Source organism: Schistosoma mansoni, chromosome 5 (genome assembly GCF_000237925.1).
Source record: "Schistosoma mansoni strain Puerto Rico chromosome 5, complete genome".
In the NCBI taxonomy this organism is placed as follows: Eukaryota; Metazoa; Platyhelminthes; class Trematoda; order Strigeidida; family Schistosomatidae; genus Schistosoma; species Schistosoma mansoni.
The window spans coordinates 4419238-4481400 of record NC_031499.1 but is presented as its reverse complement, the minus strand read 5'-3'; the positions used below and the strand labels follow the sequence as shown (position 1 = coordinate 4481400).

At 36.5% G+C, this 62163-nt stretch overlaps 1 protein-coding gene across 1 annotated transcript; it reads right to left on the bottom strand.

Annotated features, from left to right (window-relative positions):
• Positions 1-16006: 16006 nt before the first annotated feature.
• Positions 16007-51314, bottom strand: Smp_145670 (DNAj-related; the record flags this gene model as incomplete). Its single annotated transcript, XM_018797691.1, has 19 exons — positions 16007-16551; positions 20782-20886; positions 22330-22428; positions 25614-25825; positions 28377-28605; positions 29602-29783; positions 29871-29976; positions 31603-31749; positions 33193-33350; positions 35864-35953; positions 38286-38418; positions 40138-40341; positions 43666-43716; positions 45842-45900; positions 47615-47676; positions 50752-50864; positions 50899-51013; positions 51051-51156; positions 51191-51314. 19 exons carry the CDS (start codon positions 51312-51314, stop codon positions 16150-16152), a joined length of 2697 nt encoding a protein of 898 aa, XP_018652708.1. The 3' UTR covers positions 16007-16149.
• Positions 51315-62163: the final 10849 nt, after the last annotated feature.

Below are 62163 nucleotides of genomic sequence, written 5' to 3'. Positions count from 1 at the left end.
AAGTTGAAAAGAAAACAGAAACGGAAATAGACAGGAATTATGGCTTGGAAGGATCATACAGAATGTGAAGGTGTGATAATTAGGAGTATTTGAATTATGACACAAACGAGAAATCCCAGAATCTAACCAACAAGAACTATATGAGCATGGACGAACGTATTGTATTTGGAATTCGAAACCAGGAAGTCGTCAAGTACAAAGGAATCATTAGTCCATACAAAGGCCAGAGAAGGACAAATAATAGAATCTCGCAAATGAAGTATTCAATGTATGGTCCCCATATTTTGCCAAGAGGCTCCGTAATTTTGTACCTAAATATATTGTTTGTCCTTACCTGTATTCTCGTTCATTACACTGCCACTGATCGTTTTAAGAATCCCGAAGATACTTATTACTGAATATGCCATAAATATTGTTTATTTTTCTTCACTCTGTTTTGATGTACCACATACAAATAAAACTCTCTAATCAATACTTTTGATGTCAAAGATACTATTTTGTATCTCCTTTTTCAGTGTTACGGCGTTTCACCAATGTGAAAGCTAAGAGATGGCAACGTTCGTTCGAAAGCATACATCGCTCACGTAAAATCTTTCTAACTTCTAATGTTCCTTTAGAGTACTGAATAACTACGTTAACCTGTTGGTTGGGTTGCTGTCTCCGCTGCACTCAATTTTAGTGATAAATGGTTCTCAAAATTCTTTAGAGTAATTATTCACCCCGACGATTATTATGGTCAAACTGAATTCAAACAATTTGTCTTGTACCAAGGTGGTCAACTTGATCTACCAAATATTTAACGGCTGTCGCTTTTATTAATAAAGTATACTGTGACTTGTAATTTAAATATATGTAGTCTTTTTGAAACCTCACCCTACCTGATATTTTTGATTGTCAGACCCTCATGCATGTTATTAATAATCGATACAGTGGGCCAATCAGAAGTCATCGAACGAGAATGCTACATCGTGATAATCGAAAATCTACTCCACAAGTGTGTGTTATTGACCGAGAAATGATTTAATTTGCTGACTAGACAAATAAAATTTCCTATTCACTTCTAGTAACTCCACCTATAGCTCTTCTACACTTGCTGCCGGTCCCAAGCCCGAGTAAAGGGAGAGGGTTGGGCATGGAGTTAGTGACCCCACCCCGTAGAAAAACTAACTTGCTAAAAAAACGCTAACCAGAAAAAATAATTCAAACCATTTAAACTCTGCCCTGGGAGTTGAAGGAATAATTATGACGTCTCATGATGAAAGCCGAAATTTTTCGGAAGTCACGAGGCCGATGCTCCTTCTAACAACCAGAGCAACACTCTTTATAGGTACATGGAACGCTCGAGCAATGTGCGAGACCGGGAAGACCAGCCAAATAGCAATGGAAATGAGGAGATACAAATTGGCAGTACTCGAAATCAGCGAAGCCCATTGGACACAAGCTGGATAACAAAGGATAGGTACAGAAAAGATGCTGCTGTACTAAGGTCACGAAGGGGAAAATGCTCCACACACTCAGGAAGTTGCTCTAATGCTGTCCAGAGAAGCACGAAATGCATTTGTAGGATGGGAATCTCATGAATCCGGGATAATCAAAGCATCATTCAAAACAAAGAAGGAGGGGATCACAATGAAATTTTCCAATGTTATGCACCCACCAATGATAGCAACGACGACGATAAAGATCAGTTCTACTCAAGGCTACAATCAATCATAGTTAAGTGCTCAAGAAAGGACCTCATCATCCTGATGAGAGATCTAAATGCTAAAGTCGGAGTGGAAAACACAGGATATGGAGATATAATGGGACGACATGGACTAGGAGAGAGAAATGAAAATGGGGAGAGATTTGCAAGTCTATGTGCATTCGACAAATTGGTTATAGGCGGCACAATATTTCCACACACATGCATACACAAAGCTACACGGGCCTCGCCGGACCACACCACAGAGAACCAGATAGATCACATTTGTATCAACAAAAAATTCCGAAGGTCAATGGAAGATGTGAGAAAGAGGAGAGGAGCTGACATAGCGAACGTCAAGACAGTCCTACTGTACGAGGCTGAAACGTGGAGAGCTACTACAACCATCATCTAAAAGGTACAAGTATTCTTCCAAACTAACACTAGTTAGTCGGATATACTCGTAACACAGTGTTGGTGTTCATATTGAAACCACAATCTGGTACCTTTAGCTTCAAACACCAATTCGTTATCCCAGTCCAGACAACCACTAGCTTGTTCAACGGGTATAATGTTTAAAAAGACATTGTGAAAAAATTGTTACGTAAACGCCATACGTACAGGATGCACACATACGAAAACAGGACGACCAAATTACAATCCCAAGTATCAACAAATGAGCAGTACACATGCCTTACCAATAGTCATAAAATCAAATGTTATCGGGTCCGCAGATTTGTGATAGTGATGAACGGATCTTCAGATTTTTTTAGTGCAATACAGACCGACTAATGTAGCGTAATAATACTGCATGGTCGAGTGATAATTATTTACAGGACCGAATTATTTACGTAAGTTTCCAAAGGAACTAACATTAAAAGACAACTTGGTAAAATAGCTTTCGTTCTCTAGCCGAATAATAAACCTACATACAAAACGTAAGACATAAGAATAAACATGATTGCCTATCATTTAACAAATAAGTTGAGTTGTGTACGTCAACCACAGGCAAATGAAGTCAAGACTTCACTCATTATCGTCATGTCATTAAATCACAAGTTCATATATAAATCAGTCGGTGAAATAAATCTACCATGTCACACTCGACTTCCTTTCCAAGTCTAGATAGACGAAGAGGCTTTGAGCTTATAATGGGGTGATTAAAATAAATGTATATTACTCACGTTAAAATATGTAAATGATATGTTCAGTGGAAGCAAGCTCAGATTTCACATTACACGTTGATTCTTTACGATCTCTAATTCTATATTCATGGTTATGTACGTTTTCATTGATATTTACTTATCGATTAGACAGAATTTGAGTATCTGTGTTCGTTTTTACATAGTTCACTCCAGTCCATAACACAATAAGCTACTACCACCACATCACAAGGAATGAACTTCTTGGTCTGTCCTTTCTCCGCACAGTAAACCAAAAACGATAGACAGAACAAAAGTGAAATAGTACTGACATAATTATATGATAAATGAGCATCATTATTAAAAAATTTAAATTTTGCACGAACATATATAACAAACTATTTCTTAAAATAAAGGATAAATAGGGTCAACATATTTCAATGGACTAAGGGAATATTAAAAATTAGTTTTGAATAACAATGTGGATTAATACCACATTTCCATCAAAATGAAAGGAAAAAGCGACGATTAGAAAATACACCGACGACATAATTTACAAAAAAAGAAGAGAGGAAGGACGATGACGACGACGATACAGAATAGCGCTGTGGAGAGCAAAAAGCTCATTTCTCCCTGAGAATTTTAATTGTAGTGGTAGTTTCAGTTACGATGATGAGGAGAGAAAGTAGGAGACACTCAAAAAGCCGGAATATTGTTTCGCCATTTGGCATTTCAATCCGTCTTCTTAGATTTCTTGTGTTTACCTGTGAAACCAATAATGAAGCAATACAAATACATACACAGATATACATATAACTCAGATAGGTAAAAATAAACCATAGGGAGGGAGACAAGTAGACAGTATATGTAGTACACGATTGAGACAGATAGCCAGGATACTATATTAGGTGGGTTCACAAGTTTAGGAAGAAAACAATGTATAACATGACGAATAAGTGTAAATTGGTTTAGGATATGTACAGTGATGCGAAATCAACGAGAGGCTACTTAAAAAATCGCATCAATATTGACGGATAGAGATTATAAGACAAACAGGGAGAGAGACATAGAGGAAAACAAGATGATGTATGAATGGACAAATTATAATATCATGTAATGCTGATCTGACAAGACCATTTCAATCGATATTGAGGTAGGCCTATTTCTATGATCAGTTCTCATTGTCATGTGCATCACAAATAATAAATTGATCGTGTTCATTTTGTTTGCTTAATACAAATATAAGTTAACACAACTGTTATAATTGTGGTTTTTTTTATATAAACGACCCAGCTATTCCTATTGCTTAGTATTCTTATACGATGACACTCGACAAGACCCCAAAATCAGAACACGTTGAACAGGAATGAAATTGTATTCAAAATAACAATGGTATGTGAACAGCAATCCGCAATCCGCAATCAATAGTTTAAATATCGTTCATATATTTATAGTATATGCATAACAAGCTTATAGATTTTTCTGCAATAATATGCCCGGGCTGATCGGTTTAAAATTAATCAATCAGCGCGCAGAAACATCATCATGCATAAAACATGCTTAATCCAATATATATCCCACTAACTCCTCCCCCTTGAGCAGATTCGTAGGATCTGGTGTTAGGGTCCAACTGCAACCGCTTTACTGGTTTGCGCTTCCGGTTAGTCCATCTTCTAGGTAATAAGGACGTTGTATCATCCTTCGTTTGCACCTTGACTGTCCTGTCTGTTTCAGGTGTTTTGATCTCAAAGGTGTCTAGCAGAACATCAAGAGGTAATCTATGCTGCGTTTCGTTGTTGGAGATCGAGGTTGATTTCAGTTGGTTAGCATGACGCACCCAGATTTCTGAACCAACGGACACCTCGTAAACCACATTTCCTTTCTTTTGCACGATCCGACCAGCTATCCATGTAGGATGTTTTCCTCGATAGTCCATAGCAAGTACCTTTTGACCCACACTGAACAATCGTTTTTGTGCCCCATGATGACTATTGTACTGTTTCTCCATCATCACGTTTCGTTGCGGCTTAAGAGCTGGAGTCGGACGAATGCTCTCAAAATGTGTACGTATTTTTCTGCCAAGTAACGCTTCCGCTGGGGAGACTCCATTTGTTGTCTGAGGGCTCGGTGTCGAACGGTAGATAAACAAGAACCTCTCTAAGATCTCTTCGGTGTCCCCCTCCCCTCTTGATTTTTTTAGAGCATTTTTGAACGTACCAACAAAACGTTCTACCTGACCATTCGATTGCGGATGGAATGGAGGTGTTCGGATGTGCCTGATTCCGTTCTGCTGACAAAATTCTGAAGTCTTTTCTGACTTCACCTGACGACACTGGAGTGTTTCGAATTGTCGCTGCTGCTACACTCCGTATTTCTGGAACCTTTTCACCTGTCTTTTTTGCATATGAGGTGGTGTCTAATGATGGACACGACACGCTGTTGATGGGTATATCCATTAATCCAAGCTTTTCTAACATATCTAGACCAAGTAGATCAAGGTTTGGTCGTTCTGTTAGATAGCATACTCCTTTACAGCTATTTCCATTGAAGGAAAATTCACATTGTAATTCACCAACTAGCTTCAGTACACCTCCAGATACGTTTTTAGCCGTTTTCTTGGATGGCTTCATTGGCGGTTTTCCCAGCAAGTTATAAGTCTCTCTAGACACTAGAGTAATATCGGATGCTGTGTCAATTTGAAGACGAACCGCTATACCATTAATCTGGATCGTAACATACTTTCTCCGAATGTCATAGTCTGTTTGAAAGGCTGCTACCAGAGAAAATGATTTAGATTCGGCTGACTTTATGTGTCGAGGACGTTTGTGCTTCTGCTTAGGCTGGGACGTACGATTTGGAGGACAATGACCTTCTTTATGCCCACGTTTGTTACACATCTGACATTTATGTTTCTTGAATGGGCAGAATCGTACATAATGCCAATCACCACATAACCAACATGCAGTCGTTGGTTTGCTACTACTTGTTTTCGGTTTCTGAACTTTTAACCTCGTAATAGCATTGACACTACTGCAGGTTAAATTAGGATTTACCTGTTCAATCAACTGATTGTCGTGTCTGATGTTCTGTAGCCGCTTACACTCATCTGTTAACGTTCTGAGTGTGATGTTAGGATCTTGATCCAAACGAGTTAGAAGTCTGGTTCTAATTTCAGCATCTTGTGGTGACTGCAGAGCTTTGATGAATATAAGGCATTTAAATTGATCTTCTGTCAACGAGCGTAACTTGAACTTTTCACATTCTCTGTTGACGATGTCTGCTAGAACACCATATTCATCGGCTTCTCGTTTCACCAAATTAAGACACTGGAAGCGAATACTAAACAATGAGGAAGATTCACCGAATATTTCTGACAGCTGAGATACTGTCTCCTCGAAACTGAGCTCTCGAGGTAACTTTGGCAATATATGATCAGCATAGCGTGCATGTTCATGACTTCCCAACTTACGCATCAACAGTCGAGTCTTCCACGCGTCGTCTTGATTACAGAACTCTATTCTAAATGTGTCTTCCCAACGCTTGAACCACGTGAGAAATGTATTGCCACATTCGGGGTCATAATAGAATTCTGGGATGCTGCTGGCAACTGCATCACAAGAAGAAGTACTTGTAGTAGCATGTGAACTCGAGTAGTGTATGCTAAGCTGTTGCGTCAAAGTTTCTAACAGGCGCATTTGTGCGTCAAGTTGTGCTTGCTGTTGCTGTAGTATTTGGCTGAGCTGGTCATCTGATATAGGCATTTTGAATGAATTTTCCTTTTTCCCCGTCGCCACTATTTTATTTGTAATTTTTGGTATATAAACGACCCAGTTATTCCTATTGCTTAGTATTCTTATACGATGACACTCGACAAGACTCCAAAATCAGAACACGTTGAACAGGAATCAAATTGTATTCAAAATAACAATGGTATGTGAACAGCAATCCGCAATCAGCAATCAATAGTTTAAATATCGTTCATATATTTATAGTATATGCATAACAAGCTTATAGATTTTTCTGCAATAATATGCCCAGGCTGATCGGTTTAAAATTAATCAATCAGCGCGCAGCAACATCATCATGCATAAAACATGCTTAATCCAATCTATATCCCACTAACAACAACTGAGCACAAAAAAATAGAATGAGCCACGAAAATGATAACACTGAGCCTCTTAAATACCGTGGTACGGCTGTTGGTGTGAAGAGTTGACACGTTCCATAGAAATAGTCAAATACTGCCACAACATTTTAGTCCATGCAAGAGAAACCCTACTCACTTGCTTTCACACGGTACTACCGTTGTTTACAAAATTGAGTGGAAGAGAAACAAACATTAGGAGTTCTAACAAGGTCTGTGGACACGGAGGGTTCACTTACGTAAGCTAGAAAACCTTAACACCAGACCAACGGCATACATTGACCTGCATGATATTGAACGGACGAACGGCATATAATCCTATTTGGTTACCAGATAGTATGACACTGCTCCATTACCTTGTGGATTAGACCTCCAAGTCAATGGCTCGGGGACCAGCCCCCTAAAACTGCCTGCTTCGAATTAGCACCCGGATGCAGTGTTCTAGCCCATTCACACATATGACAATTGATAATCACGCAAATACGCTAATTTACAGTAACAGAAGTTTACCCTTTTTAACCAGGATAATGAGCTGAATCATAAGGATTCATAAATCACTGCAGGTTTGTAATTATGAGGTGCTTTTTTCTATCTGCAATTAGCTTTTATTTTAAGGAACACTGTAAGAAAACTAAAGTAACCTTAGCAAGATGATACTAGGATCCGATTTTTTATTTTACTACGTACTTATCACCCTCGAAATGATCTCATATGGCCACGCGAATATATAGCCTCTGTCAGGGAAGTCCTACTCACTGCCTTCTCGTGGTGGGGGTGTTGTTCACAAAAGTGAGAGGACGAAAAGCGAATGTCCGGTGCTTTAAACGGGTTGGTGGACATGGATGGTCCACCTAGGGGAGTTGGAAAACCCTGATTCCAAACCAATGGTGCACATGGGCTCCAGGATCCTGAGGGAACGAATGGCGTATGAACCTATTGTTGGTCACCGGCTACCATGGGACTGCATCTCCTCACGATGCTCCACTGCCTTGTGGATCAGACCTTTAGGTCAAAGGCTCTGGGTGTGGCCCCCTAAGAAAACCACCTGCTTCAGTCTGGGCACCTGGGCAGTATCACAGCCCTCACACAAATCGGATGAGATTTATGAGGCGCATATTTATCTGGTGCTTTTTTGTACCAATATTTATGTGTTTAAATAAAATAAATAATAAAATAACTTATCACCAGATAACCAAAAAGCAGGAAGTAGACAAATTACTTTACGATAAAACAATCGTTGTATTGAAACATTTGTCAAAGATATCGATTGAAAAACTCATATTCCAATGGTTGACCAATAAGGTGACGTCAACCAACAAGTTCCTACAACAGGAATTGATCATTTAGCCGGTAACATTAAAAAAGGACAGAATCATATAGATAAATTAGATCAATTATAAGTAAATAAGCAGGAATCAAGGTACATTAACACTTACTCTGAACAGGAACAGACTCTTTTCGCTCTGTCCGTTGTTGTGTTTTTGAACTCAACCTTTTATACTGAGTCTTATTCAAAGAGCGAACCATCAGTACACTGACTCCGAAGCAAAGAACAGTAGCCATGATTGTTACTGAATAAAATCCAAATCGTCCAACATCCGAGAAAACCGCAAGTACGGGATAAGGGTAGAAACTATGGATGCGTATAAGGTATTCCACGCTGGAAGCGAAACCGATAGTTAACACAAACTTAAGTTTCTGTAAGTGATTTTAAGAGTTCTTTTAAAGATAGCAACATACTTCAAAGGAGAAATGTATGGGTAGTAAATAATCCCTCTTCGACGTGACAAATACGATTTAGTATTTAGCATATATATTGGAAAACTAGTCGCAGATTCAAATATCACTAGTTAGGACCAAAGTACGCTAGATTTCTGTTTGTAGTTTTGTGGCTTAAATTTCTAAATACTCAAATTCTCACCACCTTTTTGAGATACTGTTTTGTCAATACGGTAAGAGTAGGTGAGTATACAGTGAAGCTCACTAAGAGAACTTCAAGTTGATTAAACGCGGTAAACACGTCGATATATGTATATTACATTATGGACTACATATGGTTGTGAAGATTAACAAAACTGTGGTCGCTTATATCTGCCTACATTCAGTAGGGCATGATTTAAGATATTAGTATAAGTCCTGAGTTTTAATTCTATTCGAACACTTCTATTCTCGATGACACTTTGGACCGATGCATATGTACCAGGTTCTACGTTGCATATGACCGACTGACTTTCTGAATTCCACCTCATATCTAGTTCTTTTACGACCAGTTTTAGTTCTCATTTTCGCCTCTCATATTTCTGATTATCTCGGTGTTGATCTACGGTATGAAAACTTGTACCGACCAACACTTGTCGCAGATCTTGCGTTGCTTACGCATGAATAACACTCACTAGGATGTTCCTGTGATCCATAAGTCAAATAAAAGATCAGACATTTAGTTAAATGACAAAGTGGTACACACATATATCTTGAATAAAGCTCCGTAGAAATACTGACTACTCTGTATAGCCTTTATTTGTGAAGAGAATAAAACTGATGGATAAAAAGTGTGTATGTTAGTTTCGCATTGTAGAAGTCAGTACATAATTCCGGGTCATTATTTGGTGATTTGCATGAAAGCTTTAAAGAAAACCCGTTTACTTCTGTAATTAGGCACTTTAGTTGTCGCTTAATGAGATCATGTATTGCTAACGCTAACGTACAATCTGCATTTAAACTATAAACGGAGCAGTTGGAGAACATAAAGCTACTTGCGATGTCACCAAAAGACCACCTCAGACACTAAAATATCTACCACAGGACACAATGGACTACTAACCACCGACGTTTTCCCGAGTGAGTCCGAATTCTATACCCGTCAAGTGTCGCTTTTCCCTCTAATGGCCTAGTACGGGCGAGGGCGGGAAGAGTTCGCTCTCCCTCTCCAAATGCTCTCACATGGTCATATGCATACAGCCACTGACAGGGAAGTCCTAATCACTGCCTTCTCGTGGCATTACTGCTGTTTACGAAATTGAGAGGACGAAAAGCGAATATCCGGCGCTTTAACCGGGTTGGTGGACACGGAAAGCTCACCTAGAGGAGTTGGGAAAGCCTGGTTCCAAATCAATGGTGCATACGGGCTCCAGTATCTTGAAGGAACAAGTGGTGTATGAAACAATCGTTGGTCACTGGTTACCATGGGACTACATCTCCTAACGGTGCTTCACTGCCTTGTGGATAAGACCTTTAGGTCGAAGGCTCTGGGTGTGGTCCTCTAAGAAAACCACCTGCTTCAGTTTGATCATCCGGACAGTATCATAGCCCACACACAAATCATGACTTAGGTGGCGTATATGTATTCGGTGCCCCTTTGTACCAATAATTAATTGGCCAAATAAATAAATAAATAATGTATACAGACCTTGAACACGCCTGGTAAATGCCAACAAACTGAGCCACAATTAGAACTTACTAGATTAAATATCCACCGAAGTATGCTAGAAGAAACAGGATTGAGTTCGATATAGGAACGATTGTTGGTCTCCATAGTAGAGCGTCAATTATGATGGCAGGAGTTCCAATAGTGTGCTAAAATAAAATTTATGGATGGACTTACACAAGCATGATTGTACCACCATGGGACGGATTTCATTTCTGATTCATTCGCCAATAAGGTCTTATCTGAGATGAAAATGCCCCAGAACATGATACACACAATCTACATATTAGAATTGAAATCCGCTTACTAAATTGGCTGTAAATGCGAGAGAGTATAGTGAGCTGTGCATTTTAAAGATTTTAAAATACTGCAAAGGAGTCGCCAAAGCATAGTAAACAATCTGCAGTGACTGAAACAATAAGCTTCTGTATCAAAATATCTTACTATTGTCAGGATTGTAAGAAAACGCAATAAAAATGCCAGGTCCTTGAAATGAAACGGATCATTACCATGAAACAGTTGATAAGTATAAAAAACGATATAAATAAAAAAACACAGTGCAACTGAGCGATGTAATACGCTAAGCACGATAGCCATAGAGATTCGCAATTTAACTGCGGGACAAAATATGTTTCCGTGAGATAATTTATAAAAACAAATTTTGTTCCAATATGTGATATCGTTGTTGTGAATTAGTATAAATCAGTTGATTTCATCATGATCGTCTATGTTGTTTCGGTACGTTTCAATCATCAGAGGGTACGGAAATACAGATAGGTCAAATGATCTCGATCATCACAAAGGATCTCTTTCAATATGAAAACCCAGTATCGCTTAAAATTTTTCTGCAGAAGATAATGATACTTTGTTCTCTGGTAGAGGATTCCACTGATTCGCGATTTTATACTAGCGAAAAACCCCAGTGGGTGTAAATTTGACCCAGGTTTATTGAAGCTGTTTGAGAATACCCTCTCATAAATGCAGTTTTCAGTGAGACGAAAAAAATTGCAACAATAATTCGAACATCGAAAATAAAAACAGGGCGAAGCGCATGCGAAAATTTATTCCCCTGGTAATGCTGATAAAATGCTGAGCAGATTATTTGACTTACATTTACATCTGAAATAAAATATTGGTTGCATTTCAAACGAAGACCGAATTTCGTTTTCGAAAGGTTTTCGCTGATGGTAATGGATTTGGCAAAAAAACTTCACTACTACTTCACAAAAAAAGGAAGCATAGAGGTATCAGTTCCGAGTCAAATGATCCTTGAAGCAGATTACACGAACATTTACACCCAATATTTTTACACTTGAGGGTCGGAAATGGTGAATTGGATACACCGGATCCAGAAGGCATGACTCGACAATGCAGGCGTGGTCACTCTGTGTGACAACGAGCCTTTCAAATCAAATGTATTATTCTGTATCTACCTCAAATGTGTTCTTTGTAGGTTGTCAGGAAGCATACTGCTGTTTTTATCGATGTGTTACTGTAGAGAGTGGTGCATATTCTACATAATATCTTATAGATTAAGTAGTCACATCATAACAATTCCACAATCTTAGATTAGGTACATAATTGCACTAGCGGAAATAAGTGCACCTAAAACTGAACTGGACATCAATCTTGCAAAACTTAATATTGCCTAAATTCGTACTAATTTTTCCGACTGAGTGCTATCTATATTTCAAGCATGTATGCCTTAGATGCCTCATTAGTTTTTTCTTGTGTATTTGTTGGCTAATTAATTTTTCTGGTTTATCAGTTAACAATACAACTGTGGAGGCTTTCAAATCAGTCTCAAATAGCCAACAATACATAAACCAATGACTGGCTGTTAAATGTGCTGTATCTGTATGAGACTAAATCCTTTAGAAATGTAATTAATATTTTAAAGAGTTATTAACTACACCCTTTCCATTGTAACGTTCAAGGTATCTGTAGAGTGCGTCAGTGGCGTACTGTAGTTTATTCGAACCACTACTGCACGCCTGTCCAGCGGATTATCATTAATTTGGAATATTTGGATAATTACTAGTGAAGCGCGAAATGTGGGTGGGTGACTTTATAAAGAGTCATCTAATAGGTGAAGAATAGCATCAGAGTCAGAAAAAGAATTCAGTAGAAGTAAGCTATTTTGACTGTGCGGTTGCGTTTTTGCACTGGATTATTGTGAACGGCAAGACTAGGATGATTCGTACAAAATCAATTGTGGGGATGTAGCCTTTGCTTTCCAAATCCGAGTCATAATACCCGCATTAGATCCCCCTTTTTTATCGATGATCGTGTCGAGGTACGTAGAACTTTCCACCTCTTCCGTCAAATGTGCTTGGGTTTGTTCTCCCTGCGTTGTATTTCAAGAGCTATGTATGCTGATACAAACTGCTGTAAAGGTCGCCACAAAACTGGCTGTCTTCTCATTCATTTGTCCTTGTGTATGGGATATAGGAACTAGGTCATATGTGAAGTTCACATCGTCTAGTTGCATGTAAGCTGTCCATTGTATTCCGTGCTCCCAATGAAATGTAGAGGTCTTCGAAATTCAATCGGCCGCAAGAAGAGGGAGCAAATGCGAAAGTAAGCAGCTTTGTACGACACCGATCTTTACTTGGAACTAATCTTTCAGCTAGCCTTCGCGCATGACTTGAAGTGCAGTCCATCATGTGGATCCCGTGTGACTTCAACGATCTCAGGTTCACCACTGTGTCAAAAAATGTTCCATAAAGTTTTCCTATCCACACTGTCAAACGCCTTTTCATGGTCAAGAAAGTTTATGTATGGTGACGAGTTCTATTCATTTGGTCGTTCAACGAAAATCCGTAGTGTCGCAATTTGTTCTGTTCACGACCGATCCTTACGGAGTCTGACCTGTTGATCTCGAAACTAGGCGCCTATCGAATCTTTTATTCGGTTCAGCAGCGCTCTGTTGCAAACTTCCCCTTGTACTTATAGTATTGCGATGCCTCTGTAGTCCTCACATTTAATGAGATCCTCCATATCTTGATGAAATCTCCTCTCCAGTTTGTCACAATTTGTTCCTCCTCCGGAATCTTCCTGAACAGGACACGGAACATTTCAGTTACTTTTATGTTTGACTTCAATGCTTCGTCTGGTATGTTGTCTTGCCCTGCTGCTTTCTCACACTTGATTTGTCTGATTTCCATGAAGATTTCTTCGATCATTAATGGATCGACATATACTGGAATGTCTGTGTTTGTTGCTTCGATATCCAGTGGACTCGACCGAGCTAGCCTGTTAAAGAGTTGCACAAAGTATTCTACCCATGTGTTCCACTGTTTTTAAGTTTCATTGATTGACTTGCCGTCTTTGTCCTAGACAGGTCTATCTGGTTTACTACGTTTCCTTACCCATTCCTTCGTTGTGTTATGTGTGTCTCATATTTCATTCTCTCACAGCTTTTTTCACTGTCATTTCTAGGTCTTCCACGCACTTCTGATTGTCGATTCTAATACTCTTTTGTTTTCTTCTGTGTATTAGACATGCACCTTAGCTTCCCAAGTTCTTTTTCAGCTGTTGTTAATCGTCGTCTTCTCGTCCTTCCTTTCTTGGATCTTGTCGACGACTTCGATAGACACCCATTCCTAATGATGACATTTCTTTCGACCTTAAACCTTCTAATACGTTGAAGTTAATGCTTCTTTGATTTGTCTTTCCAAATATCCATATCGTCCCGTCATGTATTCGTAAGCGTTGTTGTCCATTCCGACTTTGACGTTCAGGTCTCCCATCAGGATGGTGATGTCCTTTCCTCAGCACTTATCTGTGATTGATTGCAGCCTGGAATAGAACTGATCTTTGTCGTCGTCATCGCTATCATTGGTGGGTGCATAACATTCATTGTATTTCCCTCCTTGTTTTTTTTGAATGGTGCTTTGATAATCCTAGATACTTGAGATTCCTATTCTACAAGTGCATTTCGTGCTTCTTCGGAAGCATTAGAGCAACTCCCTGAGTGTGTGGAGCATTTTCTTCTCCGTGACCGGAGTACAGTAGCATCTCCCTCGAATCTATCCTTTTGTATCCAGCTTGGGCCCAATGTGTTTCACTGATTCCGAGTGCTGCCAATTTGTATCTCCCCATCTCCATTGCTATTTGATTGGTCTTCCCGGTCTCCCATATTGTTCGGACGTTCTATGTACTTAAAGAACATGTTGCTCTAGTTGTCAGAATGAGCATCGATCGCATGGCTTTTGAAGGATCCTGGCGTTCATCTCAGGGCGTCATAATTCTTCCTTCAAGTAACAGGAAAGTCTTTTAATTTTTTCACTCTTAGTGGCACTTTTTTTAGCAAGGTTGTTTTCTACGGGATATGGTTGCCGACCTCACACCTAACCCTCCTAGTTTTTCTTTAACATGTAACACAACGAAAAGAGAATGAATGATTCATTAAAGATTATGATGTGACTTATACGTAGGGTTTCATGGGTTAGGCAGTTATATCATGGCAAATTCATAATATCTATTATTACAGTGACGCAGATAAGATACCAACATGAGGTTGTGCAGGAATAATTCTTATACTAAAGGCCACCATTTAATTTGTTTGATCTGGTTATTTTTTTAGCAAACTTTCTTCGAATAGTTAAGCTGAATGGAGTACAGTCTTCACCAAAAGGTACTAAACATTTTCTCACTGGTCATAAAAAGGATGTTTATTTATAACGTGATGATTACAGGAAAAGTAAGGAGTTTTGGGGATATTTCTCAGATAATTTTATTTGCATGATCAGTAGAGTACCGTTCTATTCCCGTAATTTGGCGTTTCATTATCATCTAATACTGCTAACTAATTATGTACTACTTGTTGTTTATGAATATGATTCAAACATTCAGCATTAGGGTTATTTATTATACTCCGTCGCTCAAATTGAAGTTCCAAAAAGGATGGGGAGCAGACCTTAATTAATTAGGTTTTGCCGATTCGTTTGCAGACATGTATTATCAATTTAGAAAACAACTAAAATACTCAAAGAAATGATCAGAAGTCACAGTATTTGAAACAGCTTATAGCTAATCACTGTTTATTAAAAGTGTCCAGGAAAATCTACAAATCAACCTATTAGATTGATAACATGAAAAGTTTATCACTAATTTCCCTGTGCCAGACTAAAAGTCACTAGAAACATATGGTTACTTAAAACCATATAAATACTTCGTATACCGTAACGGAACAAACCTTATGTGTAATGCTTCCATCATTTTACTTTTGCTGCCGTTTAATAGCCATAAATCTCACGCATAGAGACGTTGGTATGTCAAGGAGAAAAACTAGAAGCATAAAAGAACTATAAGAAACTCAGGATTTAAAGGAAGCCGAAAACTCAGCGCGTTCAACCGGTGGTTATTATAAAACGACGTATCCTAATCAGTTAGTCTGAATCTACCTTGATGATTCAGATAAACTGTCTGATACATTTTGACTTGGTTGTCCATTGTTTTCTAGCCTGATAATGTACCAGAAAATGTCGTCCGTCGACATAAATGACGGTTGAAACTAATTCAAGAATTTACACTACAAACAAGCAATACGTATAATAGTAGAAAGAAAGAACACACTGATATCATTGGTTCATTATATATATATATATATATGTATATATATATACATATATAATTTATTGTAACATACATAAATATAGTCAAAAGAAAATGTATGGTAGCAGCAAGTCGATAGATAAAAATAACATTAAAATGTGTGTGAGAGAATTGAACAATGTGAATACTTAAAGACTCAGCCAAATAAACATTTATTATCACTTATACTGGATAGTTGTGCAATATGACCACAAACATTTTGCTCGTCATCATCATCATCATCTACACCATAACCATCACGTTCTCCTTGATTATCAATATTGTTTTTGTTTGAAGAAAGGTCATTATCACATTTCTTCGATTGTTCAACAATACCTATACTTGCTTGAGTACATTCTTCCTGTGACAATACCTCAATATCAGGATCTTCTTCATTGTCTATTACAACATCATTTCCTGTTTCTTCTGCCTCTACCTCATCATCATCTTCAGTATCAGTACTTGATGTATCACTACTATCATCATCGTCATCTGATGCAGCTTCTTCTTGTTCCTTGAGGATTTCTACAATTCTTTCAGGAAGTGGACGAACAGTGAACTAAAAAATATTATAATTACAATAATCAGCTACAAATGTCAACAATGGGGAATTATTTACTGCTCTGAGTAACCACTAATGTCATGTTTGTGTAGTCTTTTAGAGTTGACCAAATCTTATAGATCAAGTTCGAATATGTCTACCAGTCTACATGCGCCATGTTGTGATGTTAGTTGGTTGGAGGTAATTCGCAGGAAACTCTAGTGGATATAGGTTTTACACTAATCGGTACTCGTCAGCCAGAAGTAACTATAATCTTAAGAGAGCTAACTCTGCACTGATTGAAGCCGAGCGTTTATCAAGCACTAAATTGCTCTCCTTCTTTAGGTGAAACTTTAATGAACACTACCAGTTGTTGAGACTGTCTATAGGTGATTACTGATATGACTGAAACCTTTCATCAGTTTTTAACAACTATCACAATCAAATTAACACTACAAAATAATTTAATATTCGATAATATTTTGAGTTGGAGATAGAACTGTATAACTTAATGAGCTAGCGCTACCAGCAACGTTTCTAATGTTGCACACAACACTTTAAAGTAATAATATGCAAACTTAGTGTGTGGGTACTGCATATAGTAATGTAATTTTCATAAGAGATCACATCTCAAGACCTACTATTCACTATATTTGTGTTTTTCACTTTAAATATAGGGCTGTAGTACACTTAAATGTTCATAGTAAACAGTTATAGGCAACTGTAAGCATTTCTCATGAAGTGTTTAATAAACTACGTTGTGGACAACTTCAGTTACAGATTTTTATTTTAAGAAAAGTTATTGAATATCTGTCATATTAGTTCACTATGATAATCGTTTGATTTTTTGAACATAATTATCAAATTAACTCAGAATAGGTTGACTGCTCAACTTGTGCATATGTGTGGATATGTGATGAAGCTATGTAATAACAACATGAAATATAAATCGTAGATTACATAATTCACGAAAAAAAAAACAAGCAACAACTATGTATGAACTTTTGAATATTTGTCTGTTTGTTCTAACAAAAAATATTGAATTAGAGGCCTTTACAATCGATAAGGTTAGAAACAATGTTATCAATGGTAAACTTTATATTAAATACATGAGACACATAGAACAACTGATCACAAATATTTATCTGATATTTATTTATTTAAATAAAATTGAATGCTTTAAATAAATAAATAAATAAATGAGAAGTAGATAATTCAGGATGTTAACTATTTTGATTATTGAATTTTATGGTATAGAAACGTTCTATTGAATAAGAACAACAGTTCTGTAATGACAGTGAATATTTGTAATTTAGCTAGATATTTTTAGTGTTGTTGAGTTCTATGTACTACAAAATGGTGTAATTACAGAGTTTTCATTATCATTTAAAACGAAAATATTAATGAGTTTGTAGGTATCATTACCAAGTTTTGATTTGATAATTTTGAATAAACTGAAAATATTAATGTCTACTTTATGTAAAAAAAGATGTGAATGAAAGTTTTACAATTTAATTTATCTAGCACAGAGAACTCAATTAATATAAAGCCCCCTAATGCCCTGGTAAGGCCGAGGGTGGGAAGAGTCCGTTCTCCTCCTACAAATGCTCTCAAATGGGCATGTGCGTACAATCACTGCTGCAGGGAAGTCTTACTCACTGCATTCTTGTGGCATTACTGTTGTTTTCGAAATTGAGAAGACGAAAAGCGAATATCTGGAGCTCTAGTCGGATTGGTGGACATGGAGGATCCATTTAGGAGTTGGAAAACCCTGATCCAAATCAATGGTGCACACGGGCTCCAGTATCCTGAAGGAACAAGTGGTGTATGAAACAATCGTTGGTCACAGGCTACCATGGGACTACATCTCCTCACGATGCTCCACTGTCTTGTGGATTAGACCTTTAGGTCGAAGGCTCTGGGTGTGGTCCTCTAAGAAAACCACCTGCTTCAGTTTGATCATCCGGACAGTATCATAGCTCACACACAAATCAAGTGACTTGTGTGGCACATATGTATTTAATGCCTCCTAGTACCAGTGTTTGTGTTTAAATAAATAAAATAATATAAAAAACTAGGTCTATTACTTCTTGAAGTTGATCACTTACCCTACTGGTTGCTTTTTAAGTTATTGTTACAATTACACGAACTCTTTCTAAACTTTCCCTTGTTGTAAACTTTTACTGAGCGTATTGGATAATACGGATTTTACACAGTCTTAAGTTTAATAGGTGATAGATATATATTTATGAGTAACTTGGTAGCAAGAATAACTGATTTATAAAGTTGCACAATAATTTTGCATGATTTGCAATGTGGTTTCTATTGCATAGAATGCGATGATTCGCCTTGATACAATTCTTTCGGTAGTAAGGGACTAGATAAACATACAACAAAGTCACTACTCAGCGATCAATTAACTGTAAATATTTTACTCTTACATGAAGTCAACAGCAATTCGTATAAATCAGTGGTAACACCGTAGGTTGTGAAAGTAGATAATGTTAGGTCATATGTAATAGGAAGTAACATGATTTCCCTCAAGACTGGAGGTAGGATTTGTTGACGAGTGTCGAATAGCACGAAACCTAGGCCAAGGAAGGTTTCCTGCAGACTATCTCCAACTAACTAACATCACAACATGGTACACGCGATATCACATCACGTAGACTAGTGGACAAATTAGATCATGATCGATAGAATCTGACCAGAAATAAAAGACTACACAAATATGGCAGTGATAATTACTCGGTCATTAAGTAATTACAAACGATTTTTTTTACCGTTATGTACTATTCTCGTTACGGACAAGTGAAGTAGTCTGCAGATAATAAAGCTTAAGGAAAACATGAATACAAGGTAACTCGCAATGTGTTCAATTCAACCTTCCTGAGTTTTCATTTAAAACAGAAAAAGACTCGAGTAAGAAAATATTCACACTTATTTGTAAAAACAAAGAAGTTTATAGTGTCGGACGTTCTACTGTTTGTCGTTTGCATCCATCATATACATTCGATTATACAATATTTATTTATAAATCAAAGAATCTTAGAGTTTGATATTGTATTCACCTCATGTGTTGAATAATTTGAACAGACTTTTTAAGTTTACACTTTAATGGCTAAATGATTAATTCGAATTCCAAATGAGAACAAAAGAATACCATGTGGATATTTGAACTATTATATTAGTGTTATATCCCGATAAAATTAGTGAAGGGTAAGTTTGGGCTCCATTTATGGACCAATATTATGCATATAATTTTTATCGTATATTTGCTAAATAATTAAACTACTCATATTCATGTTCCTTTCATTGTGAGCTTTATTTTGACCCTTGGACTATTATTGTACGATTTACCATTCTTGAGTTATACACAGTCTATTAATTACTGCTCTCCCTATTCACAGCCACATTTGGCTAACTTTGTACAGATGTTATTTTCTATTTTATTGGTACGATGCGATCTATCTGTTCGGTATATAAACCAAGTATGTTTGAAATACAATGATTCATACCACAGAGGCTGTTATTGGTGTTTTGGACTTAACTGGCTGGGCTAGGCAGAAGCAGGATCGATAAGCGCTGTAGACTGCTCGTACGGTTTTCGTGCGTCACTGTCCCAATCGATAGTTCGCTGCTCTCTGATTGGCGTTCTTATCAAGTCATACATTAACTGGGCATCCACTCGGCCACAAGATATAACAATTAGTTAAAGTCTAACTGCTACAACTATTACAATCATTAGAAGTGTTTATTAAAACATTAAAGTCTGAATTTACAGTACGGTTTGATTGATAATGTGTTTAGACTGCTTATATTTATCACTTTTAAGTATTATCAGGAGTCAGTCAATCATTGTCATACGTTTTTACAAATACATTATTAACAGTATAGAACGCTTCACAATTATAAATATTTAAGTGTTATGTGTTCTCTAAGCTTGACAGTTTAGCATTGAGGTTTACCACTGTATTTAAAGACAACATCAGAGCCTACTTTAAAAAGTAAGCCGTTTTTTAAATTCAATTACAATTAATTACCACTTAGTTGTGTTGACCAAGAATTTAATGGACTTTCCCCATGAATGTGTGGTCAGTGTTGCTTTTTCTCCTCTAAACTGGTCTCAGACATGACAGTCAGTTATCCAGCTTGACGAACATAACACTTCCACATAATGATCATATTGAAATACAAATATTCAATGTGATATATCAAAAGTATACAGCATATAAAATGAAGACGTACACGAATACATTCAGTGAAATCACAATCCATGTAACTATCTGAACGAACAGATAGTACGTACAAATACTGACCAGGGATAGGAGGTGCCACAAATCTAAGTTGTAGCTATAAAAAAAAATTAACAGAAAAACGGAAAAAAATATATATATATAATTTTTTGTTGTTCAAATTTATTGAAATCACGTACAGATCCAATTAGGACAGATATTGGAAATTCAGATGCGGTGGTCGGCTCTATTGTCCTAGATTGGCATACTTCAGCAGTGGGTATTCACAAACCCACAGCCGAGAAGTGAACCCAAGACCTTTGACAAAGGATGAGGATTGTGATATATAGTGAATTGATTGAAGTCAGACGTATACATCTTTGGGTGACGGCCTAGTGGTATAAAGGTTAAACGTTCACACGCGAGACCGAATATCCTGGGTTCGATTTTCGGTTACGAGGTCGTGGGTTTCTATTCCTGAGGATTCCTCATACTGTAGTGAACAGAACACGACTGTGGACAATCGAATGTATTTAAGCAAAAATTACAGACTATCTCAGTAAATTCTGAAAACCATACAATGGACAGTTAATTCGCAAATTAACAACCAATAGTCTCGATCTTCACTGTTTCTTCTCTAATTCAATTGTCCGTGCGTTTTCCTACCGATTGCGCTTCGTTTCAGTTCTTTCCTCATCGGTCTTCTGCCCAAATACATTCTATGTCTGACCAACACCATGTACTACATATATGGATATAAGTAGACCACACCACAATACTATGACGAAACGGCGTCCAGTGCTTTTAGGTTTTAAATGGAATTATATTTTCTTACCATGTCATTTTTTATTGTTATGATTGGAGAAAAAGCCTTTGCTTGTCAAATTTAAATGATTTAAGCTTACAAAATGAGAGTATACTTTTTCGACCTACTAGTTAGTATTTTTTTTAAAATTTAACTTCAAATAAATTAAAGACATATTATTTTGATCCAGATCAGTTTTGTAGTAATAACATATTAATACAGTTGCATAACTGATAACTGATTAGCCTTAATTAATTTTTGCAACTTCTCAGCCATACTTATACGCACACACACACTTATATAGGTTTTAACTATTTATTTCGCAGAGAGTATGGTTATTGTCAAGTCAGTCAGTCAGCTACAACGTAGGACCAGGCACATATATGCATCGGTCCAAGTTGCCATACCTCGTTAGCACAACAAGATGAACACTGGATTCATATAAGTAGTTAATTTAGTGGTGATAATATATAAAAGAAAGGTCGTGTATAAGGATATAGTATAGGAAGGAAGACGGATATGAAGCAATTTTAATCTCAAGGTTTAAGGGAAGATAAAGAATGTAGGTTATTGTCAAAGTGATGAATCAAAATTTCACAATTCATATTTCTATCCTTAATCTACAATATGTTTACATTATCTATAGTTTACAGGTTGTAATATCTATGCAAGAAAAGATGATTAGTAAACAATGAAAATAAGCCGAATTCTAAAAGTGTACAGAACTTATAAAACATTAATTCTAACTGAACTGACCTCCTCTTCAGTTTGTAATGTGGCAATGTAAATAGGTTTAGTGATAAGTTGTCGAGTTTTTCTGTCAGCTAGATATATCCACCAACCTTCAAATTTCTCCTGTAAATAGATGGTAAAAAACATAGTATAGATTAACGCATACATACACACACACATGGAGATCTCTAGTATGAGTAAGAACACAAAAATATGACATATGCACTTTGAAGTCAATTATGTAATGATATAGTCACATTATACTACTTGTTTTTACATTACAACTATCAAATGCATGAGAACATTCAACGATGAAGATGTACAACTATTGATTAACACTTTAAAGAAATAAAAGATTATCATATACTGAATAATTTAGTAAGTTTTATCTAGGATCACTTTTAACTGTCATTTTTCAGTGGTCGACATAGTGTCTGCAATGGTAAGGAGTTCATGCCATCTGTTGAAATATTACTGACTACGGTGTGTTCAAATTTTAATTTAAAATAGGATTTACATTGCGATCAGTTTTAGAAAATATGGATGAGTACTGGATTACTTTCCTAATCGAAGTAACTTATTGAATCGTAATTAAAAGACACTAAGTCCCATACTAATATTCAATTTCGGTGATGCGAGAATTTCTAATTCTACAAAAATTAATGTGAAGAAATCAAACTTCATCTAAATATTCAACAAAAATCATTCGAAATTTAGTCCTAAGCTCGCTAGGAAACGTAGATGAACTAGTGAGTACACACACATGGGAGGTTATGAAACAGTGACTCACTTATTTATCTATTGTTCTTTTTTCATTTCTCACTACAAAAGATGAACTCTGTCTCTATTTTTGCTGTCGTTGAATACTTACTTATTTGATGATAAATGAGTGTAGAATGATAAGTACACACCACAATGTCTTGAATTTTTGTCAATAAAATTCTGTAGCGTAGCACAGCTTGGACTATAACGAGAAATCTTTGCTTTTTAATTCACTTTTGGATACCTTGTCAGCACATTCAACTGTCATTAATGACATTATTGCGACTGCTTTACTGGTTGGTCCCGATGAACACAAAATCTGGATACAGATCTACCTACCAGTTTATTTAAATTACTAACTGATATCAAAACAAAATGCATCCAATGTCAAGTTACTTGTACGAGTCACTACATGGCAACATGGTCGATAAAATGTGATCAGCTCTAAAGAATAAACAAACATGATATAACTGTGGTGTTCTATTTGTATAGCTTCGTTGTTTATAAACATCCAAAGTGGATTCACATTCTGCCAAAAAGCTCCCTTATTCCAAAGTTTCTATGGACGTCATCTCAATCAGTTAGAAGCAATGTAAATCATGACACATATTCATCAGTTCAAATCCCTACATCATATCAGCATAATGAGATAAAATTATTACGACAGGTGCCCGGATGGTAACAGCATCAGTGCCAGTTGAAAACATTAAGAGTATGCAATATCATTCGAGAAGAAAAGATTAAATTCACAGAATAAAAAGTATAAAATATTCAAGATCTAAAGAAAGTCTAAGAGTGAATTATACATATCTGCATCATATCACTCAAGTCTTTAACAATTGGTTACAATGATTGAACTAACTCTAAACATTCATTTTATATCTGCCTACACGACGCAAACAGATCGTCAGTCGATTTCATGGATTGCCCCACGTTTTGGTTTAGCTACTCTTAGCTTTATTCCAAATATCCACACAAACAAACGTCCTTTGACAAGATAGACAGTTATTTAACACATGTAATACTTGTTCTTACCACCTCAGTCATTGAAGTATTATGCTATCTAACATATATTTACTCAATATTTTGACTTTAAAAAGAATATTAGAACAACACATGTAAGCTTACATATGTTGTTCTAATTTTCATAATGGGAATCTTTAATATTTTAAAAAGGAAGTTTGGTCACATTCTTTGTCATTATTACATAGACTGAAATTTCTACCCTCATGAATTTATCACCTCCCAAAGGTATCCAGTCATGCAGATCGCAAACTATTTTAAAAGACATGCAGCTATTTTGTTGCCCTCTCTCTCTACTTGCAAATTTTTAATTCTATTTCTTAATCCACTAGGTATTAGATGAAGATGAAGATGATTCAAGTATTTGGCCATTTAGCATGGTTACAGTTACTGTTGTATTAAAACGTAAACCATTATTAGATCCGAATGCAGTGAGTAGTGCTATGAACGCTAATGGACATACTACCAATACTAATACAATTACTACTAACTCTGGTACTACTAATTCTCCTACTACATTACCAGATTCAAGTTATTTCGATCGTGGTCAAACAATGCAACTTGATTGGAATGCCTATAATAATAATGATTCATTAAATTCTAAACTTTACCCTATCGCTGATATACATGGTACAGAGACGTTGAAATCGTTGAATTATGATGATTTTCTTGGCAGTGGTGGTGGTGGTGGTGATGAAGATAAGGGAGTAAGTTGGAGTTTTTTTTATCGTTATTGATGGTCCTTTCACTTATTCTGTAGCTTGGTTCTCTGTTATTTCAATTGTTTCTGACCAATTACCAGTACGCATTCACGACCTGGCGAGCAAAAAACATCGAATACAGAACCTCTCTTCTGCGTGAATGCCTAACTTTCTTTGATTGTTCCGTTGTACTATTTAAACTTGGATTAATGTTAATTTGGTTATTTATTCTCTGAAGAAGTGGCTTACACTGAGTCACGAAACGTCAGAAAAAATCTAATTTTTCTACTCATTGGGATATTATCAATATATTATTTATAAGTTTTAGTATTGTTACAAAATTGACAAGAACTAGTATTTGGAATTGGATTTGATAATATGTGGTTAGAAACAATCAAGAGCTAGATATAAATGAGTAACCATGTTGGTGTTTACATTAGTATGGGAGATGAGATTAGTTTATTTATAACGAATCACAGAGCGGGTTACTTCTAAATTTAGGTTACTTTTAGACTAATCACATCGTCAGTCTGACTATTACAATATCTAGTGGGAAATGTTAAGCTATAATCGGTTCTGTTTACCCTTTTTTCTTACCACAGTTCATATAAACTGAGAATATTCAATGACACTGTGTTCAATTACTATTGTTTGTGAAAAATTGCTTGATAACAGTGGAAGTACTTTGTAATTAATGTTGATATTTAATAACATCTATTTAGATATAATATATCTTCTAAGAAGCGATAGTAATGACACTGGATGATTACACAGTTTTGAGTACAGATTAACTGATTTTAATTGGTCAGAATTACAACTTACCACAGGAAAATAAGGACAATGAACAACATGTGTACAATGTGTTTTTGAATCCATCATACTAGACAATTTACTGTGTGGTTTCATAGGTTTTCTACTTGAAGAAGATTTATTTGTACTTAATGAAGATGGTAGGGATGATTCAACGAAAGTATCTGTTGTAGTTTTTCTTTGGACTTGTCCACCATCAATATGATTTGGTTGAACAGATTCATCTTTTTCTTTTATAGAGATGTCGGATGGGACTGATGAATTGGTAAAACCAACATGATCTGGGATCTCTGCAAGTATAAGGCGTACACAGAGATAAAGCACATAGTATAACTTACAATGAAAGTTTGAGATTGTGAAAAGCAGCAGAAGAAACAACAGCGAATTTGAGTAGACAAAACAGATGAAGGGGAAGATTTCAGTTGTTAAAAAGGTGACGTATCAATACTACTACTATCCTATTCAACCATTAAATAACATATCAGTTGGCAGTAACCTGATAATTGTAGGTATATATTTGATATCACTTACGCGGAATAACTGTTAGAACAACCCCTCACAAATTCTTACCGAAGCTGATGATATATATATATATATATTTATATACTGACTTGGAAAACGGACATTTCAAGAGTTGAAATTTTCGAGTAATTTGATCAAGACACTAGTTTTTATACAAGGATGTAATGGTAACCTCTTACGTCAACTTGGCAAAGTGATCTGATAGGAAACGACTATTCTCTGAAAAGTTTATGGTGAATTAATGAACAGTGTAAACATAAAGTGATGATTTATTTATTTAAACACATAAATATTGGTACAAGGAAGCACCAGATACATATGCGCCATAAAAATCTCATTCGATTTGTGTGAGGGCCGTGATACTGCCCAGGTGCCCAAACTGAAGCAGGTGGTTTTCTTAGGGGGCCACACCCAGAGCCTTCGACCTAAAGGTCTGATCCACAAGGCAGTGGAGCATCGTGAGGAGATGCAGTTCCATGATGGCCAGTGACCAACGATTGATTCATACGCCATTTGTTCTCTCAGGATCCTGGAGCCCATGTACACCATTGGTTTGGAATCAAGGTTTTCCAACTCCCCTAGGTGGACTCGCCGTTTCCAACAAGAAGTTAGACATTAGGAATTTTAAAACTTTCTAACCAGAATATTAGAATCTAACAGATTTATTCGATTCTGATATGTGATATTTTTCTTTCATTACAACTAATATGAGTGTTCATTTCTTTGACTATTGTATAAAAAGTCTACATTGAAAATAGGCTATTGTTAATGAAGTTTGACAGAATTAATCCAATGCAAATATCAAATGCTTTAACGGGGTTGGTGGATACAGAGCATTCACATAGGGAAGTTAGAAAACTCTGATTCCAAACCAACAGTACACATGGACTTCAGGAACCTGAAGGAACAAATGGTGTGTGAACCTATTGTTGACCATCGACTACCATGGGACTGCATCTCCTAACGTTTCTTCACCACCTTTTTAATTAGACCTCTATGTCAAAGGCTCAAGGAGTAGCTCCGTAAGAAAACCACCTGCTTCGGTTCGGGCACTCGGACAGTATTCAAGCCCTCATACATATCGAATGATGAAGTGTGGCGCATATTTATTTGGTGCCTCTTTGTGCCAATAATTACGTGTTTGAATAATAATATTAAGTAAATGAATTCACAAGATGTCATTTTATTTATCTACGAGTAGATTAAATTACTGGTTGATAATGTTACTAGTAGATGGGAAACAATGTTAGTGAATTTTTAGCAGAATGTTGAATATAATATAGATTTTATTTCTAAAAAAAATATTTAAATGAACAATCCAAGACGGGGTAAATAGTATAATAATGCATATTATCGCAGGTCAATTCACCTTGATTGTATTAAAGCAAATGACATTTGTTTCTACTGAAGCACAATTACAAAAATACTATGCTCTTTTTTGTCTACATTTTTGTACATAGTTCTTGAATAATTTATTTGTAAAGTAGAACTATCAAGGGAGTTGTCTCCTTTGCCACTCTTTATAAAAACTGTTAAATTTGTTTAGAAAGCAACAAATTATGCTTCACAATAATCATAGTGTTTAATACATAATTTCAAACAGAGTATTATCAGCGTAAAGAGGATTTCAAGATAATTTTACTAATCCTGGAAGTTAGTAACTATTATTCTGACTGATGTATATTGTTTTTTTTTTGGAAGGGGAGGGTTGGAAGGTAGTAATCCTTCTATGCAGGATGTTTGTAGCTTTGTCACCTTTGAAATCAATGATCGTATTAAGTAATAATTTAAGTAATACAAAAGTTATTGATACTCATGGATGTTTAATGTTTATATTTGTTGTCAGTAAAATTCTGATGGATATACGTTGTCGATAAGTATTTCTCTTAGACGGTTTAATTCTTTCAAAAATGTTGGATTCATGTAGCGTGAGGATGTTGGCAAAAATATAAATTTGAAATCTACGAAAATAGAGAATTCATTGTTTTACAAGAACATTAATTTCAAGTGACAAAGAAGTAGAAAACTTGAGAAGGACAATTTCTGCCTTCCTCAGAAGAACATTCTTTAGTCGATAAATGACTTTGAACTTGTCCCATACTGGGACGAAACGGCCATCCAGTACTTTCAGATATCCAATGGTGGTCTAGCTTAGATCGACTCGTCAAATTCAACTTTGAGAATTCTGAACATGATTTGAAGATATAAAACAATAAATACAAATGAATCAAAACAACAACAGATATCACTTACTATCAATGCCAACAACAGAATCACTATCTTCTTGTTCTGAATCAATTTCATCTGTAGGATTAATTTCCGATTGGTTGACTTTTTCTGATCCCAATAAAGAGTTTCTTTGCTGTTGTTGCTGTTGTTTACGTGATTTACTTTTGCGTACACCTTTTTTCCGTTTACTTTTATCCCAAACAGGCGGAGTGGTTTTCTTTGATGACTTCATTGAATTGCCAACATTATCAAACTGAAATATTACAAGGAAATTTTGACGAAAGGAACACATATACGCATAAAATGCAGAATCTAACAATGTCACATATATAACAGAAAACTAACATATAAATGACTCAAACACATATAAATAGAGTGGGACTAAATATTAAGTATTGATGTACGGTATTAGATAAATACAGTGGTTATGATACATGTTACATGTGTCCAGTTACCGATTGTCTCAATGTACTATAATGACTAGCATAGAATAGGTAAGAAGAACATACAAAAAAGTATGGTGCCGATTCATGAAGTCACCAATTGTTAGTTTGTTTGTGCAGAGAGAATGTACGCTTTTAGGTTAAAACTTATACGAGAATCAACAATGGGAAAAAATCATTCTACCGGAATTTTCACACTATGTGAAGATAACCTCAACAGTGATCAACTATGTAGCAGGACTGAATTATACAACAGTCGATGCGTTTCACGTAACTTTCCAAGAACCAGAGCAAAACATCGATAAATATTTCTTCCAATAACAACAGAAATATATGATTGACTACCATTGAATTAATATGGCGGATTTGTGAAGATTGTAGTATTTTCAGAGATGAAATCACGGACCGACTATAGGAAGAACATCATTGGAAACCTGAAAGCCCTGGATAGCCATACTAATAACAGTTATGTGTTCACTAGTGACTAGCTTCAAGATGGATTTGCTGAAGTTCTAGTAACAAGCCGTGACCAGTAGAGTTCAATCCGAGTTGGGACTGAGACAGTCATCCACCGCAAGGCAATGGATGAAGGGTCACGCATGATCACGGATTGATTAAAGCTGGACATTAACACCGCTGAATGTTAGGCATTCACGCAGAAGAGAGGTTCTGTATTCGATGTTTTTTGCTCGCCAGGTCGTGAATGCGTACTGGTAATTGGTTAGAAACAATTGAAATAACAGAGAACCAAGCAACAGAATAAGTGAAAGGACCATCAATAACGATAAAAAAAAACTCCAACTTACTCCCTTATCTTCATCACCACCACCACCACCACTGCCAAGAAAATCATCATAATTCAACGATTTCAACGTCTCTGTACCATGTATATCAGCGATAGGGTAAAGTTTAGAATTTAATGAATCATTATTATTATAGGCATTCCAATCAAGTTGCATTGTTTGACCACGATCGAAATAACTTGAATCTGGTAATGTAGTAGGAGAATTAGTAGTACCAGAGTTAGTAGTAATTGTATTAGTATTGGTAGTATGTCCATTAGCGTTCATAGCACTACTCACTGCATTCGGATCTAATAATGGTTTACGTTTTAATACAACAGTAACTGTAACCATGCTAAATGGCCAAATACTTGAATCATCTTCATCTTCATCTAATACCTAGTGGATTAAGAAATAGAATTAAAAATTTGCAAGTAGAGAGAGAGGGCAACAAAATAGCTGCATGTCTTTTAAAATAGTTTGCGATCTGCATGACTGGATACCTTTGGGAGGTGATAAATTCATGAGGGTAGAAATTTCAGTCTATGTAATAATGACAAAGAATGTGACCAAACTTCCTTTTTAAAATATTAAAGATTCCCATTATGAAAATTAGAACAACATATGTAAGCTTACATGTGTTGTTCTAATATTCTTTTTAAAGTCAAAATATTGAGTAAATATATGTTAGATAGCATAATACTTCAATGACTGAGGTGGTAAGAACAAGTATTACATGTGTTAAATAACTGTCTATCTTGTCAAAGGACGTTTGTTTGTGTGGATATTTGGAATAAAGCTAAGAGTAGCTAAACCAAAACGTGGGGCAATCCATGAAATCGACTGACGATCTGTTTGCGTCGTGTAGGCAGATATAAAATGAATGTTTAGAGTTAGTTCAATCATTGTAACCAATTGTTAAAGACTTGAGTGATATGATGCAGATATGTATAATTCACTCTTAGACTTTCTTTAGATCTTGAATATTTTATACTTTTTATTCTGTGAATTTAATCTTTTCTTCTCGAATGATATTGCATACTCTTAATGTTTTCAACTGGCACTGATGCTGTTACCATCCGGGCACCTGTCGTAATAATTTTATCTCATTATGTTGATATGATGTAGGGATTTGAACTGATGAATATGTGTCATGATTTACATTGCTTCTAACTGATTGAGATGACGTCCATAGAAACTTTGGAATAAGGGAGCTTTTTGGCAGAATGTGAATCCACTTTGGATGTTTATAAACAACGAAGCTATACAAATAGAACACCACAGTTATATCATGTTTGTTTATTCTTTAGAGCTGATCACATTTTATCGACCATGTTGCCATGTAGTGACTCGTACAAGTAACTTGACATTGGATGCATTTTGTTTTGATATCAGTTAGTAATTTAAATAAACTGGTAGGTAGATCTGTATCCAGATTTTGTGTTCATCGGGACCAACCAGTAAAGCAGTCGCAATAATGTCATTAATGACAGTTGAATGTGCTGACAAGGTATCCAAAAGTGAATTAAAAAGCAAAGATTTCTCGTTATAGTCCAAGCTGTGCTACGCTACAGAATTTTATTGACAAAAATTCAAGACATTGTGGTGTGTACTTATCATTCTACACTCATTTATCATCAAATAAGTAAGTATTCAACGACAGCAAAAATAGAGACAGAGTTCATCTTTTGTAGTGAGAAATGAAAAAAAGAACAATAGATAATTACTGCAGCGAATTTGTGAAGACTTTAGAATTTTATAGTTTAAAAATTCGAATCATCGGATGCTGATTCGGAAGTTTAGAGGTTAAGCGCTCCTTGGAGGTCCTGAATATCCTAGGTCTTAAGCCCCGGTAGGGTCTTGGGAGCGCTTTGCTGAGGAAGCCCATACTAAGACGGAACAGTTCTCTAGTGGTCTTCGGTCTTAAATGGTTGTCTAACTAAGATTAGATTGTGAAGTAGACTTTTAAAAATAGTTTATCATGAAAACAAAATACACATAAATAGCATAAAATGAATCGCTTACCTCACATCGATAAGATAATTCTAAATAGGGCATAGAAGAACTAACTGTTAGAATATCACGATATTGTTCATCAGAAAGACTTCGTAGAAGGGCACGACGTTTATCATCTGGTAAATTGATCAGCTGTCGAACAGATTTAATATTACGCTGTGAAGGGAAATATATATTCCAGATGTTGACTAAATATGTTTGGAAATAGGAATTTTTTACATTACGTTAAATATTAGTTTGTGATGAAAATTACCATTTAAGTTAAACGAAATCTCCACTGAGAAATTGTATTAAGTAGTTATCATTTGATCATTGGTCTTCAGCTCCTTAAGATGAATTTCTCAGTGTCCCAGTTAAGACTGATCAAGTATCTAGTCAGGATAGAAGTCACTCATTAGTCATATACACTACTTGACAGTCACATTTTTGATTAATCGACTTATATTGAAAATGCAGACCATTTGATTTTGATTTATTGAGAAATTTTGAAGTTAGGTGCAGGATAATATACAAAGATAGTAAATTGATTGTTGAGGTAGAGAGTATTCATCGACTGAGGTGGTTAGAACATTCATGGGAGACAACCGACAACCTTCGTGTGAGATGCTTGCGGATGGGAGACAGCTAAACCAAAACGTAACATAAACTCATGAAGCAATTGACTGTTCAACTAAATCATGTTAACAGGTTGAGATTACTTGGATAGGGTTCTCGCGCTTATCATAGGGAATGTTGGTAGACATGGTTTAGAGTCGGTCGTAATAAGGTAGCTGTATTTATTCTATGTTTCGATAAGATCTCGAGTTAAAGATCATCTTGTACCTTTTTTGCCTTGCAAATATTTTCCACCTTAAACCATATTGTTTATGACTAATATTTCCTACTACTACTACTACTACTACTACTACTGATATTATTATTTTTTCTACTACTTTGGCATTAAGACTTGACAATATTATTTCGTTGTGGCAATACGGTGCAGAACATTAAACGGATGCATGTATCTCCTACATCTTCTATGTTCCTGATAACTAACCGACTTCAATTTCATGGCTCAACAATAACGTGGTCGATAGCGACGGATGAAGCTAGATAAGCCATGTCAAATCACAGTTGTATACAGCTAATTAATCCTAAACTAAGACGAGACACTTTAAAAAAAAACTTGCAAAAAACATTCTACGTATTTAAAATACTATTATTTGTAATGATAAAATTTAAGGAATTTAAACGTATACGTGGTCGTTAGTATGGGGTTTGTGGAGATTGTTGAGTTCCATTGAAATCATGGACCGATAATTGCTAGACCACCATTGAAAACCTGTAGGCACTAGGCTGCCGTCTCGTTCTAGTATGAGACTCCTCAGCAGTGTGAATCCACGATATCGCAACCGGGAACCGGACCCAGGACCTTCGTTCTCGCATATTAACATCTAACCTCTAGACAACTGAACCGGCACCCATACTAGGAAGAAACAGTCATTCCGTGATTCCAATTTTCCTATGTCAAGCTAACATTGATCGGTCTATGATTTCAATGAAGTATTAGTGGTCATTTGATGTGGTAGAAAAGATTATTATCGTTTACAGTGAACTCACTTGTTTAGTTGCCATATGTCTAAGTTGAGTTTGAGTGATATGTGGGAGTTGAAGTAACGGTGAAGCATTGTCCGTTAGCGCTTGAACAAGCATCGGAATTAAATGCATACAATTTTCTATGGTAGCTAAGTGTTGAGGTGTTTTATGTCTTGAATTAGCTAGAACAGTATAATACAAAAACAATAGGTGTATTATATATATATATATATATATATATATATATATTTGATCACTGAGGAGTGACCAATGTCATATTTGTCTGGTGTTATCTAATGCTGACCGACTTCTTTCGAACAAACTGGGATGGACTAGGCAAACATGACATTTGTCGCTACTCCCCAGGGCTAGGTAGGAAGAAGGACCGATAAAGATTCTAGACCGCTCGTACGGGTTTACGCGTCATTGGTCCGGTCGATAAATCACTGTGTTTCTAATTGGCGGTATCATTACGTTGTATATTAATAGGGCACAAGGCCACGATATATAACAAAGATATTAGCTGTAAGTTGTAAAATTATTTCTAATGAATCAACAATTTAGTTTATATCATTATTAGTGAGGATAAAGAAATAACCAGTTGTTAATATTCTCAAGTGTATTTTTAATCCGCGTTTGTTGGTAGACATACACTGAGGACAGATTGCCACGATATCGTCATATTGTCAGAAGTTTGCGTAGAATAAATAACTTGTGGATAACAATGGAATTCAGGATGCGTCTTTCGTCCTATTTTGAACTTGTTCAGATAAATGCACCTACATAACAGTTTGACGTTCATATTGAAAATCCAGTATAACACTTTACAATTTGAACCCTAACTATCTGTGTACAATCGAATAATCATGACTTATTTGATAAGTGATACACAGCAAGAATATCAATAATGCTAGTTTAAACGAATAATACAACTCAATACTCGATGTGCTAAAAAAAAGGTTTTCAGATATATTTTTACACGAAATTATCATTAGTTTTTTCAGGTCATTATCATCAGCAAGGAGTTGAATTCATAGTTTGGAAGGAATATACATGTAATCTATGTAAAATTAGTCATTATATGTGAGAAATTGTATTTGAAACAGTCTCAGCGATTGAAATTTGAATAATTCCAACGTTTTCGTCCAGCTAACTTGTCTAGACTTCTTCAGGGAAATAATCAAAATCGAAATCATCAAAGAAATATATAGTTTTTTAACAATCATATTAAAATCTCTACTACTTTAATCCAATCATATTTGGATGTTGATTTTTTTGTAAACAGGATAATATGAGTCAGTTGAATGAGAATCAAGTGAAAAGTTCAAACGATGTGAATTAAAGGAGACTGGATGAATTGTGTGTGTGTGTATGTATGTGTAAAATGAGTTATTAATGAATGATATTCAGTGTTGATATGTTTCTATGTGAAGTAAAAATAAGAATAAAAGTGCAAATTGAAGGTTGAAAAGCTGTTTCTGATACATCGAATTGCAAGTAAACATCAAGTACATAATTGTAATGCTAAACATAACTCATATTGATTTAAATCATAATAACGATTCATGTGAATTAAATAAACAGGTTGCATAAAGGAAGGGTCAAATTACTTGTTGATGAAAATTTGCCAAATGGCTGCTAGCTGAATACCATCCTTTCTGTTTAGGCTGTTCTTATTCACCCATATATACAGCGCTTCTGCTGTCAATCTTTCTTTATGAGTGTTGAAACCTTTCTGAAGTATTTTGGCCCCTTCAAAATTAATCATGTGTCCCGTTTCTAACGCATGTAACGCTATTGCAGACTTATTCTCAAGTTTCCTTATGTCAACCGAAGTTTTGGGAACATTTTTTAAACATTGTTTGTGTTCCTTCAACCTTACATTCAATTGTCTGGATGTTTCTCCAATATGTAAAATTAGATTCAACCAACCACCGGCCCCCTGAAAAGCTATACGGTCATATATTCTGATTTGTCTGAAAACAGCGACTTCTAACTACGTAACAAAGTCTATCGATTATCATTTGGCTGATTTTGAAATCCTGTTTCTTACCGTAATACCATGTTAAATTCCTTTTTAACAAGGACAGTATGCTAGAAAGCAATAATATTATTAATACTAACAATATATATGATTTGTATTATTTTGATGTCAATATTTTTGACTGAAATTTGATCAGTCTTGGCTGGTATATATGCAACCTGTGTGGATTGCCTCAATACTGCCATCATAACACAGGTTTAGATAGATAGAATGTGGCAAGTAATAGGATCCAGAACTCGCGTCTCGTCCTATTTGGGACTGGTCAGCTGGAGGTATCTGCATACCAAAATTGTTCACTTCAGGATATGAAACTAGTACTTTTCACTTCAAAAACTAACACCTTAGCTAATGAATCAAAATAGTCACCTATTTGCACACCGGGTATGAGTTTTAATTTTATCTGTAATGATTCGGATTATCCCGTGTTTTTTGATAACTGAATATCAACTATGGGATGTAGGTACAGTCAGATGACTAGCTCCAAATGGGACAAAACGCGTATCATGGACTCCACTTCTAACCACATTTAAAATATTCTACCTAAATAATAGTAATAATAATAGCAGTGATGGCGGTTTGTATTTGCCCAAATCAACACCAAGGTAACAAATAAACTTTTTGAAAAATATACAATTACGTCGCTCAACAAACCTTCGTCCATTGCTACAGCTAGAACGTATAACAAACTGTTGATCATTTCGTCAATTAACCGAGGCGAATGTTTAATAATATACTGTCTGTCTGTAAATATGAAAACGAAAACACAAGTGGAAAAAGATACACTAACCAGAAAACACCTCCCAGAATAGAATGTTTAATAAATTACTGTGAATTAGTTAACAATCAATGAAAAGAAACACAGATTGTATAACTACAATTCGTGGTTAAACAGACACTTTGGGTGATATGATTCGCAATCGATCACAAGAGCGTAGATGCACCATCTCTTTATATTATTGAACGTATTGAGATTCAATATAATATCATACTAACCTTTTCATTCCATTCTCCTGAAATATATTTTCAACGCTTAGTTTTTCTTATTATCAAAGCTACTACATTATTTTAACTCCTTTACTCATTATTTTGATTTCATCGTGTGTGTGGTAATTTGGTATGACAACTTGGGCTAATGAATATTTATGCCACGTTCCAAGTTGATTATGACTGGATGACTGAAATACAGGTTGTTAAATTCTATTCCAAAGACTTCTATTACATGGGCGATACTGACAAAAGAACTTGAAAAAGAAACCTCAAAGTGCGTTAAAGAATTTCATGACTTCCTTACAATAAGTACTGTCTAACGATTTATGATCGTCTTTTATAATTTGCCTACATTTTAGTGTGCTTTCCCAAGGAATTTCGTAAATAATAGGAGATATGTGAATATTATTTGTAGTATATATCACTGAAATTTGTTAAACAGCTATTGAAAACCAGGAAGAACTGGAAAATGTTTCATCCCATTATGGGACATCTCAGCAGTATACATTAACGACCCGTCGGGCATCAAACCCAGGAACTTAAGAACTCTGGGTGGGCGCATGACTTTTAGACTACTGAGTGATATATTTAGTGTGTTCATTTTATAAGGCTATTTAATTCCTCAATAAAGGTTTACACTTCTGCTTTTGAGAATAGTTAGAGCAGATTGGTGAAGCAGTCCTTCTTTATCTAACGACAAGAATTACTTACAGTCAATTACCGATTCATACTAGCAACTAGTAGGTTGGCAAAGTAACAACTTTCAAGAGGACAAAATATACAGGAATGGATTTTAGCTACCGAGTAGTTAAACTTAATATACAACAAGAAACAGGGGTGAATAGTTACTGACTATTGATTTGAACAAACTAGAAACACACTCAGTTGTCGTCCACAAGATATAAGAACGATAGTTGAAAAGTCTCTATGATAAAATTAAAAACTTTTTACATTCCCATCGATAAATTTAAGCTTAGTTTTCTTCAACATTTTTACAAAGAGTCGTCAAACTGTTTACGAAATAATCTATTCTGGAGTTCTACGCTATTAATTGAAGTTTTGTCCGTCAGAACAAGAGCGCACGTATGTGATCCAAGTACGTACATAGTTTACATAGATATAGATGTATGCAAGGTGGTTGAAAACAGTCGGTTGGCAGGAAACTTTGGACCTAAGTTCCTTGCTGGTTGGAGCTTGTAAATGATATGTACCCTTTATTGCAGGTCATTCCGGAGCCAGATCACTGAGCAATAATATCATAGACTGAGAGACTGTATGGCACTAGTTCTCATTCATTACCTTGAGACTGAAGCTATGTCTTTCTGACGAACTCGAACTAACACGAAACCTAGATTCAAAGTTTCCTGTTGACTACCTCTAATCACATAACATCTTGACATGATGTGTGCGATGTCCTGTCACTTAGACTAGTGGTTATATTGCAACTTATTCGACAGGATTCGACCAGCACTAAACGATTAAACACAAACATAATATAAATCACTATTCAATGACTAATCAATTATACATTAAATGTAAGCATCGATACAATACAACTTAACAAATTTATTGGAGATTAATTCATTAGTTTAAAGGAGAGTTATGGATGATTGTCTTTGATTTCTCACTATTTAATTGTCATACATAAATCCACATATGTTTCTCCGTTTCATGAAAAAAACACAACCTGTGCGGATATTTCAAAGATAAGTTGTTATACAATATGCATATTTTGGTCAAACTACATGCACTGTCCGTGTAAATACATTGAGTCGTTTAGTCAAATCATATGATTTTATATCCAATACCCAATTGGTAAAAGTAAAACCTTAACAGTTGAATTCACGAGTCCTTCTAAGCTAGACCACTGTTGAAAACCTGGAAGCAATAGATGGTCGTTTTGTCCTAGTATGAGACTCCTCAGCAGTGCGCATCCACGATTCAGTGTTTTCAAGTTTTCAATGATGGTCTAGCTTAGATCGGCTGGTAAATTCAACTGTTAAAATAATACAATTTCTACAAATCCCCATACTGATAAAAAGTGGAGTCGATGAAAAAACAATAAAGAGATGGTATGAACACTTACCAACATGTAAAGTGTTAGCTGGAAGCTCTAAACGTTCCAAATGTGCATAAATTAATGCTCTAGCTTTCACTGAATATGGTGATCCAACGATGGCTTTTTTAAAAATTGTGAAGAATGGTATTTGCATAATTAACTAAAAATTATATGAAAATAGAAAAAAATAATAAATTAATAAATTTTCAAAGAGTGATTGGATATACCTGTAATTAAATGATAACATCTAAATAATAAATAACAACACCTTAGTTATTCAGTGTTGACTGTACTGTGTAGATCTCTGACTACGAAGCTAAGCAAAATGATGCTAAACTGATAACACTCTATTCGATGCTGTATGTTTGAAGATGACTATTGTATTTTAGACAATACTCCGCTGTTTTTAAATCAGATAGATTGTGAGTAGCAGTGAAATTCAGTACGCGTGCTTCGTCTTATCTGGGAGTTATCAGGTGGATGTACCTGTAGCCAGAGTCGAGTTTACATTGGAACCTTAGCCAAGTACATTTCGACAATCGACTACACCGAGATGACCAGCAAACGTTGGGCGTACGACAAAAAACGACTGATCGAGAATCTAGACCTTAATACGAACAACGGGATGATTCAAATCATTGCCGATGATGACATATACTAAATTAGATATAGGTAATGGAAATAACATTAAATAGTGTTTCATGAAGTAAAGATCAGTTCAATTTGAAGATTACTTTCCAGGAGTTGACATTAACCGTTGAATAACAGAAAAGTAGCCACAGACTTAACGTATCAAATGGTCCTCATTTTTCACACCTTCAATAAACTAGAATTACAGATGACACAGTCATTCAATGTTATCGTTGATGAGTATAACCGCTTCACTCTTATGACATTAGGTAATTTCACAAACCATGGAACCTGTGAAAATTCTTGGATCCACACATAAATGGTATTTTAGGTCCACACAGCTGAAGATTCCAAAAATATAGTAAAACAGCTACTCGGTACTTCAGTGACAAACACTAGATGAAAACTACCTTTGAGAAATTGAGTGAATTTAAGTTGACCTGGTTATAGACAATATTGCCGCATCAAATTAGTCAGATAATGATAAAAATAAACTGCTTTATTCAATTGATTAGAGCAATAAGGTCACAGTACAAAATATGTAATACTGTAGTGAATTACCCGTTTTATAACAATTTAACTTGTGAATATTTAAGAACATATAGATATTAAATATTTTAAACGTCAATTTGCTGCCATCGATATGCATGCGTAAATGTTTACAATCAGTTATGCTCTCTTTCGAAACACCCATTTCTATCACTTAATAATATATTTAACGTAGGAATTGCTCAGGGATTACTCCTTGTTCTTCCAAAGAACAGAGGAGGAAGGTATATGAAATACTGTGGTGGCCTATCGTAGCAATTAACTTCCCAATAGCTTGTAAACGACATATAAAGGCAGACAAGTATATGCGCTTATCACACACAATTAGTTATCGAAAGCGAATCTAAGACAGGAAAATTTATGCAGATGAATAAACGTTTGATGAAAAGATGACCTAAAACTTTTAGCCAGGTTACTAATATTTACCCAGATGAACAACTGTTCGGGTGAATTCTTTTGTATATTACAAACATTTCAAAATGGAGCAGGGACTGATGATGATGATGATGTTCAGAATGACAAAGAAGGCATTGCGTTGAAACCATCTATTAAACAGAGAGCACAACACACCATCAAAACGTAAATATGCTATAGCGATAACTTATACATCTAGCAGTGCATAATGTAAAGACTACTGTAAAACTTTACTTAAATATAAATTAACATGATAAAATCCCAATAAAAAAGGGAAACAACTAACCGGAGGTAGTTCAGTATTATCACTTGGTCGACAAATTATTTCTTTATTATAATTTGGATTGAATTCATATGCAGTGGATAATACCTTAATAATACGTGGCATTGCCATATAAGGTGAACGCATAAATGCACCACAAAAATATCTTATTGTATCCAACAGTACATTATTATTACTAAATTTCATCGTATTATACCACCAAACGCCCTGTGAAATATAAGAGAAAAAACAAATATACGAACCACTGAAAAACAAGTATCATCATTAAAAAGGTTAAATATAAATCACTGAACTGTTAAAAAGATTTGTTGTTGAAACTGATCCATATTGGTTAATGCGAACTGCCTATCTGGTTAGGGCTTGCGTAGTAGTAGTGTTTGGAGGAATATGAGTGACCAAGGCTTAGATTTAATCATAATAACACAGATATATTCATAATTTTCTTCTTTCAAATATTGGGTTTCAAAACTATTTTAAACTTTTTATTTCACAAACTCAGGCAATCCCTAACTTGGAATCCGGAAGGGAAGCGAAAAAGAGGAAGGCCAAAGAACACATTACGCCTGGAAATAGAAGCAGATATGAATAACAACTGGAAGGAACTGGAAAGGATTGCCCAGGATAGGGTTGGATGGAGAATGCTGGTGAGCGGCCTATGCTCCTCCACGAGGGGTAACAGGCGTAATAAGTAAGTATTTCACGAACTTACTCCTTTTTCTTGAGTCATATCGTCAATGCCTAATTTTTTCGCATAACCACCACTAATACTGTTATAACTTCTACCAATCTACCATTTCACTATATTGATATTGTGGTGTGTCAACTTGAAAGGATGGACATATCTTTCAAGTTCTACATTGTGTATATCTGACTAATGTTAAGTAATCAAAAAGAAGCTAAAAAAACAAACAAAATGGATAGTTTATATAATAAAAGACTTCACTAATAGGTTTGAGTATACTGCAACAATTATAAACTATATGCATATAAGCAGAGATGGATAGTGGCTAGCAGTGGAATCCAGGACGCGCGTTTCGTCCTATTTGGGACTCGTCAGCTGGATGTACCTGCATCTCAGAGTTGATGTTCACTCTGGGACTCGAACCCATGCTTGTGAATTAAGGCTATATCGAGGCAATACGCACAGTATGCACATATGCCAATTACAGACTGACCAGTTGCAGTCCTAACACATCGGTGGGAAGATTCAAACAAGCAATACTAAATGAATTTATATGCATATATCCAATGAGATCATTATTTTCAACTCATTTGTCAAGTACAAATTAGTGTACATGACCCTCAGCTCCATCTCAAGTGTACGAGGGCTAGTGATACTCTATCCGGTTGTTCAAACTGAAGTAGATGAAGCGGACGCACAACTCAGTAATTGAAAGTCAAAAGCCTTAAATATTGAACCAACGCTTCGATCAGAGAGGTAGTGGTTAAAATGACATGTACAACTATGAAATAAAATCCGTAACCAGTTCATTATTGTATTTCCATAAGATAGTCTCTCACATACTCAAGAAATGAGTAGTCAGATCCAATTCAATTACAGAGGATTAACTTACTAAGAACGGTATTAGTGTTGACTAGTTGTTATTACTAAACATTAGTAAACTGCCTACTAAGAACGGAAAAAGAACAATCATATAGTGATATCGTTCGGTCATAAGGAATGTAAAGCCAAGCACATATGTGCATTGGTTTAAGTTGCCACATCCTATCACACCAATAAAATGGAATCACCAGGACAAATGCACAAGGAGTAGAAGTATTAACAGTATCAATGATAGCAAAAAATATTAGACATGATTCGAGAAAACTGTAGTCAAAGAATAAAAGTCTAAGATATTTTTAAAACTGAAGATCTAATAGAAACAAAAGTGTGGGTGTATCCTCACCATTGTGACTGATTCTGGGCTACGACACTCAGAATCTCTACCTATTGGTTACGATAGTAGCAACGACTCCAACCATATATATTCCATCTTTCAATATGATTTAGTCCAATAGTCAGTAACTTGGTATGGTCAATAATAGCTCACTCCCAATCTAGACCAATGAATACCGAGCGTTGAGATAGGCTATGTTTTAGTAAACTCATATATATATATATATATATATATATAGCAAACATATATCAACCATTTCACTTGATGAAGGTTCATCACCTCATCAACCAAGTTCCCATGTTTACCCGGTACTCTATGCCTAACCGCAGCATCGCTCACATGGTTGTCCCAACATATCAGTTGGCATAATAGTACTGCAAACTTACTCTGCCATTCGACTAGAGAATTTACTATTACTGAGCCTAGAAACTTATTCGTTAATTGCAAAATTTATTTATATCATGGTCAGGATGTAATATACAGTGCGGAGTGTATGCTAACACCAGGACGAATTGAAGATTTCTAATTAAACGAAATAAGTATATTACCAGTTGGAATAACCGATAAGATAACCCATATACATAGTGTAATATGGTATGATTTTACTGTCTAAAAGTAAGATAACAAACAGTGTGATATTTAAATGTGAACCATTTTAGAAAATAACACTGTAGATTATTCATATAAAACGAACGCAGTGAACACATAGTATTTTCATCGAAAGTACTGCATTCTCATTACTGAGAATTTTGACATCCATTAGTATGTTACCGAAGAACTTAGATACAAACAGTAAGATTTTTTTAACACTTATAATAATTTAAATGATTTACACCAGTTCCAGCTATTGACTATAGAAATTATGAATTTATACAGAGAATTTGTAACTAATGAGAAGAAACTATTAGGTTTTGATCTTTTAGAGTCGATTTGAGTCATTAACTAGTCGATACCTTAGTGAAGAACTAAGTTTACCGCCTCCTAAAATTCATATTTTGACGTGAAAATCAAGCAACAAGTCAAGCAAAACAATTCTAGTGGCTGATATTATATAAAACTCATGTAAGTTATTCTAACTTCTGGATAAGTTAACTGATTCATTCTTCTCAAGCCACATTTTGACCTTGTCACTTATCCGCTCATTAACCCTAACTGTTTTCATATGATCGTATGTATGTGTTAATTGCTTATTCTTATTCGTTACATGTCTGTAATTTATTTTTGTCTGAATATGAATATATTGAGTAATGTTTGAGTTGGCTTACTCTCATTCTCCACTGAGCGTCATTTCGTTTTGTTCCGCTCTCTCCTCTTCGCTTTGTTTTCCTGGTCATCTATCTAGATCGACGATTGTGTGAAATATACGTATTCAAAACCCATTCTCGTATTTGGTTTATTTAGCTTCATTATTTACTAACGCGGATTAAGTCGATAATAATATATGAGCATAGCCAGGATGTGTATTTCGATAGCAATCATTTACATGATCCAATTGGAATCAGATAAAGGGCCACTAAATCTTTAATTGACTATGTGTGTCAAAGTCCAACGTTAGAAAACATAACTAAACAACTGGCCAATTAATTTTGTTACCAAAGAAAAAAGAAACAAAAGGCAACAGTAATAAACATACCACAGAAATCGGCAATATCATCATGAACAGTAATATATATGCTCCGATAACCTGTGTGTATAGAGGACAGAAATAAAATTAAACACATACAAGCACAAACACACAAAAACATAAATAATTACCGATTAAAAGTTGACAAATTAAAAAAAAAACTTTACCACACAGTCTAGTTAGATACGTAAATAAAAAATACAGTTGTAAGAAAATAATACTTTTTAAAAAAAACATAAGTTACATGATGAAATGTGGTGTATACCCTGAGAAATTCCAAACGAAAGATTAAATATACAAAATGTAGATAAGCGTTACCTCCAACCAGTTGGAAAGTTTCTGCTTATCAGATGATGGGGATACTAGAACCCTTAGAAATCACTTGGTGAAGGTCTTATTTTTGTAGTTTCATTTTAGAAATTTTAATTTTTCTTCTCTGCACCAAAGGCGCCCATTTTTTGCCTTTAGATTGTATCTCTCACTTGAAAGGACCCTAAATGTCATTAGTTTATTCCCACTTTCAATACGCTATTTTGTGACGTTTTCAAATGACATTTTTATGTTGTATATATACTCTTGAGTTGTGTGTTTGTTGCTGTTCGTGCTTCTGGGTGCTGTGGAATATACCTTTGCTTCATCTAAACCGGGTCTTTTTCCTCTAGTTAGCAGGGTTGGGATGCATAGGAATAATTTAGAGTGTCTTTTCGTTATCTCGCTGATCCTTCGTTGGTTCACCGATTCTAGGTGGTCTCATAATCGCTTCAAACATACCATCATATATATATATATATATATATATATATATCAAAAGTATTATTAGTCCAAGAATAACATGAAATAGTTGGAATGTCTGCAAACAATTAGAAAATCTTTTGAATTATTAGACCGTAAATTGTCTGATCAATAATAATTTTTTTCCTCAAAAAAGAGGAGAATAAAGGATAGAGAGGGGACATGAATGAGGTTAGTACTTAATGTATTGTATGCCAACTTCTCTCTAAACATGATTCATCCTAGTGTAACTTAGATTATCATCTAGCTAATTCAATAAAATTGCAAATAATTGGTTTGAATTAACAACAAACCAGGGGACTCTATAAAGACCTCTCTATGTAGACTTTGACTGTCAGACATGTAAAATAAATTGATATCGTAGTAAATCAAGAATCAATGAATTCAATCTTTTTAAATAAAACACACATATGCTTAGAGGCATCATGTAAACTTTTCGACCAAGAGTACGCCTATTAGTCTGTTTTAAGCGAATCAGTGCTAAAGAACGAATCTAAATGCTAAGAGATTTATAAGGAAAGGTAGATAGTGGCTAGCAGTGGAACCCAGGACGCGCGTATCGTCCTATTTGGGACTCTTCATCTAGTCACCATCCATTTTTGCTTATAATGCTTGTAACTTAAAACAATATCCAAGCAATTCGCATAGGATACAAATATGCCAATAAGAGACTGATCAATTACGGTCCTAAACATCAATGGGAATATTCAAACAAACAATACAAAATGCTAAGAGATTTGTTTCAACTCTATAAGTTTTTATTGGAATCTGTATTATTCACTTCGAATTCTTGTTTTGATCTGGGAAGAGCTGACAGAAGTGTGGTAATATACAAAGGATGCCAGACAATATTAATATAAGCTAGGAAAATAATCATCAGTCATAGACAACAATAAGACACCTAGAAAGATAAGCACTAGTCAAACTTGCTACACAAACTATCGATACAACGAAAGAGAAAAGTATCAGCATAAAAGAAAAACAGAACAGAATAAGTATATCAGATAAATTGGATAACTAAACCTAAGAAATAAATACTTTAAGACAAACCAATGGATTGAAAGTAGGGTATAAATGCTCAAAATGAAATAAATAGACTGTTAGTAAACATAATTAACCAAGGTACTCCAACATGTCACTAGGAATACATTAAGTGTACCATAGATAAAATGTGTGGTAATACGATTGTGTTTAAAATCTAGTTAGAATTTGCGCCCAATATATTCTATGAAACTAATAATAATGTAGAGCTTATATCTACCAATACATCATTTCTTCATAACAACTTATTAACGAATGGAAATAAGTTTACGAACATTTTGTATTGAATGAGCTTAAAGCAAAAACAAGACAAAAGTATAATTTACGCACAAATATAAAGCAGTTAACATACCAAATAAAAATTTTCTTTTTGAACCATCCATTTGGGTAACGCAATGCCAAAATGAGCAGCTGTTAAAAGAAAAATATAGAAGTTTAAGTATATCGTTTTCTTTTGTTGAAAGGCATATAGTCTATTTTAAGCTAGAGATGGGAAATATTGTAATAGTTGTTTTTTGCAAGATAGAATATGCAAAATAAGTAAGCCTAATCAGATAATAGACAAGTTGTTAGCTTATATTTGAGTGACCATTAGTTAGAGACTTTGGATGAGATGGCTCAAAATTGTTCTCAATGGCGCATGTGCACTTACTCTTTGTTTTCCCTTAGATTCTAAGTTTTTGAATCCCTGATGAATTTTTCTCAATAATTTACATTTTCTTGGAACTGCTCTTTTATGTCTGGTCTTTTCTATCAATACTTCCACTATTCTAGGGTTCCTCGTGACAATTTCATTTGGCTAAGTGCTAATGGGGTATGGCAACCTGAAACGATGCACACATGTGCCAGGTTCTACATTGTTCGACTGGCTTCTAGTTTGTACTTTGACATGATTAGATGGATGTTGGTCAATTGCAAATAGAATAGCGATATTAATTATTGTGTAGATCTAAAGACACATTTGACTTTTACTCAAAATACTGTTAGCGGGATATATATTGGATTAGAGCATGTTTCGTGCACGATTGAGCTGGCGCACGCTGATCGGCTAATTCTTATCTAATCAGCGCTAGTCGATGCTTAGAGAACACTCTAGAGTCTTCCCATGTAAAAACTATAAATACACCAACGTTTTTCCTTAATGTGCTTCTTACTTCCATCTACCCTTGTAATTTGGAATATAATTTCTTCCTGTTCAACCGCGTTCCCATTTGGGGACGTGTCGAGTGAATTGGTGTCCAAGAATACTAAGCAATATGAATAGCTGGGTCGTAATAAGAGCATTTATAACAAATAGTTTCACAAAACGCTAAATGTATTCTCTGAATAAACGTCGTGTTATAGTGATATATATTTTAATATACATACTGGTGGGTAAATGAAAACAGACAGATAGGAGTATTAGACATTGTGTGTAAAATAACAGATATACAGCTCTTTTATATAAGACGATCATCGTGAAGTTATTTACGAAAGAGAAGAGATTATATACGAACTTGAATATATCAATATTTGAATAACTTCACAAACAACAAACACATGCGGAGGATGCTGTCAATACTGAATTCAATCAAGACATACAGTAAATCTATCAAAATTTTGAAGTTACTGAACAGCTTATTTGTGAAAACCTTTTGACGTTCAAATGGTAAATTACAGGTTAAAATCCTGGCCTAACGCATATTTTTACGACGACAGGATGAAATTACACATACAAATCCAAATAATGAAGCAGCAATGATGAGAAAGAATAAAAATCAAGAATACTTCGAAAAAAAAACAGAGTAAGAAGATATATGTAGGGACGGGATCGAAGACGCAAATTAATATAAGAAAATGGATCTGCGCTATTGTGATCAACTCTGAGATGTGTCAACCAGCATTTCCAATCTTTGACAGCAATTTTCGCGCGGATCTCAGCTAGCTGGTCTGCATTTACCAACAAAACTTAGATTAACAGTCAGTGATTTTACAAACCAATCCCAAGCTCTCGTTTTGCAGCCCATGGTTTTCCTCCAACTAACAAAACCTAACATTGGCGTCGAGGTAGGCATTGGTTAGTCACTCGTAACATATATACGCAACATATAAACTGGGATATCGGATAAAATTTAATTAAACTCACCACCAGGACCATCGGGATTACCATATTCTTCCCAATTTTTTCTTGATTCTTCATTAGTTAGGCTTCACAAGTAGGACAAAGTTATAAGTACAATTTTGATTAATGAAAAAAATACGTAACTATTTTTTTTGTATGAAACAAAATGCGATAGCACAGTCATTTTGCATAGGTCATAAAAATATATCACTCATTTTAGTATGTTTATGTTAATCATTCAATGTAACTTAGTTAACAAATAGATTAATGAGTAAGTTTTAACTGTTATATGTATAATAATGAATGTTGTTCAATATTCACACAATATAAAATTGACGCTTTTAGTTTATAAATGATAAGTTATGATAAATCATAGGGAAAAATTGTCCATTTAAACTGCATTTACAAAGGAAGACATGTCAAGAAATCAAAATTGTATTGAACATAAAATACATTGAAAATTTGACCGAAAATCTTTCAAACAGAAAAAAAGGAAATAGCATAATCCTGTGTTTGATGAATTGACATCCTTTTATTTTTGAAAGCACTATACAAACTGACTTACGAAGTTACAAATGTTGATTATTTATCAAACCTACATGATGAATAACATACTTTTATACATGTAAAAATGCTCACTAAACAACGATGTACACTATAAGATGTGATACTGACCAACAGATAATTACATACCAACCGGTAGAGAAACAGACAAACATCATCAACATAGAGCCTGAGGAAGATGTTTGTTATCCTAAGTTTCCATACCACATTAGCACAACAAGATGGAAATAACAAAAGTGCACAAAATGATGTAGTAACAATGGGAATATGGTTCGAAAAGGTGAAAACGTAACTGCAATAAATGCATCTACGTCAATGTGAACGATTTCAGGTTGTTATCCAGTCTTTAACTCCTGATCGTGGTAATCATATGAACCCCAACCAGGTAGTCTGGATTTACCAACATGGGTCAGACCAACAGGTAATTGCTTCATTGACAGATGCCACATGTTGATTCGACTGCCCACAGAGTCCTTCCAACATACTTCGAAACTATTACATGTTGCTCGCGTGGAGTAAGCGGTGATTAGGCATACATAAAATATGCCCCAACCACCTCAATCGATGATTTAAGACCTTGACTGGTTTGTTACCTTTCCCCAGTACTTTATGTCTAATCTCGACGTCAATCACTCGGTTGTTCCACGAAGCGGGAGCGATGCCTCGATGACAAAAGTCAGTCCACGAACATCTACTATCAAAGACCATGTATCACAGCAACAAACCCGGTAAAGAAAGCATCCAGCAGATTTTCACCATAATTACTAACGGTTTAATCATCACATACATAGGTTAAAGTGTCAGAACAACTCTGTAATTCCTAAAATCAATATATGTTTTTAGACAAAAGGATTATTCTGAATGGTAGTTTGTCAATCACAAAAAAGTAACACCTTATATGAAGTAGTATTTCGGGTCATCCGTTCAAAAATGAAACAAATTATTCATACAGTTGTTCCATGAAAAGATCAGGAGATAACTTGCCAACCTTCGTTGTGGAATGCATAAACACTTCGAGAGACACTTGAATGCAATCAGGAATGTATATATAAGCCAAACACTGTAGCTCGTTCGGACCTTTTATTAAGGATGGGGTGTCACATTCGAAATGAAATAAACCCTAATATAGAATCACTAGCTACATTTTTTAGATAAGAAAACTTCAATATGACCAATGAAAGTGTAGTGGATCGTCAGTCGTACAACTTATCACGATTGATGAAAGATGAATGGTGGGAGTAAAATCCAATTACAAATGACCCACTGACAATTTGAAACGACAGAACATTATAAACAATTTATTTTTTTATTTTATTTAAACACATAAATATTGGTACAAGGAAGCACCGGATACATATGCGCCGCACAAATCTCATTTGATTAGTGTGAGGGCTGAGATACTGCCCAGGTGCCCAAACTGAAGCAGGTGGTTTTCTTAGAGGACCACACCCGGAGCCTTTGACCTAAAGGTCTGATCCACAAGGCAGTGGATCATCGTGAGGAGATGCAGTCCCATGGTAGCCGGTGACCAACAACAGGTTCATACTCGCCATTCGTTCCCTCAGGATACTGGAGCCCATGTGCATTATTGGTTTGGAATCAGGGTTTTCCAACTCCCCTAGGCGAACTTTCCGTGTCCACCAACCCGGTTAAAGCGCCGGACATTCGCTTTTCGTCCTCTCAATTTCGTAAACAAGTGATGTCACGAGAAGGCAGTGAGTAGGAATTCCCTGGCAGAGGCTATATACGCGTGGCCATGTGAGAGCATTTCGAGAGGGAGAGTGGACTCCCCACTCTCGGCCGTACCAGGGCAAAAAAAGCAACTTATTTATGGTAACACATCCCAATGAAAATTAAACCACACGCTTTAAGTGGACCATTTATTGGAATTATGTCTTGATGAAACATATGTAAAAACATGACCAATAAGTATTGGTAGAATTTACAGGAAAAGTGTCTAACTTTTAGCACACAACAGTTACAACCATGTAAATCACGATGCTACTGTAACGGATCAACTACACACCATCTACAAATTACTTCCCCGTTTAAAAAAAACTACCTTTGAGACAACAGGATGCAACTTCATAGTTCGAAATAACGTAACTGACAGGGGCAGAATTTAACAGTGGTACTTTGTGGATGATGACAATACGCATAGAAACAGGAACTATTGCTTGAATGGGCGATCTAATGCATGATAAGTCCGCTTTCTTCCAAATGGGTCATAACACAAAGCCAGTAAGTTCAAAAGTCAGCAACGAATCAGACCTCAATGAAGCAAGGGTTTTTTTATTGAGTGTCTAACGCCTGGAACCTACTACTAGGATAAATAATATATGGGCTTTTCCTTGGCCCATTTATGCGAAGGCTGGAGACCTGTCTTTGAACACGAACCCATATCATATTGCATAAGAGATCTAATACACATGCGGAATATTGCAGAAAAGCTGAAAAACTTTAACAGTAATAAGCCTCATTAAGATTTTTTCCTAAGAGCAATGACAATCGAGTTCTGTAGGAAAAGCAGTATTTTCTGATATTACATGATATATTACTATCAGTTAGCAAACTATGATCTAGAAGATCAAACTTACGCATTGTATGCTTTTGAGATCTGTATAAAGCGTTTGGGATCACCACCCTTATCAGGGTGGTTTAGTAAGGATAGTTTTTTATACGCACTTCGGATATCTTTGGGAGATGCATCCTGTAGAACAATTCGACATTTAACGCACGATTACCTTGTCTAATCCCAAAACCAAAAACGGATCAAACCCAGAGTTATCAGGCTCAATTAAAGTGAGTTTGTACACAAGTAAAAAAAATATTCCCCAACCAGCAACAAATGCAGCCTTTCTACAAAATAAACTGTTTGGATTCTATAATAGCCTACATCATGATCTTTTTGAGCCTTTTGAGCGGTGTAGAAGATTTTATATGATGCCTTTTGAGTTGGCAAGGTTGACACATGCATTTCCTTTTAGATTGTTCATATGATTCTGGATATTTTCAGAATGTTTAAGAACATATTACCTTTGAATTCAAGAGATGGCCAACAGAAATAAGTCAATGGGATTAAAACTAAAGTGTAGAATGCAGTCAAGAAGCAAAGGAATGTATCTCCACTCTCATCAAACTCGAAGCGGTCACCTGGCATTTCTTGGCAAGGACAAATACCAAACTACCCGCGTTAGCTTTCCAATATCATAAAGTAACCGGGGTGATAGGAAAATTGCATTGTGTTATTCTTTGAATTAAGAAGTTCAGTAAAGTCCACTTTGTCATAAAGATTTTCTAGTGAGGGCAAACCTTGTTACATGTATAGGGTTATCCATTATCCAATATCTTTGTGGCGAGCTTGAACAAACCCATCGATCTATTTGTGTCCAAATGGTTCAAATGGTTGAGGACGGAATGGAAGAAGCTTTCGCTTAACGGGCTTCCGTGTCTAGTAGCAGTGGATCACCAATACCTCCAGGCAAAAACCTAGGTATATGAACGATAATAGAGGAAAAAAAGAATTTGGTAAATCATAATAATATGTTATCCTTAGTCCTTAAGAATAAGTCAAGTTTCCTCTTAAAGGACCCCTGGGAGGTCGCTTGGACTAGCTCAGTCGGCAGCGAATTCCAGCGCTTGACAACTCTAACGGAGTAGAAGTTGTGTCTGCAGTCTGTTCTGCTATGTAGGGTCTCCAATTTCTGGGTATTACTTCTTAGGTTAGTGTTATGACTAAGCTTAAGAAGATGTTTAAGGGGATGACCAGAAGTATTAAGGATACTGTAAGTCATAAGAAGGTCACCTCTAAGACGCCTGTACTCTAACGGGTAAAGGTTAAGTGATTGGGGGCGCTCTTCATAAGGTTTAAATTTGAGTCCCCGAACCGATTTCGTGGCTCGACGTTGTATACGTTCCAGAGTGTCCTTATCCTTTTGGAGGGAGGGAGGAAATACTATGTTTCCGTACTCTAAATGAGGACGAATAAAACTGTTGAAGATTATGTGGAAGGTTCTACCGTCAAACTGGCCAAAAATGCGCTTCAATGTTACCAGTGCAAGGTTTGCTTGAGAGGCGTTTTTGTCACAGTTCGCATACGATTTCAGGTCATAGGGTACCAACACTCCTAAATTTTTTTCGACTTGGGAAACTTCTAGAGGGGAGTTACCTAAGTTATAACTATAGTCTACAACATGTCTCAGATGGACTACTTTGCACTTTGAAGTGTTGAAGGTAAGTCCGTTGTCGTCTGCCCAACTTTGAAGTCGGGTCAGATCCTCCTGAAGAACTAGTATATCATTATGATTACGTATCTCACTCCAAAGTTTCACATCATCAGCAAAAAGCAATAAGTCAGATGAAACTTGTTGAGGAAGATCGTTAATGTAAATCAGGAAGAGAAGAGGTCCTAGTATTGAGCCCTGGGGGAACCCACTAGGACATTCCATAGCCTGAGAGAGAGTGAAGTTAACCCTGACTTTAAAGTGTCGGTTTTCTAAATATGAAGAGAGCCAATCAATCAAAGGGGGTTTTATACCCAATCGTCTAAGCTTCTTGATAAAACATATATGGTTGACCCTATCAAAAGCTTTTGAGAAGTCCAGGTATATGACGTCAACCTTCCCCTTGCGATCAAGGATGGTTGTCCATCTATCCACCGCAGCCAGCAGGTTGGTCATACAAGAATGACGTTTTCTGAAACTATGCTGTTGAGGTGAGAACTTTTAGGATGATAAGTATTCTAATATACCGTCGTATATTAGGGATTCCATAATTTTGGAAGGTATGGAGAGAAGGGCCACTGGTCGGTAGCTTGAGGGTTCACTGCGTCGACCTCCTTTGAAAATTGGTGTGACGTGGGCCAGCTTCCAAATTTCCGGTAGATTGCTTCTGCTTAGCGAGTGTGCAAACATCACGCTAAGTGGTGTCGCCAGGATTGAAGCTGCTTCCCTCAAAACAGCGGAATGAACCATATCCGGACCAGGAGAAGTGTCTTTTCTTAGGTGCTGCAGTTTACGGAGCACCAGGTCAGCACTCAGATCCACTTCGGAAAGTCCTGTACAGGTGCAGGCGAAGCTTTCGTCAGTATAGTTGATGTGGGTCAGCTGGAATGTCTGGGAGTATTGTTCAGCCAAAAGGTTGGCGGCATCACCGTCGTTATCGGTCGGGCCATTAGGACCAAACAGTTGGGAAACTTCAGTTTTGCCTTGTCGAAGAGAAGCTGCGTAACTGAATAAGCTTTTCGGATTGGAGACGAATTTATCGATAAGCTTGGTCTGGAACTGAAGCCTGTCTTCTCTCATTGCCTTTGAACATATGTTCCTTATGCGTTTATATTGCCTGTATGCGTCGTTATTATCGGTTCGTTTATATTCGGCCCAACAGTGCCTTTTGCGGCTTAGCAAACGACGAGTGCGGTTCTTGATGATTGGAGGTTGTTTGTGGCTTTTTGGGACCATTTGAGGGACTGAATGCTCAGTAGCACATAAGATCGTGTGCAGTAAAAAATCCCAATGAGCATCCACTTCAAGTTGAGGGTGAACATCCCAATCCACCTGTTGTAGATAGTCCTGTAAAGCTAACACATTCAACCGTTTGAAGTTCCAGCGCTTGTTGCTAGTAAGATATCTTAGCTCCGTTTTGCTGACAAAGCTGAGCAACATACTGACTCATCAAGATTGAGAAACTCTTGGTTGTGAAGTTGGTGCGCATCCAGGCATGACCGTATGCATAGTGCTACCCCACCCCCCATTCCTGTTTTTCTGTCGTTGCGAAATAAAGACATTCCAGATATTGCTATCTCCTGGTCCGTAAACTGAGACGTTATCCAAGTTTCGGATATTCCTATCAGATGGGCATCATTAGCGTTGCTAAGTTCATGTAGCTCATCCATTTTGTTTGGCAAGCTCGCGTCGTTCGTGTATAGGCAGTTTATGCTTTCAATTTGGAACGCGTGAGCTTCTTCCTGTTTGTCTATATGAGCCGTGCGTGAGTGGACAGGTAGCCTACCTATACAATGTTTACCGAGTTGGTAGTCCCTGTCCTTTACACGTTTTTTTTATGATCAAGACAGTCCACGAGTGGAATTGTCAGCTCCAGCTTTCGTTTGTTCTTGATCCTGCTGTCGTGGGGCCTATCCGGATGCATATGGATGCCAGTTGTCAATCGACATCTATTGGCACGAAATGCTTCCAGAGTTGCAGCCGCCATGTGGGAGGAGGGGAAGGTTATCTTCAATAGCCGGGGCCTAGAGTCTCCGTCTCTCTTGGCTAGTCGCATTACCTGTTGGGTCAATATGTTCTTAAGTTTTAAGGAATGCTTAATGAATTTCTATTCCCGAATATCAGAGTTTGCTTGAGTTGGGTCCATATTTTCCGGTACACCTTGCACAATTAATAATAATAATAATAGTTTATTCTCAAATAACAGATTGTTACATGAGGCATGCCGGTTTACAGGCAAGATCAAATTGTTAAAGAAGTTACAATTTTCACTGTTGAAAATTACTCAGCTGGGTTGATATTTCATAAGATATGAATGTAAATGGATTTCGTAAGAAACATATCAATATCACACTTGGCGCACTTCATGGAGGTAGCGTTGCAACATACAACTGATGGTCGAGAATAGATACATGCGAAGTTGGGGGCTTTTAGAAGTTTCGAACTTATATCCCTCCGGAATATCTGAGGCTTTAATAACGGTGTAGGACGAAGTCACCCGTGCCATATCTGTTTTCGGTGGAGTATCTGCAGGAGGCTGAAAAAGGTGTAAGAAAAAGGAAAGACCAAAAGCAGAGCACACATTATTCATGGAGGAATAGTTAATGTATAACCTTTTAGTCTATTTGTCTGTTACTGAAGTACTCATTAGCTAAGAACATACCAATGTGTTAAAGAAAAATAAGTGTGGGCAAGGTATGAGTGGGTATAAATGAAGGTAGTTCAAAAGAAAGTATGGAATTGTGTAATTATAAAATAAAGTGCTGAAAACAGTATTCCGATACAAATGTCTGTCTCCCTTTTTTTCGAAGCTGTTTGAACTCTCTTTTTTGTTTTTAGATTTTATAGGGTATAGAGTGGGCTTCGTTTTTAGCCAATTGTCTAGTTTGCTTGTAATAGGATTACTCGGTAGGAAATGGAACCAATTCAGCTTTTTTTTAACATGATCTAAAGTGGTATTTTGCATGAATAATTTCGCATCAATACCGTTGGTTCGTGACATTACACTAGACATAAGGAGCCGTAATTAATATGTTCTGCCCTACAGACACGGGTGGATTGAAGTTATCTCCCCACCATCATGTTTGCTGGTCAGTAACGCCACCCTCCCTCCTTTATTATTATTAATTATATTTCGTCCACGGAAAAACGCCTCGCGAGATTCCTTAGGGATGTTCCGGATGAGATTTCGTTCAGAATACGGTATGTCGGGCAGTATTCTTACGTTCCCATCGGATTTCAGTAAGTGACTGGCTAGCAGGACGTCCTCAACGTCGGAGGCATTCTTAAGTGTAACACGAAGCAACCTCGGGTGGTTTAGGTGGTTAGAGTCCTTCCCCCGAGTGAGCCGTGTGACGGTCAAAGGCTGTATTCTAGGGAGTTCAAGCCTCTTGTTTAATTCACCCCAGAGCATCCTATCATTTTTGTCCTGCAAACTGAGAGGAAGGTCGGGGTTGTCAATAAGGTTCATGATTATGACAGAGTCGTCACGAACCGTAATTGATTTCCCAGGTTTTCCAGGGCGTCTAGGTTTGGTATCTTGTTGTTTGGATGTCGAGGCGCGTTTTCGATTCCTGGGCTCAGTGATGACCGGGCGGACAGTCTTGGGAGTAGACTGTGCGGCCAAAGCATCAATTGATTTCCGCACGGTACTTGGGATGTTCAGTTTCGGCGGGGACGCTTGGGCCTTTTTACTCCTGTTAACCTGAGTCCAACCACCTACAGGATTTTTGGGAACCACTGTCTCATTCAAGGACTCCTCCCTGGGGGACCCAAGTTTACTGAGGGAGTCGATGACAGTCGATGTTAAGATGGTGCTGAGTTTCAGCACATCATCACTCGTGCTGTTAACAGCACCGTCGATAACCGACCTGTCAATATCCTTTTTCCTGTTTGCCCTGTGCGTTCCAGTTTTGTTACTCGTCATGATACTATCATTTACCAAATTCTTAGACAGCTTATCTCTCAGACCTGTTAGTAAAGTAATGATGGTACCCAACATAACTACGGTATCAGTATTGCAGGTAACACATACCCACCTACGATCAGACTTGCTGAGTCTGCTATAGGCTGCTGCTGTTAGATCTGTACAGATCTAACCAACCTTTGCAGTTGTCACATTGCATGCCAGATGTAACAGCGAAACGGCAACCAGGTCTTTTGCATGAATTTTTCATGGCTAGTGATTTAGACTGTCTTAAAAATACAAGCAGTAAATTTAGGACCGTTAAAAAAAACACACAGTAAACAAAAACTGGCAAAAACGTATAAAAACAGTTAACGATAAGCTAAAGCTAGTCTTTACGTGAAAACTATAAAAAAAACCGATAGTGGGCTGAGGCAAAACCACAGTTAACTATTAAGTTGGGTGAAACACAAAAAAAGAAGTAATCTACCGAACGTATAGCTCAGAATAGATTCTTTAGATCGGAAATGGTACTTTCGTTGCGTAAGAACACGGCAAAAGTTTGAGAAATGTAAATCACGTTAGGACTAAACTTCCCATTCGAAAAGCGCGTGTTAGCGTCTTGTTCCTTATGTACAGTTTCAGGTTTTTGTAGTGTCTAATAGGTGGTAGTATAACCACCCGACTGCACTATTTCTACACAGTTTTGTAGTTGTTTTGGTGGTTGTAAGTCTTATAGTCTGAGTGGGTGCGTTTATCTGAAGGCAGTAAAATATCTGGATGCCAGCAGAAATCTCATTATCGAGTAGAAGGTTAGTTGGTCGTAATTTCAAAATAATAAGGCTGTGATTTAGACGTCAAGGGAAGACGTTTTTCAAGAACTAAGTAAACAAATCAGTGTGTTCGGTACTTGCTGTGATGCGATTGAGTTGTAAGACGAAAAAGGTAAACGCGAATTATGATGATGATGACGATAAGCGAGATGGGAATAAGTTAACGATATATGATGATGATTACACGTGAAAGGTTACAAAACATGCATCAGGCGTATCCTCTCTAAGCGGTAGATGGCTATCTATGGTTAATTTATCTAGCAGATAGGTAATAAATACTAAGAACATGAGTGAACCCTAAGATTAACTCTTGCCAAACCCCTGATGTTGAAACCTCTCAACTGGCGTGCACTCTATTTAACTTGATACGAAATATCTAGTTCCTTGGGCAGTTTCGGAGCCAGGATGGAAGTAGATCAGTAAAGCCAATCTTTGCAACCATTGCTATGACAAGTACGTGAGGTACTGTTCATAAAGCTTTTGGGAAATCAAAGAATATTAAATGAATCGATATTTTATCGTCCCAGAAATTAGCTCAACTTTCCCATGCTGTAAGGAGGTTGGATGCACATGACCTGTCTTTCCTGAAGAAATGTTGGACGTCATGGAGAATTTTGTCTTTGTGATGATGGAAAAGATCTGTAGCTTGAGTGGAGTTTTGTTTTCTGAGTTGGATGGTTTGGTCATTAGCTCTCATAGTTCTTCTGAATGACATCATCAGCACAAACTTCAAGTAGAAGTGAACTGTTCAAATTGCTCCATATACGACTCCCAGTTCGTCCTGTAAACCCCGCTCTTGACTGGTTATTGTTGGCCTTTAACCTGTCATTGTTTACTTCTTTATTTTGATTTTATCTCCCTTTGATTTGATCCTCAGTCCTATATTTGCCCGTAATTTATTTCCAATTGGTTGATATATTGGATCGAATTGAATGTGTCTGTTGATTGCTGATTGCCTGAGTGCCAAAATTCTAACAACTATCTGGTGCGTTTAGTATTCACTCTATCCAAGATCTCAACATTTTCTCAGTCTAATGATTGTTCACGGTTGTCCACACGCATTGATATAAACTAGGAAATGTCATGGAGTTTGACCGTTAATTGATGTTCATACAGGTGAAGATGAAGAGGGAGTTCACTTTGTCCGATGTAGTGTTTTTCGCAACTGTAATGAAGTTCTGTTTTTCTTCTTTTGTCATTTCGTCCCTTTTGTTTGCATAGGATTGATAGAAGTGATTTTGTTGTTTTCTGTGCTACACCTATCCTGAAAAACTTCAATAATCTCGTTATAATTTCTGACGTCTTTTACATATGGTAGGATGATCTGTTTATTGGTTTTTGTACTTGATTTTGTTTCTGCTGATGCGTTTGCTTGAAATTTTCTGACGAAGTTGATTGGGTAACCGTTATTTTAAAGGATAATCTTTAGATATTTTTCTTCATTTTTACACACTGTAACTGTGTTGTAGTGTGTCCTTGCTCTCTTTAACAAGGGTTGTACGCAGTTGAGTCCCCAGTTTTCTAGTGTCGTTTCTGGCAAATAATACATCTAAGAATGGTAGTTTGTTGTTTGTCTCTTCTTTCAATGAGAACTTTATATAATAGATGACGTTGATGATTAGAGTGTAGGTATCTTTTTTGAAGGTGACGAATATGTCGTCCATTTAACGAGTTCAAGTTCTTGGCTTGGTCACTGGTAAGTTCGAGGTTATCGGTCTCTGCATAACTGCTACTGCAAAAATCTTGACATTGGTGATCTCATCGGTGTTCCTTTCTTTTGTTGTTGAGTTGAAGATATGTTGTTAAACGCAAATCCATGAACAGTAGTAAACTTTGAAGCTTTGTGTACTTTGGTAGATTTGTGTTGTTGGTGAGAAGCAGGGATAGAGTTTCCTTTGTTAAGCTTGGTTCAGTTAAAGTGAATAAGTCTGCTGCATCGAAGCATATCATCATTTCGTAGCTGTTGACTTGAATCTCCTTAATCTTATCCAGGAATTGTATGAAAGTTTTGATGGAATAATTGTATGGATCCTCTAAATGTTGCAAGATACGTGAAATTTCTCTTGACAAATTGTATGTTGAGGTTTCTGGGAGTGCGATAATCGGATGTAGTGGGGTGTTTGGTTTGTTTGATTTCAGCCTACTGTAGAGTTGAGAGAGTACTAGTCCAGTGGGTTTCATTCTCCATCGGTTTCGCTTTGATATTTGTCTTGCTTTGACATGCTTGGTAAACGTCCTTGAGATTTTTTCTCTAACTTTTAACTGGATTTGTGTCCACTGGTTTGCATACGCTTTTTTCTTCAAGTATTTCCTCAGATTCCCTGTTACATTCAACCTTCTCCATAATCACTCGGGTTAGTCTTTTGTTCACTGTAACTATGACAATATCTCCTCTAGTTTTGGGTTTCTCCAAAGCTTTTTATTCTTGTGAGGTCAGTTGGCTGTTGTCTTTCTTCTGTCAAGCTAGCAGCATCATGACTTGTCCTGTTTCCTGTTGAGTTTCTTCACTTATTCCGGCAGCTCTAAGTGATGACCCCAGTGCGACGAATAATTCTAGATTTGACGAATGAATACAAGTCAACAGTCAAATAGCTACGGAAGTGACTCTGCTCTTCGGGTTGAAAGATGATTTATGATGCCTCATGACGAAAGCAGGGAATCTTCAAAAGCCATGAGATCGATGCTCATTCTGGCAACTAGAGCAACATGTTCTATAAGTGCATGGAACGTCCGAACAATATGGGAGACCGGGAAGACCAATCAAATAGCAATGGAGATGGGGAGATACAAATTGGCAGTTCTCGGAATCAGTGAAACACATTGGGCCCAAGCTGGATACAAAAGAATAGATTCGAGAGAGATGCTACTGTACTCTGGTCACAGAAAGGAAAATGCTCCACACACTCAGGGAATTGCTCTAATGCTTCCGAAGAAGCACGAAATGCACTTGTAGAATAGGAATCTCAAGTATCTAGGATTATCAAAGCATCATTAAAAAAACAAGGAGGGAATTACAATGAGTGTTATCAGATGTTATGCACCCACCAATGATAGCGATGACGACGACAAAGATCAGTTCTTTTCCAGGCTGCAATCAATCATAGATAAGTGCTGAGGAAAGGACATCACCATCCTGATGGGAGACCTGAACGTCAAAGTCGGAATGGACAACAACGCCTACGAATACATGACGGGACGATATGGATATTTGGAAAGACAAATCAAAGAAGCATTAACTTCAACGTATCAGAAGGTTCAGGGTCAAAAGAAGTGTCATCACTACGAACGGGCGTCCATCGAAATCGTCGACAAGATTCACGAAAGGAAGGACGAGAAGACAACGATTAACAACAGCCGAACAAGAACTTAAGAAGCTAAGGTGCATGTCTAATACACAGAAGGAAACAAAAGAGTATTAGAATCGGCAATCAGAAGTGCGTGGAAGATCTAGAAATGACAGTGAAAAAAGCTGTGAGAGAATGAAATATGAGACACACATATGACACAACGAAGAAATATGCATGGAAACGTTATAAATCAGAGAGACCTGTCAAGGATAAAGAAGGCGAGTCCATCACTGAAATTTGCGAACAGTTGAAAAATTTGCGAACAGTTGAAAAACACATGGGTAGAATACTTTATGCAGCTCGATTGAATCCAGCAGATATCGAAGTAGCACACAGACCTTCCTGTATATGTCGGTCCGTTAATAATCGAAGAAATCATCATTGCCATCAGACAAATCAAGTGTGAGAAAGCAGTAGGACAAGACAACATACCAGACGAAGCATTGAAGTCAAACATAAAAGTAACTGAGGTGTTTCGTATCCTGTTCAGGAAGATTTTGGAGGAGGAACAAATAGCGACAAACTGGAAAGGAGATCTCACCAAGATATCGAAGACCTCATTAAATGTGGGGACTGCAGAGATATCACAATATTATCTATACCAGGAGAAGTATTCAACGGAGCGTTGCTGAACCGGATAAACGATTCAGTAGGCGCCTAGCTTCGAGATCAACAGGTCAGACTCCGTAAGGATCGGTCGTGAACAGAACAAATTGCGACACTACGGATTATCTTTGAACAACCAAATGAATAGAACTCGTCACCATTCATCAACTTTCTTGACCATGAAAAGGCGTTTGACAGTGTGGATAGGAGAACCTTATGGAACCTTTTTCAACACCATGGTGTACCTGAGATCGTCGACGTCACATGGAATTCACATGACGGACTACACTTTAAGTAATGCGTGAAGTCTAGCTGACAGTCACCGTCAGGGGTGACTTAACATGAACTCGTAGCACTGCTTTGGTATTGCAAATCACGGCGACGGTGAACCCAGACACTACAGAAGTTACATCTAAATTCCGAGTCACAGTCTAAACGAGCGACGGACATGAGTACAAATATAATTTTTGTCCTTTGTCTACCCAGTAGCGGTCAGCAATATGAACAGTTAGGGACGTCCTTTTCTCTAGTTTCCTTTTTAGTTGCTGGTCTTACTATGAGTAGGGATCAGGGTAAGTGTGTGATCCCGATCGCTTGGTTGGAAATTTAGTTTCGGTGTCTGATCTGAGTGATTCATATTGTATACGTTACTCGAAGACTACTTTTCCAGTGTCGTCTTGATTTTTTGACGAACCTGTTATTAGAAACGAGAATTTCCTGCCTAATGATAACCTCTGAATTATTACTTCCACCCCTGTTAGTCAACCTCGTGGTTGTGGTTTAGGTACTGGTGGCAACGCTTAAACTGCGCACGCTATCAATAGATTAAAAATTAAAATTTGAGACAGTTTAAGGAGGAGGTATGCGAGAGCAAGGCTTCGAAAGAATGAAACAATAGGAGTAGGTGAGCACTTGTTACACGGGGACAAAACCTAAATGACGCTTAAAATTGCAACATTACTTTTGAACGTCCTAGTAAGCAACTTCGCGTGGATCCAGTAACATCTATAAGTGGTATGTTTGTGTGAAAATGGTCGTACGTGCGTTTCGATTGAAGCAACAAGAACGATAGCAGTTGACCGAAACAGCTACACTT